We start from the raw sequence: 72,089 nt of genomic DNA on the forward strand, positions 1-72,089 counted from the left end.
GCAAAATTCCGTCATAATCTCACTGTTTGGTCCCTTCCCCCAAATCAACCAACCAATCAACCGAACCTGGGGGCTAAACAGTTTTCGAATCTTTCAATTATTTCTCTACAGCAGGGATGGTTATTACTGTCATCCATACGGGATGCTGTGCGATGTTCACGTATGTTTGTAAGATTCTCCTGCGTTAACGATTTCTTAAATGCGAAATTAAAACCTCGCCTTTCCTTTTGCTATATTATACTTTCACACCAGACTGGTCAACAAGTGACTGGATAGAAGCCTTAGACCTGCTTAGCGATTGTACATAGGACCAGAGCCTTCTCGAGTTCTCGGCCATATCTTTTGCTAATGTATGTGGGTGGTAGTAGTACGTTTCCTGCATAGCTTTTTCCACAGACGCACGAATCTTTACTAACCTTTTCCTGCCATCGTCTGCGCTTTCTCTTTTCCAGACGATTAGACCGTCAGTGGCAGAGCACCTCGTGTTCCTGTTGCTAAAAAGTCGAGTACACTGTTCGTTTGTTCTATATTTTTACGAGCTTTAAATGGAAGCGACTGCAGTGATGGATAGGAACTGTGATTGCTGTCTGCAGATGCGAGCTGAGTTAGTAACCCTTCGCTCACAGCTCCAGGCAGAGTTGGCTTCCGTCACACAGCTTGAGGCTGCTGCCAAGGGGCATCACTGTGGGGGTCGGACGTGACGATGCCAGGGATGTCGAGCATGTCCCACGTGTAATCCCGGTCGCTCCACTGCTGTGTCCACCCCAGGTACTGTCTGCACTGAGGCTGACCTCTCACCTGTGGTCGAGTGGGAGATCGTTCCAAAGTCTGGCAGGCAGCGAAGGACTTTCCGAGATGGCGATCATGGGGCCTCCCCAGTTCGTTTGACGAATAGGTTTCGGCCGTTATCTGTGGCTGACGAAATATTTAAGCCGAATGCAGTCATCCACCCTGTTCCAGAGGAAGCTTCTCAGCCCGCAAGGTCTGGGCATTCACAGACGGCGGGTTTGCTGGTAGTTGTGAGCTCCAACGTTAGGGGTGCAATGGGGCTCCTTAGGAACATGGCTGCCAAGGAGGGGAAGGAAGCCAATGTGCACTTCGTGTGCATACCGGGAGGAGTCATTCCAGATGTGGAAAGGGTGCTTCCGGACATCATGAAGAGTACAGGGTGCCTCATGCCGGTACCAGCGTGTCGCTTTCGTTCGGAAGGGATTCTCTCTGGTATCGGGCGACTAGCGCAAATGGTGAAGACTGGCAGTCTTGCTTGCGAGATCAAGGCAGTGCTCACCACCTGTAGCATCGTCGATAGAACCGACTGTGGTCCTTTGGTGCAGAGCTGAGTGGAGGGTCTGAATCAGAGGCTCAGGCAGTTCTGTGACCGTGTAGGCTGCAGATTCCTTGACTTGTGCCATCGAGTGGTGGATTTCCGGGTTCCGCTTAATAGGTCAGAAGTCCGCTCGCTACACACAGGAAGTGGCTACACGGGTAGCAAGGCCTGTGTGGATGGGACTGGGCGGTTTTTTAGGTTAGACGGTATCAGGAAACCACAGAAATGGCGTCCGTCTAAAAGGGGGCAGGTAAAACACAGTAAGGTAGCTGTAGCAACAATCGGTATTGTAGTTCTAAAGTGTCGTACCTATGTTGGGAAAGAACCACAGCTCCAAGCCCTAACAGATAGCACTGAAGCTCAGACAGTTATAGGTACAGAAAGCTGGCTAAAGCCGGAAATAAGTTCAGCCGAAATTTTTTCTAACGACCTAACGGTGTTCAGAAAGGATAGATAAAATACAGTTAGTGGTGGAGCATTTATTGCTGTACCTTGCAGTGAAACTGAAGTAGATAGTTACTGCGAAATGGTATGGGCAGAGGTTATACTTGACAATCGGACTAAACTATTAATTGGATCCTTTTACCGACCCCCCGACTCAGAAGATATAGTTGCTGAGCGGTTCAAAGAAATCTTGAGTCTCATTTCAAATAGATACGCCACTCATACAATTATAGTCGGTGGTGGCTTCAATCTGCCCTCAATATGCTGAAAAAATTATACGTTTAAAGCCGGCGGCAGGAATAAAACGTCACCCGAAATTTTAGTAAATGCATTCTCAGAAAATTATTTTGAACAATTAGTTCATGAGCCCACTTAAAGCGTAAATGGTTGCGAAAGCAACAAATAATCAAAGACAAATAGGGAGTATCATGGCAGATACAGGGATTAGCGACCACAAGGCAGTTACTGATAGGCTGAATACCGTAACCGTAACACCCACAACCATCAAAAAGAAGCGGAAAGTACTCCTATTTAAAACAGCTGATAAAAATTCTCTTAACGCCTTTTTAAGAGACAGCCTCTACTCCTTCCGATCTGATTATGTAAGCATAGAAAAGATGTGGAACGATTTCAAAGAGATAGTATGGACGACAATTGAGATATATATACCACATAAATTAAGAAGTGATGGTACCCATCCACCTTGGTACACAAAATGAGTCAGATCGCTGCTGCAGAAGCAACAAAAAAAAAAAAAGGCCAAAACTAAAAGAACGCAAAATCGCCAAGATTGGCAAAGTTCTGCAGAAGTCGAAATATAGCTAGTGTAAGAACGAGAAACATATTACGTAAATTGAAGGAGGGGGGGGGGGGGAGATAAAGGAAAGGAGAGTAATTAATTATAACAGCGGCATCGAGACTTCGTACGAAAAAATGTGTGCCGAGTCGGGACTTCAACCCGGGACTTGACTGCTAACTAGACAGTTGTGTTGTTCGATTCGGCTGGGGAGCGTGCATTAGCGATAAACCTGGTGTCCGGATGGCGCAGTGGTTAACGCAGCTGCCCAGGAAGCAGGAGATACCGGGTTCGAGTCCCGGTCTGGCACACATTTTTCACTCGTCGCCACTGATTTCGCACGAATGAGATACGTCTACAAACACTTGCCGGAATTCGACAGCGGCAGTATCGTGCTCTATCGCGACCGCGGTTTTCGTTCCCCGATACTGCTGCTCGCGCTGGTAGGTATCCCGCGACCACCATGTGTACGTGGGATCAATGAGGTCAGGATACTCCCTGCACGGTCTCAACGGGCCCACGGGACTAGCGCCCGAAAAGCCGTACATTTTTCCGCTCGGCCGTGCAGTATTGGACCTGCCGCGTCTCGTGCACGAATCAGGTAATGAACTAGTTTGCATCAAGACCAGTATCCAAATGGACAGTGTGACGACACCTGGAGCACAGCGAACTGTCATCAAGGCGACCATTTTGGCGGTGTTCCCAGACACTGTAGAAGAGAGATGCGCACCAATAGTGGTTCGACCAGCGACTATACTGTACACACGAGTGGCAACACGTCACCTTCAGTCTAGACAGCCGACGATGCTGCCGCTGTTGAATTCCGACGCTGCTCCTCCCACACACAACCGACATTCAAATGCGATTTCTGAATGAGAAACCCACTGCGTAATACTGTATACGAATGTAGGAGCCGTTACTTCCACCTGATCTGTGGGATTCACCTGTTAATGCTAAACAGTTGCATATTCTAGCATGAAGCACACTTAATACCCATATGACGTTTCACGCAAGCCGCCTACATGGTTTTGCAAAATTTAATGGCCAGGAATGTATTTCTAATGGCATCTCAGATCCCATACTACGCATTACTGTACGAGAACAGAATTAACAAGGGAAGGCCGCGACGTTCGGTTCAAATGGCCCTGAGCACTATGAGACTTCACATCTATGGTCATCAGTCCCCTAGAACTTAGAACTACTTAAACCTAACTAACCTAAGGACATCACACAACACCCAGCCATCACGAGGCAGAGAAAATCCCTGACCCCGCCGGGAATCGAACCCGGGAACCCGGGCGTGGGAAGCGAGAACGCTACCGCACGACCACGAGATGCGGGCCGCGACGTTCGGAACGCGGATTCGCTTCAAACTTCGTACACTTTTAAAAGTTCATTAGCACAACATAATCTACTACTTAGGCGACTTCGATAAAATCGCAGTAGAAGTTTCGCGTCAAGTATGTACCGGTGCGTTGCAAAAGCTGTCGGCGGTTATGTGGTTGGCGTTCAAGTTCCGTAGTCGATGGAGTGCTGTATCAAGTCCCGCTCATGTCTTTCTTCGATTTATATTTCCTTTAACTCTCATCAAGTTACTTCGTACATATAACATTTGAAAAGTAATATAATGAATAGATACGTTACTTTCACTAAATTTCATTGAATTTCCGATGTTATTTCACTGTTAACTAATTTTTATTATTACAGCAAATATTATGTGACTTTTACATCTGCATGCAAGTGAAAAACTTCATCAAGCACTTTCAGACTTGATCGTATTTGACTGACAACGAATGAGAAATTGATTCTCGTGAAGATGCTATTAAAGTACATTCAAACGTACATCGCCAATTTTCGGCACCGATATTTTCGAAAATGTTGCGTTCCTCAGAGGTTGCACCCAGATTGTCAGAAGAGAGAAAGATTTTTCAAAATGTCAACGAGCTTTGTTTTTCCTTAGAAATGCTGGAGATTCCTCGTGCATGCGGGAAAATTGCGTTCAGTCACTGTAGCCAATTTAATATACACTCCTGGAAAGGAAAAAAGAACACATTGACACCGGTGTGTCAGACCCACCATACTTGCTCCGGACACTGCGAGAGGGCTGTACAAGCAATGATCACACGCACGGCACAGCGGACACACCAGGAACCGCGTTGTTGGCCGTCGAATGGCGCTAGCTGCGCAGCATTTGTGCACCGCCGCCGTCAGTGTCAGCCAGTTTGCCGTGGCATACAGAGCTCCATCGCAGTCTTTAACACTGGTAGCATGCCGCGACAGCGTGGACGTGAACCGTATGTGCAGTTGACGGACTTTGAGCGAGGGCGTATAGTGGGCATGCGGGAGGTCGGGTGGACGTACCGCCGAATTGCTCAACACGTGGCGCGTGAGGTCTCCACAGTACATCGATGTTGTCGCCAGTGGTCGGCGGAAGGTGCACGTGCCCGTCGACCTGGGACCGGACCGCAGCGACGCACGGATGCACGCCAAGACCGTAGGATCCTACGCAGTGCCGTAGGGGACTGCACCGCCACTTCCCAGCAAATTAGGGACACTGTTGCTCCTGGGGTATCGGCGAGGACCATTCGCAACCATCTCCATGAAGCTGGGCTACGGTCCCGCACACCGTTAGGCCGTCTTCCGCTCACGCCCCAACATCGTGCAGCCCGCCTCCAGTGGTGTCGCGACAGGCGTGAATGGAGGGACGAATGGAGACGTGTCGTCTTCAGCGATGAGAGTCGCTTCTGCCTTGGTGCCAATGATGGTCGTATGCGTGTTTGGCGCCGTGCAGGTGAGCGCCACAATCAGGACTGCATACGACCGAGGCACACAGGGCCAACACCCGGCATCATGGTGTGGGGAGCGATCTCCTACACTGGCCGTACACCACTGGTGATCGTCGAGGGGACACTGAATAGTGCACGGTACATCCAAACCGTCATCGAACCCATCGTTCTACCATTCCTAGACCGGCAAGGGAACTTGCTGTTCCAACAGGACAATGCACGTCCGCATGTATCCCGTGCCACCCAACGTGCTCTAGAAGGTGTAAGTCAACTACCCTGGCCAGCAAGATCTCCGGATCTGTCCCCCATTGAGCATGGTTGGGACTGGATGAAGCGTCGTCTCACGCGGTCTGCACGTCCAGCACGAACGCTGGTCCAACTGAGGCGCCAGGTGGAAATGGCATGGCAAGCCGTTCCACAGGACTACATCCAGCATCTCTAGGATCGTCTCCATGGGAGAATAGCAGCCTGCATTGCTGCGAAAGGTGGATATACACTGTACTAGTGCCGACATTGTGCATGCTCTGTCGCCTGTGTCTATGTGCCTGTGGTTCTATCAGTGTGATCATGTGATGTATCTGACCCCAGGAATATGTCAATAAAGTTTCCCCTTCCTGGGACAATGAATTCACGGTGTTCTTATTTCAATTTCCAGGAGTGTATGTTTCCCGTCTCTGCATATGGAAGTTTCCATCCAGCACATCTGACAGTCAATCTTACATTACCCTCGTATTATGCCACATTTTAATTCACTGAATTACTGAACGAAGTTATTTACATCTTTTTTTATCAATACTTGACATGGGCTTTCCAACCTGATCCTGCACATCGAAGCGTCCAGGTGCAAAGCAGTTCTCTGTACCTTGCCCGATTGCAGGTATGAAGGATTTCAGAAATCACCACAGGCACAGATTTTCAGGAAAACTCTCCACTGCATACGGGGCTTGAACGCTAACTACACGACCACCGCCAGCTCGTTGTGAGCGTCGCAACGCGCCAATAACATCATTGACGTGTAAAATTTCTCTTGCGGTTTTCTCGAAATCGCGTAAGTGTTACGCCTTACTATTGCACATCATGTTGTCCCAAAGGAATACTGAAAGCATGCAAAGTTTGAAGCAAGTCCGTCATCCGAACGTCGTGGCTTCCCCTTGTATGTACTATGGAATTCTTACACGCAATGTAAGAACGAGTGCGAAGGAGAAGCACCCAAAACAGGAACGAATAATTACGATAACTTCAGAGGAAAATAAAATTTTCTACGATCAAAAATATTGCGTTGTTCATTTAAATACATACCGACGAAATACGTTCAGATTTACAACCTATTTAAAATCATAACAAGACCTATAGTAGTGGGCAGACGAGGAGTATTTTGCGATTTGATTTAAGAGCAACTTAGGTCGACTGAGCTGGTGCTCCTTGGAAATCAATGAATATTACGTTGTTCCCTATCTGGTCTTCCTTCCTTCCTTCTTTCTTTGTTTGTTTTCTGTATATTCTTACCATTTTCGCATAGAAAGCGAAAGGAATAAGGCCATCCTGTGTAGCGAATACATCTCGAGAGATATCACCGACCAATAGGGAGTAATCGACAGTTGCTTGTCATTTCTGCGTGCAGCCAGCAGTTCGTTAAGACCGGTGTAAGTACTTAGGTACTGATAACAGATAAAACATCATGGAAACAGGCAATAAATGCCATTCTTTTCGATTATTTACAAAATACCGTGAGTTGTTCTTAAGTGATATTGTGGCATTGTGTTCGGGTCACGTGACTGATTCCACGTGGTTAAAACTAAGCAATATCTAATATAACACCACGCCTCGGCAGTACATGTGATGTACAGAAGTTATCCTTGGAAACAGACACTCAGTTTTATAGGCAGTTTACAATCTCTTAAAAAGACCATCTTCGTTCTCAGTTTGTGTGTTCTGACACGAGAATAACGGTGATACCGCTGAAGTTCTTACAACTTGCTTAGTCGTTCACACAAAGTGACTTGGTGGTCGCGATATCACTCACACGAAAACAATAGCTGTTATTCGCATCAGAGTTAGGTTCTCTTGCGCCACTGCCAACATGTCAGGCAGGGCATTGATAAATCTTCAGTAACACGCAGTTCTTGATATGGAAATGTGTACTTGGTACTACAATGATATACCGACTGTCGTAATCAGTCGTGTTTACAGAAACCCACGACGGCATTTTGAAGCATTTAATAACGTAAACGCCTATCTAAGCACAATAAATATCGGAAACAGCCATCTACGTAGCGATCAGGAAGCATTACGTCCTAAAAAATGTTACAAGATAGCAAATCTACAAGCAAAGGAAAACAAATTTCTGCCAGCAGTTGATCTCAACCATCAGAGGCGTCCTCGCACCCTATTGCTTACTATTTTGCCCAAACGTACTTTCGCCTAAAAATATTACTTGCAGTCGAGGTCACAAGAACTTAGTTTCGTCTGGTACTGTAACCGGCATTTAAATGTGACGTACATATATGACGTTCATTTCTGTGAGGAGGAGGACTGAAGGATAAAGTTTCGTGAACGGCGCAGCGATACGAGACGAAACACAAAAATAAGGGAGGAAATAGATCGTGTCCTTTCGAACAAAACATCTCGCCATTCGAGAAACAATACTGAAGTAAGAAGAAACAGGGGATCACAAATAGTTTACTCCAGCGTATCCACCATTTCCGTAAGAACTGCTAATAAAGTCACATACTGATAAAAATGTCTCACTTATTGCCTGTGCGTTGACTCAGTTGCTCCTTAAAAGAACTAAGCCCACCATTGTCTTAGCTAATTTCCAGTTCCTTATCTCTTGTAGACGGCTTTAATATCAATTTAAAGTGTAGGACAACGAAAATGAGGCATGACGAGAACGCGTTTAGTTGTAGTATGAAATTATCACTCCATCTATCAGACAACTCATAATGAAACGGAACTTTGACTACAACACTGCTTAAATAGTACTGTTAATAATATGACCGGCATAAATTCCAACTACTGGAGCAATTTAATCAATTGTGTAATCTATATTGCTGCGTTAAGCGAAAACAGATAAGCCAAATTCCGTTGAATATTTATAGATAAAATAACGATGACTACAATAAAAGCTATCCAGCCAATGTATATCACGGGCAGTCGACCTTTTCTACCTACCGCCTACTTTTGTATCTCTGCTAGCTACAAAATTTTCTAACCGCCCACTAGTACCACAGTAATGGCGATTTATGAAGTAGGAAACTAACTTTACATTATAAAATGTACAATGTGAGGCAAAAGCAACTTAAAGCAAATAACAGTAAGTTCTTACCAGATATTTTACGTCAGATTTTTACGAAGACCTGACGAGAATATTTTTAAAATCACTACTGCCTGCGTCCGCAGCTCGTGGTCGAGCGGTAGCGTTCTCGCTTCCCGCGCCCGGGTTCGATTCCCGGCGGGGTCAGGGATTTTCTCTGCCTCGTGATGATGACTGGGTGTTGTGTGATGTCCTTAGGTTAGTTAGGTTTAAGTAGTTCTAAGTTCTAGGGGACTGATGACCATAGATGTTAAGTCCCATAGTGCTCAGGGCCATTTGAACCACTACTGCCTGCCTCCAGGAGCCAGGTTGCCTACTACTTTGTGGATACACTCTACGGCCTACGGCCTGGTACAACGGCGCCCAATCGATAGTTGGAAAGGGGGGGGGGGCGGATAGACCTGGAATACGGAGTACTTTATGTCCTGTGAGGCTCGTTAAGTTGCCATAAAAAAAAGTTATAGTTCTGACCCCGCTAAAAAATCTGTGTAATTTAAATCACTTTCTTAAAAGAAAACGTCGCTGACTGCATTGTAGTTTTTCCTTTCGCAGAGAGCTATGGGGAGGGAGGGAGGGAGGGAGGGAGGGGGGGGGGGTTCGCGGCTCCCCTTGCACCTCGGGTATGGGCACCCTTGCCGTGGTGGCTTAAATGTCTTTTTGCAGCGCAAGTCTACAATGAGAGGACACTAAACACAGTACGCGCTCTGCTGCGATCGTAGTCTTCTACGCAATTACTATAATGCATAACCACACACGCATATGCTGTTACCAACTTCGTGAATGGAACAGACTATTGAGCGTTACGAACTGTAGGTTGAGCGATCCGTAACGCTACAATAAAAATTGCGAATGAATGAATGAATAGGACAAGTGTCTCCTGCGTAAAGCGTTCAATATTTGTTGTGACTCGCAGTCACTTCCTCTTATACTGAAATAATTGAGTGTGCAAAGTCAGAAGGTATCGAATATATTGGTTTTAACTAATGCTTGTTGCCTTTCGATACGACACCTAAAGGAGAAAGCAAAGGACGTAGTGCGCGGAATCGGACTAATACGCGAATCAAAATTTTATGCACAATTGATTCTAAGAAAGAAGCGCGTAAAACAAGATTCGTGTTTCATTTAGCTTTTGCTTGCCCACGTAAGGACTCCACTATGTCATGTTGGCACAACGTTACTTGCGTTTGTTCCAAAGATCTGTATGTTGGAACAGGTCAGAGACACTAGCAAGCCAGGTGGGACGTAGTTCGAAATTCAGCCACTAGAGCGCTCTCTTGTTGTAATGGAGGCTTAGTGGTGGTCGCGCGACAGTCCACCTCGCAGCTCTTCGTAAAGTTATTAACTTATTACTTCAAAAGTGATTAAAAACCATCCACCATTCCGTCATCAATTAGGCGCCTGCCCAAAGGGTGGCTAGCTTCGGTTCAGGTAAGCACATATTGTCTATATTTTGAGTATCTTTTTCTTGTATTTGCGAGTGAGCAGAACTTCAGCTGTGGCCTTTCTGCTGTTCTCGAATATTATTACAAATACGTGAATCTAACGTGGTTGAATTTTAGTAGTAGTGTTTGCAGTTAAAAGCTGTAGTTCTAGATTTGATTAGTTACTTGTGATGTCACAGAACGATGTACTCTATTTCAATACGTGGTGAAATTCAAAACGTCATCAAAGCGATTGTGTTACTTAAGTCTCCCGTACATTGAAACACTTATCTGCATGCATTTATTTGTCATGTGATCTCTGACGAGTGTGAAGACCTACTGAGCTTCCTAGTGAAGTCTCTTTAAGTTAAATTTTTTACCGTGAAGAGTGACTAGAACTTGTTTTAGTACTTGTTGGCGGAATTTTTTATTCTGTTGCATATCATAGTGAACCCATATTTTCTAACGAAAGTGGAGAGTGCTAACTATATTACGCTGAAAATCTGTGAACTAGATCTAGTTCTCTCCGTAATTCAGACGACTTTGTGTCGATGATTTTGACTGCATCCCAATAACCATGCCAGGAATAACACATAGCAGTAACAAATGTTAAGCTGTCAACTATTAATGTTTTCGTAAAACCAGTCGTTTTGATGGTTTTTAAAGAAACAAAACTAATTTTAAAAAAATCCAAAGGGGAGTATAAGCAAAACAGCATAATTAGCCACAATATGCCCCATATCTAGTTTAAACAAACGCTTCCGCAATGTACTAACAGCTAAGACGGCCTCTTAACAGGTAGCCAGATGGAGGACTCTTGCGCAAGAAAGGCTGCTCCATTTTAAGAGCGCCGTAATAGTAGCCACCCACCCCTATTAGGCAAGCAGTAAAAGATTTTAGTATACTAACACACAAATCTGGAGAATTTTTGACCAATCGAATAACAATGTTGTAGCTTTGGTGGTTTTCCGTTGGAGAAAAAGGTGATACCATCCGTGGTGGTGTAATTACAATCCCTGTTCTCAGTTTGCTGTTAGGCATACTGTTTCACAGTGTTCTGCAAAGAAGTATTACTTGTTCCCATAGATGTACGCATAGCAGGCCTAAAGGCTTCTGTTTAATCTGAGGGAAGTAAGATGAGACAATAGTAAGATTCATTAACTGCATTAAAGCACCAAACTAACTGCAGTGACCAATATTTCTGTCACTGTAGATACTTCTTTGAGCACATTTTACTCCTGTTATCGATTGAAAACTTGTAGAACCGTACATATATCGGTAATGTTTTCCTTGGTGTGTTCTAATTGTCTCTACTGCAAACAGTAAATGCTCCAGGAGCAGGCCAGGGAAGTCGTAAACAGGAGCTGCAGGTCTCTATCGATTGACGTGGCTGGAGTGTTGTGCTTGCAAACTTGGTGCGCAGGCGCGTTTCTCCGCTTCAAACTGGATCTCACCGGCCTGTGACAGTAGCTGGCTCGTAGGATTTGCTCCGTTGCTTAAGCGTCGTCTGGACAGGCAGCAGCTAGATTTTCCTTTTTTTTCCGAACAATACAACACTCCGTTCGTAAGTAACCGCCTTCCCCTGTCGCACAAGATGACTCACGGGCAACTTGGAAGTGGGTGGCGGGCCACAGTTTTCTGTGGGCGTGTGCGTCATGGGCCTAGACTAACAGAACAGTCAGTTCTCTTCCGAAGGAGGGCCATACATCATCAAACACTAGCTCATCGTAATTCGAAAATGTAAAGCGGTACTTTGTGCAGAATGCCAATCGTGCACCACTGTTTGCTGTTTGTCGAATAGTACAAAATAATTGCACAGGGCTTTAAATTTGTACAAAACCTAAATAGAGATGATACAAATGTGCGTTTCATGTGAGTGCACTTGTAACTGAGACTCCTTTATACAACAGAGCAACGACTTTACTCTTCAGCATTTTTTTCTAAGGAAGAAATTTGACGTGAGAAATTAGTGGAAGACTAAGTACTACCAAATATTTCTCTTGACAATGAATTTTCAAGAGCTGTAATTCAATATGTCTTGCCCAGGGTAACTACATTGTTTTGGTACAGGAATGTAATAGTATTAAGACGACTGATTGTCCGCGTAGTAATCGTTTAACCGGTTCAAAAAAAACATTAAATAAATGATGAATAAGAAATTTCCAACTGCTTTGCCGCAAAGTGATTTTTGACTGGTCTGGGAAATCCTGCTCCAAAGAAGTGTATCACGTGAATAGTGGCAGACCCCTGAGTGGGCAAGTACGGACTTATTTTGGGTGCATTCCTGAGGTCCTGTCGCCAGGCCCTGCAAGGTCATGCAACAGTCTGCGAACTCGACCGCATACTGCTGCTTCTTTCCCCATTACATAAAGCGGGGGCGGCGATTTGTTATTTACCGCAATGCGAGATACTAGACTGAAGAAGACTTAACTCTCTATTAAGGTCTAAATATTTTCAATCTGATTTCCCTATATACAGCAGCATTTTTAAACTGAAGTAATCACTGTTGACAGATTTCGATGACTATGCGATCAGTGTGCACGACATTCGCCAGAGGAGGATTATAGTTCACGTCAGGATTACGTGACAGGTTTCCAAACATATGCGTTTGGCAAAAAAACTTGCGTCTGATACTAGACAAACGCAATTGTAAGTCCTGCATGCAAGGCTTTTTTAATATCATAAAAAATGCAACATGCTTTAAAGTCATAAACTTGGCGAGTGAATTTCAACCTAGACCTGTTTCGGTTTCGTCTTAAATTTTCCGGACATAGAGGAGGGAACTTACGCAATGACACACAATATCCATCACAGTTCACTCTTTCCTCGCAGATACTGGTCATTTCCGTTGCGGCGTCATGCCATTATGCAGCTCCAATGCATTTGTCAGGTAGTTTCTACGTGAAGCTGTTGTTTACTACAGTGTTATTTCGGTACGTCAGCGAGAATAAGTAGCTTGCAAACTGTAACAGGACTGGCCAGCGTTTAATCTGTTTTTCTGACGAGCGGTTGTCCAATCACTTTATGACCCCTTTACTTAGGATTTCACGATTATACTTCCAGCGGATTGAGAGCTATTCTTCAAGCAATGTACGGTGAAGGCCTTAGGTGGTTTTGAAGTAGTTTCAATAATTCTTATTCCCTAATGAGTTTTAAAAAATCTGCCGCACTGATGCAGCATTAGTAAGCAACCCTGCTGCTGAGCTTTGTATCCACTTAATATTTTATCTACTAATGTGTAATACGATACATCCTTGGCTGAATACTTAGAGATCATTTCACGTGCAGTCATTTGGTACTGACAACTTTTTCGTACATGACACTAAGTGATGTAAGTTCAGTCGAACACCAATTGCAATTTTTTAGTCGAAAGCCAGGTAAGATTTAGATATGTTGGACAGGAAAACTTAACTGCCCCCTAGACAATTTATGTCCCTTGATAAAGTCTGGCCAGATGCATGGAAGAGAGAGTGTTAAATTTCTTGACCTTCACCTCAGGTGTATGCTTGTAGCGAACAGGGTACGACACTTCCATTGTATAATGCAAGGCCGCGTACGCATTTCATAAGTTCGTAATATTATCGCTATCCTTGTGATAGCGCATTTCAAGACCGCCATTTCCAATAAGAGCCAGTAAGATTTCCATGGTCATACTTTTACATATTAACAGAAAAACACTGAAATTTTAGCCGTTAAGGTGGCAATGGGCTTCATGTACATTGTGAAGTTACACCAACTACGTCATTTAAGCTTTCCATTTGCTGTCGGCGCGTGGGAGTGTACGGTTTTTAATTGAAAAGGGCTACTTTGAGGATGTTTATGGTTTCCAGCATCGCTTATTACCACCTCAGTGAGAGTTAACTCACTTATTAGCTGTTTCTACTTCGAATTTCTCAAAGCATGAGATGAAATGAAAATGTGATAAACAAATTAGGAGTCGCCAACGTAAATAGCAATTATTAGTAGACAGATAGTCATAAGTCCTTCTCGCTCCAGGACGAACGTGGGTAATTGTTACAGTATCGTCTGAAACACGAGTTAGTACAGTAGCCTTGCAATGAATTTGTGGCGTTTCACCGCAGCGACTCAAGTTGCTCGGTAGCAGCCGATGCAGGTAAGGCCTATGACGTTCGCGCGTGTTGCTCCTGAAGGCCGAAGTAGCCTTGACTGCCCCGCTAGCTCTCATTTGCGGACATCTTAACGCAGGGCATTCTTGCTCTTGGCAAGGTAGTCTGGGCTACAGCGTTGGGTACACTGAGACGGACTTTTTTAAAAAAAAATAGAGGACGTGATTACACTAGCGTTGTGGTGATGTCAATTATTTAATAGTGGGTTGCTACCTTATTTCATAAGAGGGTCGGGAGAGGGTGCCAACTTGAGGAAATATTGCAAAAGGTGAAACAGCTTAATAATCACACTGTTGTATAGAAGTATGTTTTCTACAAAAGATGCTGGGAGGGGAAAAAATTTTCGACATGCTTTGAAAAGGTTAACTGGAAATATAATAGTTGCTGACTAGATCTGGGATGACTGGCTGGCTTGGAAGAGTAACCGGACGAGCTTGAGAATCACTGCATTGGCATGAGCGTTTTCTCGAGCCTGTCTTTTAATATAGGCGATAGGTTGCAATGCAGTTCTACTAGCTTTTAGTGAATTTAAACTCTTACCGTTTCGGTTAATTTCTCGGAACTGTGGTGCATATTCAGTACATATCTGTTGAATCATTTCTGCTTCTGCTGTAATAGACAAAAATCTATACTTCTTAGACAATCGATATCGGTCTCTGTGGCCATGTTAGTGATAAATGTGCGCATATACCTCAGAAATTAGCACGTAATGTCTAATTAAATCTGCAACTGCCCATACGTATTCCGGAATAGATTGAGCAGTAAACAGCGCAGTTCCATACTCACAGTTGTTGGCGAAGCAGCGTTCAAGTAACTGTGTGGTTAACTATTTGTTCAGATGCAGAAGTAATTTGGACGTTACTTACGTAGTTCTGAGTGAACTGCGTGTAAAGTGGACATCGAGACCGGCAATTGGAATGGCCGTTCGGTTGTATCCGCAGCAACGGAACGGCGCTTTGATTTTCGCTGTACCTTTTGATTTATACAGAATTTTCGGCGACGTTTTCAGAGGCATAATTCACAGTAGCGTCAGACCCTGTGCTTGCATTTGGGAGAAGGGGCTCTGTAAGGGAACGGAGCTAGATGGCTGGACTTCGAAGGGACCGGGTTCAGATCACTGTCCAACCATCCACGTTTTCCGTAGTTGCTCTAAATCGATTAAGCCAATGGACGGCATGGTTTCTCTAAAAAAGGACACGGTCGCTTACCTTCCACATTTTCCCCCAAACCGAGGTAAACTCAGTCTCTAGTGACCGCGTCGTCGACGGGACACTGACGCAGATTTTCCTTCTACGATTTGCGAAGCTTACAGTGAAATAATCAATAGTAATGGATCCCATCCAGTAACGTTCCCATCTAGGCGCAGTCGTTTATTTCCTGGCTTTGATGCGTAGGATTACATCGTAGTAGATTCACGCGAACACTTAATATCTCCTTTGGGCGCTAATGACCATAGAAGTTTTGCGCCCTGAAACCACAAACAAAAAAAAAAAAAAAAACTTAATATCTCGAATACCTGTGCCAAACGTACTCTCAACTGCCCCAACAGCGTGTAAAATTAAGCCAGGTCATGAAGCTACACTCTCTGCCCAATTGTACATGGCGAAGGAAACAAATGTTCAGTCAGTTCTAAAGTACTGTGGCCGTATTCTTGGATGTTTCTATGCTCGATCTTGATCAATTAGGGCTAATGTTGCCTCTTCTTTTCTTTTTCACTTCGACGGAATTCTTCTAAAAAGCGAATTGGGCTCCACTTACAGAACCGTAAACTCTTGGCCCTCTGCGCGAACGCCAGTATTAACATTTGATTCCTCAGTAGCACCGCCAAACTGCGTCAATGGTGGGGACGCACCTTACCGCCACAGATCGATATCCGGGCCAGCGTCGACACTCGATGCTGTTCACGGCCGCCCAGCCGGTGTCACATAGCCTCTTATCAGACGGTCTTTTTGCTGTCGTTGCCGTGCCCAGCTAAGCCATTTCCGGGATGTGTTATGTAAGAAGTCGCTTACGTGCAGTGTGGCGGAAGACTGTCTTAAAGCGCACGTGTGTTTTTTCCCATCCGTAGTTCAATGCGTCTTTCACGTTTCAGTATACGTCGGGGGTGTCGGAGAACGTTCCAGGATTCAGACCTCAACTCTAACAATGGTTTGTTAATCTGAAAAATATCATTTTGAACTGTGGTTCGAAACCCATGTTAAACGATAGAGCCTCCTGTAACTGACTTCACAGCTCAGAGGGTTTCCTGAATTTATTGGTGGGCAAGGATGGAACCAGAGGGAATAAGTAATGCGTCATTGCTGTTGTAATTTGTACGTCATAAAAATAAATTCGTAGTATGGATTCAGGACCAGCAGCTACTGCAGACTGGCCAAGCCAAAAATTAGCGTAAAAAGTTTTATCAGCATACAAAAATCATTTTGTATGTTTGTTAATTGTGAATATCGATATATCACCTCAAACCGCGAGACAAAAGTTGACTACGCCACATGTCAGCGGACTCGTAATCTGCTACCCTGAGCCATGTTTCGAGATTTTCCCCCCAAGCGATTACCTTTCATGTCCTTGTTCTGCCCGGTTGGCTTCAACTGTAATGTCGACGGGGCGTTGAAATTTTACACTGGAGATAAGACAAAAAGAGCGATTTTGGCACGGTAATGTTGCTGTATTAGCCCATTACTTGCCAAACCTTAGTTTTTCTACCGTTTTTTGTCACTGAGATTTCCTGAGTGACAAATGAGACAACGTTCTGTAAAAAATCGGTATATTAGCACGAAAACTATACTGTACTATTTTTGGAACAGTGGCAAAATTAGCTATCAAAATGCAGTTTTAATGTCAATACTGAAGACTATAAGAAACGTGATGGAAAAAATTAAACCATGTCATATTATCTGTGCAGTATGAAATGAAACAAGACACTTGTCATACACACCAACATTGCACCTACCACAAATTTTTGTCTTTTTTCTTGAAGTATGCACATCCCTTTCGTGATTTACGTGGCACAATAAAGTGGTTTCCTAGATCTAGTCATAAATCTTCATTCAGTTGACCTCTATTTCGGGCATCTGAAGCTGAGAGCTTCTGTTTTGGGTTTTCAGTTCTATATGTGCACAGTGTGTTCACTATGTAGATATAAACCATCTGAAAGACTGCCACCACTTCTTACATATGGTCCGTGTCCTATAAAATAATGCCTGCTTGTCCAGTAGGTAATTGCCGATTCCCGGTACATACCCTCGTGGGGAAGCTTACGTTATCTGCTCAGAACTACTACACCTATTAAAAAATTTTAGCTTTTCTTTTGCTAAAAGAAAAATTATTCTGTTGGCAAACATACATTCTACTTCATTCTGTAATAGCGTTCACTAGTTGCTCAAGAAAAAATTCCTCGAATGCTTGGCCACTATCTTATCTGCTAGACATTGTGCAACATGATTTTCATTTTCCATTACCTAGTTCATGAGTGTTTGTGTATGTTTGTTCGCATTTATACCATTCTTAGGGTTTTATGTTCATTTTTTCCAGACCATGTCCTAGCTTCTGGAGCAAAATCTGTAACATCTTCATACCTTTTGGTTGTATGTTCTAAAGTACATGGTAAATGTTATACAATACAGTAATTGTTCAGTGCATTTTCTTCAGCGTCTTCTTCATACATTATTTCACCTATATTGCATTGAATAATCACCAATTTTTAGTCATCAGCATCATCTTCACTGACTTCATACATCTAGTTCTCTTCAAACTTACAATTGTAAGTCCACATAGCATGATTTTAGCCATCTGGTGTTGTAAAATGTGAAAGAGAATATTTCATTCTACTACTTACCCTGGAGAAACTCTCATAAAATGTAAAGGCAGTAGGTTTCAACAACGTACATATTTTTGTATACACGATGCGTACAAATAGTCATATCTACAGAGGAGTGATAATGTAGCATGCCACTGGCCCATTGTTGGGACGCATAAAATAAACTGATATTGCCCTTACTCCAGGAAATCTGAAAAATATACTCAATGTTACATGGACATCCGTATGTTCATTCACTCGTTACATTCAGCCCCTTAGGGGCTGGTGAAACAGACTTTGGAAATAAGGACCAAACATTTATGCAATTTCAATCGAAGGCAGCGGGTCCCTCACCGTATCAGATAAAATGGCGAGTTACTGCTACTGCTTAAGCGGCTAGGGCGGCGACGGCGACGATATTAGAGAGGTATTTCATAAAACACAGAAAATATACATTACAACAAGTAAGAACGCGACGTGGATGATTTCCATTACTCGTCGTAGACTTTCGTTATTGCTCCACTGTGCTAATGTGATCGAATATTAACACAAGATAGGAAAATGTCAGGAAACTTCCCGAGCATCCCAGTGTTAAACAGCTTCGTGTCATCACTGTCTAGCTTAGTCATACTACTAGGACGTATTACTAGTAACAGAAGAATCATTGCTGCTATTACTTTTTAAGTATCCTATACAGAGTCTTGGGAGCTCAGACGCATGGAATCATTACAATTGATGAAAAACCGTTTACGAATGGTAACGAGAGCCACAATGATACCGATGTTCCGTTCTGTGCTTCTTGAACCAGTCGAAGAAACGTAACATAAAAGTTGTGATGTCCGTCTTTGCTACCTTAGTTTAATACCTACCTGCCTTGGAAGCAAAGGCAACCGTTATCGAATAGCAGAAGTCAAACGTAATCCTGAGGAAGATCAAGTATATAGAGAGATTCTCTTTATCGAATCAAGTCTTCATTTAATTTCTCGAAGTAACATTTCCGTTTACATAAACAGTTGGCAGGATTGCATGTCGCATCGATATTTGAAACGTCATGCTCATCTCAATAGAATTCTGTACGTCCTCACAGTTTCTATTACACGTTAAAACATGTAAACATAGGCAACAGCTACTAAAAAATATATAATTATAGGCTGTTTTGTAAACCATTAAATTCCGACATGTTTTGTTAGGCCGTTTCCCATTCTGCATTAAGTCACTCGAAAACCTTTAAAAGGCAATGTCCTGACATTTCACGTGCACATTTAACTAGGGTGTGATCCACACTCGCTCTTTTGAGGATGCAATGGATTTGCTAACATAAAAACGAACATGTCCGTCGTTAAATAGCGATCAGTACAGGGATAACCTTGAATTTAAAATCTTTGAACCGGAAGAAATTGTGAATGGCCTGTGGGCGTTTACTTAACTCGTCTCCGCTCTAAAAATAAGACTTCGCGTCAAGCGTGATTCCGTCGACAAAGGTCACGACTTCAAAGTAGCTGCCATCGACGGCTGGGTGGGTGACATTCAGAAACCTGGTGGCTGACTGGCTGGCTAAAAGTGACCCTTACTGACCCCCACACGACGTGAAATACAATTTTAACTGCTAATTTCCTTACAACGCGTGACTGTCTGTTGCGACGCTGCTCAACCTAAAATTTAGGCTCCTACTGCCGGAATTAAATCCCGTTCGTAGCTTTAGGTAAGATAAATTCCTACAAGACATTCGGTTAGCAGGTTTTAGTCGACCTGCAGCAGTGCGCAAGTCCTTGGTGCATTGTGCAGACGCACGTGTTTCACAGCAGCCGGCTTGACAAATTGGAGGAGCAATCATTTAGTTGTCCGTTAGTAGACTTGCGTGGCTAAACCCCCGCGCTTGCTGCCTGCCTGTGGCCGGATGTTGCGTGATGGGCTCAAAGTGATTAACGGTTCTCGTCAATTGTCGGGCAAGGCCAGTGTGTCCCCCTGGAAATCCACTCCGATGTTCTGCCTGTCGATTAGTGTGCTTGACGTTTTCAGTCTGTTGCCTAGTTTTCCGTTAGCAGTCACGTCATTTGTGACGCTTTCTATGTATGAGGCCAGCACACAGACTATTACAGTGATGTAACATAGGTTCCAATCGAATTACGCACTCTCTTTAATCTATACGTCCTATTGACTGTTAAAGTGCATCTTAGAAAAATACGACACAGCGTGGAAGTGGGTAAGATCTCTGATTGTAGATTGTCACATAACAGGCAAACTTCGCCTCCGTTGAAAGTTCGCCTTATTTTACTAAAGTTGTGACAAGAATTCAGGACGACATCTTTTCCGCAGTACTCTGCTCCCGCCCCCCCCCCCCCCCGCCCCCAATTACAGTGAGTGGCGCAAGGTACTTGAAGGCACAGCGCGCGAGAACAACAAATTTTTTTCATATTTACGTCATGATCGGCGAGATTTCGCAGGACGCTATGTATTGCATTGCTGTCCTTCGAAAATACGCTCTCGGAAATTTATCAGTAGAATCCTCCTTGATGCACAAACCTTATCTTGTAGCACCTGAAACTGGTGTTAGACGAGCATCGCAGTGAATCTCTCTCTCTCTCTCTCTCTCTCTCTCTCTCTCTCTCTCTCTCTCTCTCTCTCTCTCTCTCACTCACCAGGTCAGTGTCGCATGTCGACAAGCAGGAATCAGAAGTCTTCTGAGAAAGAGTTTTATAAGCAACCTCAATCATGATTGAATAACGTTTCTTTAGAATTGCTCCAATGAAGCTGTTTATCTGCTTTTTCTGTCCATAGTTTCGTGTAACCATTTTATCTTGGGTAACTGTACAAGTTTCATGGCCATTATCATTTCCAGAGATTGGTCACTTTTTCTGTTGCTGAACAATAATAGATCATTCGTCTGTTTAAGGGCAAAATGCTACATTTATTTACTTAGTGTCTGTCAGTACCTGCACCAGCTGTTGATCATTTGCAGGACTTACTGCTTTTTATTACAATATTTTGGAATTCTGACCTTTGTATACAAGGGTTGTTTCTTGCGAGTAATATAACACACGCTAGGGGTATGCCAAGACTTATTTTCAGGGCATCATCTTTGATTTCTCATACAAAATATTTAGTCAAATACTGAAAATGGGAAATGACCTTGTCCAACTCTTCATGGTGTTCTAACAAGTATAGGGCCTTTGACTGTGTGATTATGTGAAGAGTGAACTGAGAGCTGATAGTGGCAACTGATAAGTGATAATACTGGAGTCAGATGTTAAGGTTCAATCTACTTGTCTGGGGAGGGGAAGAGCATTGAAGAGGACTCTGTTCCTTGGCCCTGCAACACCACTGGCTAGATAAGGTCCTGTACCCCACCCCTCGCACTGCTTCCTATCTATATAAAGGCAGCTCGGTCAGCCACATCACACAGTGTCGCCAGAACCACGAATGGGTGTCAAAAGCGAAGCGCTCTCTTGAGCCACAAATTACTTTCGCCCGGCCGGCAGAATCCGACGCACAGTGTTTGCAGAGGACGCTGACGAGGAGGCAGGGTACTTGCGTGGTCCGGAGTTCGCTCAGTATTAGCCACAAAACGGCATCAACACAGGCTCAACGGCACAGCATAGTTACCCGCCAGCCGGCTGGTGCACAGAAAGTAATTTTGAAAGGCCTTAGTGAATGCGTTCACAAGCTTTGATTGTGCAACTTGGTCTGCACATTAATTGGGTGAGTATATCTACATTAACTGAAACTAAAGTTCGGTCAAGTTGTAGTCATACAAGAATAGTAACTTCCTTTTTTTCGTTCCATTTTGATTTTGTTATATTTGTGTGAGGGTATTTTGTTTGCACTTGATACTAGTAATAAATTAGCTTAAAGCTAATAACCATCAAAATTTGACTTGCAGGTTATGCTGTAAAATCTTATTTAGTTTTAAATAACTATGACTGTATACTATAATGTTTAGTGTCAGCTCCATTGGTCCCATAAAACCGGTTTCTTTTGGGTTATACGTAAGATTTACGAGTGTTACTCTGTCATTTAAATTTTACTGGTATGTTAGCAGTTTGGTACACACCATAACCAAACATTCAAATTGCTATGAATAATGTTTCTGATTTATATCTAACTCCTTTACCTACAGGGTAGTGATACCTCTGGTCGGCTGGTTCAGAGCCCGACGGCAGGTTTCTGCCTGTACAAGTCTAACTGGAGACTGTCTTTGAACGGTGAACCACCTTGGGCAGCACATTGCTGACAGCTTGACAAAAATATCTAACCTTATTTAAATTGCCTTCCGTACAAGCTGCCCAAAACTGAACGAAGGCTGCCTCGTAAGTATTTTGCAATATTTCATTCAATAACTTGTGTTACTTGCTTCATATATTTCATTTAGGTCACAATTACACATGTGTAAATTCATTTTAGTATTGCATGAGATCAACATTCAGTTTAAAAATTGGGTATTTGTGTGTTACCTTGGCTAAAATTCTTCTTCCTTTTCAGTTTGCTTATTCCAACCAGTTTTTCTGAAAATCAAGGTCCAGTCGACCACAGTTTCTCCCAAATATCGTCCACCAATTGTAACTAACAGCAATCATGAAGCTGAGCAACCTTGATGAACGAATCCATGTTATGGATGCAGGTGCAAATGTCTGGAACATCATCAAAGACATCGCTGAATCAGGAGTATGTTACTATTATTGCTTTAACTGCATTTTAATACATTTTATTAAAATTAAATCTGTTGCCTCTAATTTTGCAAACTACTTCTTGTTCTAGGTCCAGGAGGAAGCATTTTATGTCTGTGACATAGGAGATATAATGAAGAAACACAAAGAATGGAAACTTAAAATGCCAAGAGTTCAGCCATACTATGGTATAATGCATATTGTAACAATTTTGCCTATTTAGTACCAATGTCATAATTTGTGAAGTATCTTTTCAGTCTGGTTTTCTTTGCCAAATGTAATCTGATTCCATTTTTTGTCTTTCAGCGGTGAAGTGCAACGACAGTCTGACTATACTGGAAGTTCTGGCTGCACTTGGTACTTCCTTTGATTGTGCTTCAAAGGTGAGTGGAATCATTGTCACATGATTTGATGTTAAAAACCATTTCCATTTGAGAGAGATGTCAGGTGTAGCAAAATGTTCATTGGTGTTTTTACAGGCTGAAATCAACAAGGTTCTGTCCATTGGTGTGGATCCGAGCCGCATAATCTTTGCAAATCCAGCGAAACCAGCCTCTCACATTAGACATGCAGCAGCTGTAGGTGTTGATCTTATGACCTTTGACAATGAATGTGAACTCCACAAGATAAAAAGCCTGTTTCCCACAGCAAAGTGAGTATTCTGTTTGCAATTAAATAAAGTTTCTTCTTCTTGTTGAGATGTATTGTAAGACTGCAAATTAACAATGAGGCACACATTTGACAGTATTCATTTTTCCTACTTAAGAATTGCACTGTTTCGATAACGTAAGGAATGTACTTCACAATAATAATACTGACCAGTGTATATGTACGTTTCTTGACATTCATCTAAATGAGGGTAGTGCATTCTTTTGTTACACACTGGTAATTTCCAACTCATGGTGTAATAAAATTGTCGAAATGGTGTCATTTGTTAGATCAAGATTCAGTTCCCAAATTCCAAAAAATACTGTCCTCATTAAATAATGGCTCTTTGCTGGAAACTTCTGCACTTAATGGTGTACTTTTCATTTAAAAACAGTTTAATGACTTTAACTTGTAATTTACTGAATAATAGGCTAAATAAGTAGTTCTAGAAGAGAATATATTTGGTCTTACATTAAAATGAATCTGTTGGATAGAGCTTTAGTGGCTGTAAATGATATTTTGTTAAAAATTAATATGGAATAGCCAGTAGCAACGTACAGAAAGTGAAACTCCAAGTAGGGCTGATGTGATCCCATATAATTAGATAATGGCACCCCTAACTTCCAGAACCAGATATTTTCTTAAATGATAAAATAGGATTTATCAATTTTTTGAGGGGACAGAGGTGGGGTCATGGGGAGGGGGAGGAGGGGCTACTGGTACTGGTATCTCAAACCTTAGTGTAACATGTCTACTGTAATATAACAAGAAAGGAAGGTGGTTGCCTTGTGGTAAGATAAAGATTAACATGGTTGGTTTAAACACTTCCATGCTTCATTAGGCATTGTCTTCTAGAGTGTGGTACACGATATATGACCTTTCAACTGACTTACCCAGCCACTTAGCCAGAGGCAATAGCTTCATGTGGATTGTGAACCATGATGCAACTTCACATTTTTCACATTAACAGGTCATTCCCAGAAGGGGTTTAGTCACAGAACTTAATGATCAAACCAACAGATTGCACCATGCACATTTGATTTGTGACTTTGTAAATCAAAACATTTTCCAAATTGAATTTTCTGTTTAATTTTTAAACACTGCAAGCTTTTGCAACACTTACATTTTGTCATATATGCATAGCCAAATAGAGATGCAGTATCCGTAAATAGAATTTATCTGCAATGCATGTCACAATACAAGGAAGTACCCAACTGTTGTATGATAAAGCTATGCTGTGCAAGAATGCTATGCTGTAGCATATTTGCAGCTACATAAAGAATTCTTATCGGTGTCATTTGCAGATAAAAATGTACAAATCATGATAAGCATCTGTTCCACCCTTTCACTATAAATGTACTATATTTTTGTCAGTAATGTGCAATGAAACAAACATGGCAGTGATGTGTTTGTACAGTAGCATAACTGGTGTAGTACTTCATATGGAATCAAAAACTGAGTGGCAATGTCAGTGCCCAAAGTAGTTAATCACTGGCTTGAAATAATCACTGGCTTGAAAGAAAGTGCAAGAGGGTAACTTGTTTCCAAATTTGGAGTGAATTTTTTCTAGTTTCAGCTCATCCGTGCCTCAGTTCACGCAGGTTTCTTGCCTTTTCTTGGTCATTATGGAAAAATAAATGACAGCTATAAATAAGCCTGTTCATAAAGTGTGTCTTCCATTATTTCAGATTGGTGATACGCATCAGATGTGATGCAACTGTTGCTCAGTGTCAACTGGGTATGAAGTTTGGTTGTGATCCCGAAGCTGATGCACCTCGTCTGATGCAGATTGCACACTTGCTGGGATTAGAAATTGTGGGAGTAAGTTTCCATGTTGGTTCTGGATGTCAAGATCCACCTGTTTTTCGCAGAGCTATTGCTGCTGCCCGCAACCTTTTTGAGCTCGGTGCAACTTTAGGTTTCTCCATGAATTTGCTGGATCTCGGTGGTGGTTATCCTGGCATCAAGGGTTCCTACATAGACAAGGTGAGATCATACAAAATCACTTCTTTGTCAGTTACATGTGAAGCTATTCTTGAACTGGTTTTTAATTTTACTGAGCTTCTGCTTTGGAAATAAAGGGGCATTATGTCTCGCTGTTATTTATATTCAGACTGATTGGTAAAGGTGATTTGAAAGAGTATTACTGCTACTAATTTTCATTTCATTATTACTGTTGTTCTGTCCAATCAGCTCAATAAATGTGTGCTTGCACTAAGCCACAGAGAATTTTCATACAATTTCAAAGAAAGTTGATGGAGAGCATTAATTTTAATAGTCTATAAGTAACTAGTGCTACAGTAATGATCATCTTTTTTTAAAAAGTAACAGTACTATGCTTAATACACTTTCTAATGGTATAACAGAGTATTGAAAAAAATTTGTTTTCGCTACATTTTAGATTGCAGAAGTGATAAATAATGCTCTCGAAGAATTCTTTCCTGATCCTGAAGTTCACATTATAGCAGAACCAGGACGTTACTATGTTGCATCAGCGTACACACTTGCCACAAATGTCCATTCCAAGAGAGAACTTATTAATCATGAGGACGGATCCATCACATCAGTCATGTACTATATTAATGATGGTGTTTATGGCAGTTTTAATTGCCTGCTGTATGACCATATGGAAGTAACACCAATACCTCTTAATGTAAGTTGATAACAGTACATAACTTGATAATAATACATCTATTGACAGATGATTCTACCAGGACAGTGTATGAATGAATGTTTCAGTATTTTTTTGCCCTAACCTGTTACGAAAAACTCAGTTGAAAATGTAGTAATTAGTTCCTTTCCAGTTCGCTTCTTGACATAATCAAAAGTGGTATTTAACCATTTAAAAAGTGTACAAAAATATTGTCTTTTACTATAGTTTTTCTTATTCACAGTAGTACTTGATTATGCATTCATCAATAAGCAAGCCATAGGAATTAGTTGTAAAAATGTTTATTTACATGTTGAAAGATAGTGTATGAACCACAGCTTCATTTTTATGTAGGCTGCTGGGCGGAAAATACGTCAATGTTCTGTGTGGGGACCAACATGTGATGGTCTGGATCAAATAGTTGAACGCACCTTATTGCCAGAGCTGGAAGTGGGAGACTGGATTGTATTTGAAAACATGGGTGCCTATACACTACCTGTGGCATCTCCATTCAATGGATTCCCAGTGCCCAAGGTGCACACTGTGATTGACGATCACAATTGGTGAGCACGAACATTTGTACACCTTATTGAAAACTTAAAATACACAAATTTTAAGTATATAACAGCATTTTTATGTTATGTTTCAAACATTTTGCTGCACCTCTGTCCAGGTTGCTGCTGAAAGACCTGCACCCAATGACAGAAGAGCATTTCGTGATAGGCAGCACACCAGCAAATCTCCACCTGGGGCTAGACATAGATGGGCGTGGCAACATAGATGAATGGGAGGAAGTTGCTATGCCTCTTGCAGCTCCTGATGTGGTTGCAAATAATCCTGTTCCACCTGCATCTGCAGGACCAGCATTTTTATATGAGTTAGTTGAGGTTGGACCTGTCAGTTAGGTCTTTGAAGGTGGCATCTGTGAGATTAAGCAATGACATTTGAAATGTGCTGGTACTTTATTCTGTTCAATAGCAAATCTTTTTGACGTTTATATATACAGCCATTCATTCCATCTTTTCCTGTGGCTGTTTTATTTCAAGAAAGACTGAATGTGTGCATACCAAAAATAATGACTAGTTGCTATATGTGGCAGTGATGACAGTCTCAAAACTATTCAGAGCACATTGTTAATAGATATCTGTATAGTATTATTATCGTGACATTCTATTGTTCCATGACAGCATTCCACAGGTGACAGAGACCAAATCTGGGAAGTATCCCATGGTGTTAAATATTGTAGGGGGGACAATTTCAGTGTTATGAACATCTACCTCAAAACGGAGATCCAACAACCTGGAGAGGTGACACTTCATATGACAGGGTCATAGTGCTATATCCTGATGCCTAAGATTTTGAGGAAAATATGATTTGAATCTCAAAATATTAACTTATGGAAGGGTCTGCTTGGGTGTTCAGGTATATGGTTACATTCCACAACTCTACAAGAATACAACACAGCCATTTACAGTAATCTATTCATTCACAATGTTACTTCTGTCAAGTCTATAGGTGTTTTTTGAAACCAGCACAAGTCGGAAGTCATTTGCTGATGCTCATGATGTGGTGTCTCAAATGTTGATTTGCTACAATAGGAAAATTTAAGATAGTTTTAATTTTTTCGAAGTCTGTATCTAATCATAAGCTCGGGAGTGTGGAAAAATTGTAATAGCCCTACATTTCAAACTGTTTGAATTGTCAGTCCATTTCAAAATTGTTAATACGAAAAAGGTATAGGTTTCAGATACATTTCAATGGCACATTGTGAAAACAATTTCTTAAAAACAAATTCATTGCTACCCTTTACCAATACATATCTTTATTAGCATATTGTATTGATGCATTTATTTTTAACTATTTGAATGTATTTCACCTTTTTTATGTTAAATTGACTGGTTCTGTATAATTTTTATATTATTTTATTAAGAAACTTCTTTAGAAACTCTTTATAGGATCGAAGCTTGGATATAATTGGGTGACAGACGTAGCGAATTAAAACTCATTTCTTATGTACTGTTAAGTTACTAATTTTAAACAACCTGTAACTTTTTATAACTATCTGAAATGTTAGGTCATTTCAAGTTATGTAAGCAAATGCATTTGTCTCCAGCGATGTTTGGGAGGATGCAAGCCAAAACTGTGGTGGAAAGTCATTTGATTATCAGAAAGATGTAATAGGTTTGAATAAGCGAAGAGGCAGCTTTTTCGCATGGAAACATGATAATACTAATGTATTGCCTTGAGCAATAAATTTGCTTTATTTAATCTGACATGTTTGTTTTTGTTTGCATTCCCTTTTCCTAATAATAAGTGCATTTTTCAACAAGCTGATACATAATTGCAAATGGTCACATGACGTGCATTAATTTGAAACTGAGTATTTTTCTCTTTTCTTAATGCTCAGTGCATTCTCTCAAGCAGATATACATAAAATTTTAGTACTACACCATGTCACTAGTCACAAACAGATGTTTCACATTGAATTTGATCTTTCACTACATTCAACTTACATTATAATTGACATATCAGATGAAAGAGCAACTCAAACAGTTTTGTTTGTACACTTACGTACATGCACTGTCTTTTGGTTTATGTACTACCTTTCCAAACAAAACTTTTTGCATAATGACGATTTTTCTGGATCATATCGTCTTCAGTGATTAATCAACATTATATCTAAAGTGGAAATGTCAACATACACAATGTGTGTAAACTGGGAGTCAGCAAATCCCCATAAGATGGTACAGTTCAAATGACAGTGCTCTAAATTGCACGTCTTTTTGTGCCATATCCTGGCAGAAAGTTTAAGGGACTTTCTTTTTTGGTGAAGCAACTAGAACTGATATTCATCATCTTCCTGTGCTAGACCTATGATTCTCTTTCACTATTGGAAGAAACTTATAACTGCCCACGTCGTGTTATGCCGACTCCACTGTAGCTTGAATGGATTTTTAAGTTTGTTTTATATGCCCGACTTATAATTTCACCACACAAGTCTACAGGGTTGAGCAGTTATTGCCCGATGACGACACGCAATACAGTTTGTTAAAGCGGAGTTTGCCGTTATTAATTATGTTCTTAGATTTAATTTTATTACTCGTACAGAGACTCAACGTTCCTTCGTTTGACAGCGCGTCGTCAAAATAAATATGAAATGCTAATGTCCTTGCAATACATAATGTCGACTATTGAGTTAAAAGTTCATACCTATTTTGCCATTTTAAAGAAGAGAAACCTTGAGCACTTCTGCTTCTATAGTCTCAGTATCAAATGTTCACTAATTTCAATTTACTTCCTATCTCAGTTCAGTATTCAACACACATTATATATCAACGTCATTTCAGAGATACTATGTCGGTTCCACACTAACGGAATAACACGTAACTAACATCACTTTTATTAATAATCCTGTTTCTTATGATGTAAATGTTAATGAATGATCACTATCTAGGAGGAAAGAGGGATTGATCCTAATCATGAGATAATAGCTTTTAATGAGCCCGCAGTCATTAATTAAATAAATCACGTTCAAGGATGATATGCGAACAACTTTTGTTAAGTCCGTTTTCACGTATCTGTCAAAACTAATCCTGTCACCCACAATCCAAATTAACACTGACATTAACCCCTTTTGTCGGAACATCGAACCTTAACTATTATGTGAAAGTTTATTCTAGTCCCCGAAGTAATTCCTTTCACATACGTGCACGACCGAACAGCAGAACGGAACACAAACAACTTGTTTTAACAACAGAGCAATGCAATGACGTTACATTATGACAATGTCCACCCAATGAACACCTCTTTGACTTGATCTCCACTCTGCTTAATTAAATTATTCCTAATTACAATTTATTCAGCTACTTAACGAAAACATCTAACAAAAAATAAAATAAATTTATCCCAACGTAAAAGATCCGTTATAAACTGAATCTCATAACTTTATTTGGCAGCAAGATCGTTTGTAGCATCATTGGCATAGCTCAGTACCCAACTATTTAACAATGTCGTACCCAGTTGCTGGACTGGCCCCAAGGGGCTAAATTACAGAGCTTGTTTTCATGGCCTCCACATTCACCTGATCTGATGACATGCAACTTTTACCTTTGAGGTATTCGTAATGGGTACTGTGTACGTACTTCCACTACCAGCTCATTTACACGACTCTAGAATCAGGAATGAAGCAGTTGTTGCAACACACTGATCAAGGTTTGGAAAGAACTAACTTATTGTCTCGATTTGTGTCAAGTGACGAATGGTGTTCGCACTGAACTCTTAAAAGAAAAACAGCTATTTCATCTTAAGTACTGTTCATAATTTTTAAGTTCAATGTAATAAATGCTTAAGACCCAAATATTCATATCTAAACACCTGGTATACCTGTCAATCTCGATAACTACTTACACTTTCATCTTTTTAAAAGGTATGTCTGAATACATTTGATGCACAGCCATCTTCAGAATCTGTCAGATAAATGGAACAAATGAGAAGTAATATTTATACAGAAATCACAATACATCTTTAGAATAAAACAGACATCCCGCATTTAAAATCTCGATACACAGAATCTCATCAGTACACTTATGTCATAGACTAGTGATATTTAATGGAGCACCCTACTTCAGCGCACGGTCTGCTGAATAGATAGTGACTGACATTTCATCACCAGTCAAAGCATTGGCATCAGTGTCGAGCACAAGGCTCTGTGTTGCTACTGCCAGCCTTAGGGGTAGTCAATGCATTGAACGATAATTTGTGGCCTTTTGGTCGATTAAATTCAATTGGACTTGCAGTACAAATTCAAATTATTGTCAACATATTAAGTATACAGTGATTTCAGAAAAATAATCAATAAAATGGACAATTATGTTGATATGAAGTATGGCTTAAAATTATGCATGGCAGGAAAATGTAACTTTTCCTGTACCGGACAGTATGTAAAGCTAGTGAAACCTGTCGTCTTGTAAAATTAGGATATGCAACTTAATCCTTTGTTAAACTACATATCAAAGACATTAACATAAGAACTGTAGACTTTGGTAACTTCACTCTTAACAGCTGTAGTGTTTGCATATGGTGTTGACACTGCGAACATGGCCATATCTGCCATAACCAACACGCAGAGGATGAAAGGTAGGAAAGAATCGTCCTCAGCCCAGTCCATCCCACTTGCACTGCTGTCTTGGAAGATATCAAAATACCAATTTGATTGTTATTTAAGGTAGGCTACCTCACCAAACAGCACTAGCCTGTAATACAAGTATACATGTGAACTTGCCACATACAGTGTATTGGGATTTGAAAAATGGTATGCCTTCACTGAAGTCTGTGAGTGTGTTAATGTAATTTCTGTAGAAATATATTACTTCTCATTTGTTCTGTTCATTGGACAGATTCTGATGACCCACAGTGTCTGAAATGCATGAAGTAAGGTTGTAATTGGAACTTGGACTCCGAGGGACTACAAAAGCCCATTCAGATTTAAGTTTCATTGATGTAGAAAAAAATTATAGTGATAGTGCCAGCATTTCCTTTGAGAAAGATATACTTGAAATCCTGGTTCAATCTGAGCTTGAGGTATCTCTCTCATATATGGTATGCTAAACCCCAATCTTCCTCCTTAAATGCAGCAATTTGGGTCTGCAACAAGGTTTAAGTAGTCTATGTATCATGATCTGAATGACAATGATGCTGTCAATTTCAAATTATTTCTCTAGGAAAAATGCACACTGAAAGTCTGTTGGTTCAATAATCATACGTGAGGTAGCTTCATTCTGTGATGGCCAAAAGGCAAGACAACAGGAGAGTTCTGTATGAGTTGCCCAAGGTAGTAAAATGTGAAAGTATCTAATAGAAAAATGAATAATGTAAGACAATTAAGATTGAATAGCTATTATGCATAAATTACACATTTGTGTGTACTAGTTCAGAATGTCTGAGGTATTTTATGTGAACAAAGTAATCAAATCGGCAGAAAAATTCCCCTCACTGCTAGAGAAATTTTTATTCAAATAATATTTATTAAGAAGCTAGCTTGCTAATCATTTCCTTCTCCTGCCTGCTAATTTGATGGCAGACTATTTGAAGTGTGTGGAATGTGTTCCTTCCTATTGAAAGCATTCCGTTCCCGTGGCTCTTTCACATCACATTCTTAATGTCTATAGCTAGTTTTTGAAACATCTGTGTGTGCAGTTATACCCTATCAATAGATCTGATGTAATTATCAAAAGCTTGATAAGATCATTAGCTCCATAGAAACAACACAGTGCAGAGGATAGGCATGTGCAAGGATTGTGGCCATAGCTTAGCTTTCAAATTGTGAGAGGGCCAGTTGCTTTGTGTTGCAGTTTTAGGTGTCATTTGGAGGGGGTAGGGTAGATAGGTAAGTTTGATTTAATGAAGCATTAATTTCGAAACTATTCTGTTGCCTGAATTTCCCCCAGTTACTTTTTGCCTGTGGTTTTTCATGTAATTTTAAAGATTCAAGGCACACGAAACATAATCTGAAGTTTCTTTCTTCACTCCCCCTATCTTAAATCAGATTGCATTCATTCTCTCCAGTATTGGGTCATGTCGTTCCATTGAACAAATGTCTTAAAGCAAATCACGTTCCTCCAAGTGTATATCTATACTTGGTGTATGATAACTGTTTCTGTTGAGCTACTGCTGTATAGCATGTGTGTGTGTGGCATTGAATTATTGCAAAAACAAAATAAAAATGAAAGGGTGAGGCTGTCACACTTTCTTCAGTGTACTGTTCAGCACTTCGTTTTAGATATGCTTGATGCTCTCGCCTACTGTGATCATTACAATAAATGAACGTTCTCTCTCTGTACACCTCGCCCCACAACCCTGCCCATCACATCATGTTAGTCACCCAGTATCATGTTCATTGGTGCCAACATAGCAGCAAATTAGTCATGTCGTGATGATTTAATACACATGTACTACTTCAGATCTTTGGTGCTGACATGTTCCAGTGAGCATCTGGGAGGTGCCGAAACCGTTTCTGGTGCATCACAACCCAAATTAAGCCCTACCTTAAGTGTAATTGTGGATATTATTTTATGTTGATCTCCTGTATTGATGAGAATGTTTCGTATAAGTTGCAAAAGATTGTTGTTGTTGTTGTTGTTGTTGTTGTTGTGGTCTTCAGTCCTGAGACTGGTTTGATGCAGCTCTCCATGCTACTCTACCCTGTGCAAGCTTTTTCATCTCCCAGTACCTACTGCAACCTACATCCTTCTGAATCTGCTTAGTGTATTCATCTCTTGGTCTCCCTCTACGATTTTTACCCTCCACGCTGCCCTCCAATACTAAATTGGTGATCCCTTGATGCCTCAGAACATGTCCTACCAACCGATCCCTTCTTCTGGTCAAGTTGTGCCACAAACAGGTATTATGGATATAACTAGGATGGATGGCTGACCGAGTCTCACTAATATTGAACTCGCCACACAGGCCTATTATATGCAATATTTAATTAAAAAAGATAATTCCTTGAAAACTGGAACATATGTAAAATAGTCAGAAGTTTTCTTTCTTGTAGCTTCTGTAGTCAGTCATTTCTGTGTGAATATGGTAAATCAATCCAAAACAAATTTTTGGAAATATAAGTAATCAGAGTTTGTCAGCAGTTAGCTTTCCTTCTCCGTTCTTAGAGTTAATACTGGAAATTGAAATGAATTAGAAACAAAACATGTTTAATCCCAACAAATACAGAATCATGACGGCACCATAAATGTACACAAATTACTCAACTTTCTCTTTTGATAAATGATAATATTCTTATTATTGCAGATATACTGTATCGAGCCAGGGACACTGCGGCGGAATCTTTTTCACTCAGTTATACATTCAGGATATGTCCAGATATGAAGATACTATATTGTCATCACCATACAAAACTACTTGTATCAAACTTAAAATATAAGAACCAATAACAAAGTTAACTTTATAGGGCAACTGTCCATGATTCTGAGAAAACAATTAGTTCAGCATAAATGTTCATAATTCAGAAGTTATTAATTAATTTACAATCTCAAAACACCAACCATTCCCATACCTTGCAATAATTTCTAAACTCTAATCTGATAATATCAAAGCCTGAAAATTTCCAAATTCTATGTTGTTTTAGACTTAAGATATTTTTATTTTTAGAAGAAATACAATAGAAACTTTTATTGAATACATTAGATGGCGGGTCTTCTAGAAGTTGGGGAATTTTATTGAATATGAAAGATACAGTATCAGTAAAGTACGAACAAGTAGTGCCTTGATTTTTTTCCTGTAAAACACAAGGATACAAAACTTTGGATACATGAGTTAAATGGTTCTAAAATACGGGAAGGTTAACTCTATAATTTTTTTTTCTTTTGTCACCTTAATTATTGTCACATTTTCTCTTCAACCAATAAAAACTATGAAATGAGAGATCTCATCCAAAGGGCGAGATTAGAGGACATTAGTCCGGAGCAGTGACCCAAACTGTGAATACGTGAGAGCAAGGAGTATGTTAATGCTGAAAGCCTATGCGTAATGTGCAGTACAGGGGTATTGTCAGACTTGTGTTCATGTGATGACAATGGTGGGTGATTAATCTACTAAATCTTAACACACTGACTGCTTTATAGCTGCTGGTGGCCACATCTCGACCAAAGGCCAAGGGGCCATCTGCTGAAATAGCGGAGTCTAATGCTGTGTGTCTGGCTTGGCAGTGAATCAGCCATCACAAAGTGTGTGGCTGTCAACATGTTAACTGTGCACATGTATGTAACAAGACAGTATATTATTACAGTGTATGTATTTCAAGTCACTGTTTGTGATGAGCATCTGGTATCCTCAAAGAATGTGTTTTGTGGAAATAAACTGCCCATAGATAACAATGTTGTTTGTCCCTGTTTCTTTCCTTTTCACACACCTAAAACTTGAAATCCAAATGCACATCCACTGTTGAGATTTTAGATACGCAGTTTGCAGAGATCAACAGACAGAGAAGCTTTACATGGTAAGAAATGCACAATATAAACAAAAAAGTTTCAAATTTTTAACACAACATCATCTCCCCACTCACTATGTTACAGTAATTCTGAAGGTTCGTATTAGCTGTTCTGGAAGTGATGCCTCCTCCTGGCCTCCCTCTCCACTAGCCCTGCTAACTTCAGTCATCCAATACTCACACCTACCTCTCCATTTTCTCTCTCCATCCCAATTCACTTCTCCAGGTTATTGTATGTTGCACACAATTCTTCCTGCTTACAGCCAGAATCTTGAATTTATGCTGTAACACAAGAGATTGCAGAAGAATGTAACAGTTCAGTTGGATCACATAAGAATGTAACAGTTCAGTTGGATCACATCATGAAATCCTGACACAGCATCTTGGAATGCATCGTGTTGCCACCAAGTTGGTCCCACAGCTCATGAGTCAAGACCAGAAAGACCTTCGTCTCACAATGTGTGAAGAGCTTTTGGATTGCGCAAATGAGAACGAGATGTTCCTTAAGAGAATTATAACTGGTGATGAGATGTGAGTCTTTCAATTATTATGCTGAGATCTATGTTCAATCTTCACAATGGATTGGGAAAGGTTCTAGAAGAACAAAAAAGGCCCATCACGTCAGGTCAGGTCGAATGTCAAAGCCATGCTGGTATTTTTCTTTGACTTTGAAGGATTAGCACATCATGAATTCATGCCACAGGGACAAACTGTTATGCAGTGGTATTACTGGGCTGTATTGCAATGCCTGCGAGACAATTTGAGGAGGAAACGGACTGAAATGTGGTGAGACAATTCATGCCTCTTGCATCATGATAATGCACCCACACATTCATCCCTGTTGGTGCATGACTATTGCACAAAAAATGAAATCACTGTGCTGCCTCATTCTACGTACTCTCCAGACCTGGCCCATGTGGACGTTTTTTTATTTCTAAAGGATGAAGATTTGCAATGATAGATGAGATAAAAGAACATTCACAGATGGGGCCTCATGTGATCCAGCAAGAGGCGCACCACGACTGCTTCCAGAAGTGGGAGTGGTGTATCAATTGTGGAGGAGAATATTTTGAAGGAGACCATGAAACTAAGTAAAAGGTAAGTGTAGAGAAATTTTGTGAACAAAGTTCCAGGATCATAGTATGAAGGCTTTCACGACCGGATGACATATCTTCTGGTAAACCTTGCGGGATGTAAGGTCGTGGTCCATGAAACTCTTCAGCTCCTAACGTTTCATCCAGTGCTTCGCTGGACATCTTCAGAGGGGTGTTTCTCCTCCGGTGAGTCTTGCCGACTGACGGGTCGGACGTCTGAGAGCGACTTATGTATCGTAGAAACTTTCTACGATACATAAGTCGCTCTCAGACGTCCGACCCGTCAGTCGGCAAGACTCACCGGAGGAGAAACACCCCTCTGAAGATGTCCAGTGAAGCACTGGACGAAATGTTAGGAGCTGAAGAGTTTCATGGACCACGACCTTACATCCCGCAAGGTTTACCAAAAGTTCCAGGAATTTTTGAACAGACCTCGTATGCGAAATGTTTATCTGTTACATTAGTGCAGCACTTAATCAGAAGGGAAAATGGAACAGAACACTGTGCATTGGTTTCAACAATTTAGAAACAGAACAGTACTGGTCGATACAGTGTGCCTGATGCAACAATGGAGAAAGTGAGGGAAAGTTTTATATGCAGTTAAGAAAAAATCAATGGTGCACACAAGCCATGAACTAGCAATACCATGACAAACGGTGTGGAAGATATTGCAACAGTTACATTTCAAACCATACTGTCTGCAGCTCATGCAACAATTAAAACCAGAAGATTATGGCTGGCACATCCAGTTTCGCACCACTGTGCAGGAAGCACTTGAGGATGAACATTTCGCCTCTAGGTTGACATTCAGTAAGGGAGTAACCTTCCACTTAGGCTAACTGGAAAGGTTAATCACAGCAATGTGAGTGCGTACTGCACTAAAATTATTCATAAAACTGTGGCGTATGAATAAGATTTGGTGAAAGTTAATGTCAGAGACAAAGCTGTATGGACTGTTTTTCTTCAATGAGAAGACTATGATTGGTACCTCTTACCTTGATTTGTTGCTTACCTTGAGTTGTTTCCACAACTGACTGCTGATTTCGAGAATTTCATCTTCCAACAAGATGGGGCTCCCCCTCATTGGAGCATTGATTTTTATGGCCACCTAAATGACAAGCTTCAGCATCACTGGATTTGTGAAGATGATGTGGCTCTATTCACTCAGCCCCCTATGACCTAATGCCTTGTGACATTTTCCTTTGTGAGTACATTAACGACTCTATTTACATACTCACATTGCAAAGATTACTGGAACAGCTTGGAGAATGCATCAATACTGCTGTGATGACCATTGAGAGATTGTTGCTACATAAGGTATGGAATGAACTTTAGTACCGCTTGGATGAGTGAACAGAGGGCACTTGTAGAACATAAATAGAGTGCAAAATGAAAACTTGATGAGATTACTGTTCTGTTCATGGATCAGTCATATCTGTACACCTAATTCTTTGGAAAATACAGTGCTTTGAAAATGAACGCATCATTTACAGACCCCCTGTATATCTGTTACCCAGTCAGTACTGGTGAACTGCAGTTTACAAAAAAATGTTAATCTGTCCTGCTAGTAGTTATAAGTACACAATGTGCATCAATTAGCAGATCAGGCCTGAAACTGTACGGTTTGTTTTTGGTGTCTGTTGTATTTATCATTTAGGGTAACTCTTGCCCACCTGTCTGCTGGTGGAGAAGAATAGGACAGCATTGTTACTTTCATTACACTTGTGCACCCAACTCCAGAGATATTTGTTATCTCTTATTACAAAAAATTACACAGAAATGATACTGATAAAAAATAATAATTTAATTTTAGACTAGGAAACTTAGACTCAACTGAAACTCCAGTACCAATTTACGAGCTACTTCAGGTAACCACAATAATGAGGGGAAACTGACGAACCAGTACAGCACGTAAAAGAAAGGGAAAAGATACACTGGCATAGAGAATCTTGATGATGCAACAACTGAAAGGAAAGAATATAGGTTTATCTGGGAATAAGGGCCATGGGAAAGCTTTTGAATATCTAGTTAACATTTTAACTGATTGAAGAAAATATCACTCTAAAAACTAATGAGATATATTCATCAGATGCATCATATAACAATTAAGTAAAGATTTAGCTGTGGAAATCACGCTTCATTTGAAAAGCTGAAACAATGTTCATTGCCATTACTTAGATGAGTGTAAAGCATGCAGATCTGTTTCATGGTGTTGCTCCAGTACCAATAAGGTAACCTTTTTATTGGTGATCCTTGATTATTTCTTACAAGGCAGGAATAATTAGTCACAGCTCCTATGTCATTAATTTTGGCCATGTCTACCTGACTATCATGGCCAGAAAACACTTGGTTGGACTAATGGACCAGAAATTACTTGCCTCTAGCATTTACCACTTAACATGCCATGTAAATCCCTGCAAAATGCTCAAATTTTGGAAAAGGAAGTCTTAGGAGTCAAGAGTCACAGGAAATATATTGCTTCCACGGAGACAAGACATCTTATTTCCATTTTAAAAAATATAATGCAGTCAGCACCCTTGCTCACTCTTAAAACCATTTGCTGCTTTCTATTTAGCTGACAACCCAACACAATGCTGTTATCTGAATGTTAAATCACAACATTCACCATCAAAACTCAGTTAAGACCATTAAGTACCAAACTTTATTCCATGGTTCTCTGTACCAAAATCTTCAGTTTTCTTCAAAGTTCACAAGAAACTCACAAAACTTTTTTTTAACATTTGAACTTTGAGCCAGTCAACACTATGTATACAGATACAACTGGCTTTTGCCACAATAAAGCTTCTTGTTTTACAGGTTATATTTCTCTGCTTACTGCTGACATTATGCAGGCCCTCCTGGTGCTGTTACAGATGTTCATAATGTAACAACATTTTTATAAAAAAATAAACCGAGTCCTGATATTTGCCCAGTCTAGAAACTCTATCCTGAATATTCTGGGAATTTACTACACTACTGGCCATTAAAACTGGTACACCAAGAAGAAATGCAGATGATAAATGGGTATTCATTGAATAAATATATTATACTAGAACTAACGTGTGATTACATTTTCACGCAGTGTGGGTGCATAGATCCTGAGAAATCAGTACCCAGAACAACCACCTCTGGCCGTACTAACGGCCTCGATACGCCTGGCCATTGAGTCAAACAGAGCTTGGATGGCGTGTACAGGTACAGCTGGCCATGCAGCTTCAACACGATACCACAGTTCATCAAGAATAGTGACTGGCGTATTGTGATGAACCAGTTGCTCGGCCACCATTGACCAGACGTTTCCAGTCGGTGAGAGATCTTGAGAATGTGCTGGCCAGGGCAGCAGTTGAACATTTTCTGTATCCATAAAGGCCCTTACAGGACCTGCAACATGCGGTCATGCATTATCCTGCTGAAATGTAGGGTTTTGCAGGAATCAAATGAAGGGTAGAGCCACGGGTCGTAACACATCTGAAATGTGACATCTACTGTTCAAAGTGCCATCAATGCAAACAAGAGGTGACCGAGACATGTAACCAATGGCACCCCATACCATCATGCCAGGTGATACGCCAGTATGGCGATGATGAATACACCCTTCCAATGTGCATCTATCGCGATGTCACCAAACACAGATGCGACTATCATGATGCTGTAAACAGAACCTGGATTCATCTGAAAAAATGACGTTTTGCCATTCGTGCACGCAGGTTTGTCATTGAGTACACCATCGCAGGCGCTCCTGTCTGTGATGCAGCGTCAAGGGTAACTGCAGCCACAGTCTCCGAGCTGATAGTCCATGCTGCTGCAAACGTCGTCGAACTGTTCGTGCAGATGGTTGTTATCTTGCAAATGTACCCATCTGTTGACTCAGGGATCGAGACGTGGCTGCACGATCCGTTACAGCCATGGGGTTAAGATGCCTGTCACATCGACTGCTAGTGATACAAGGCCGTTGGGATCCAGCACAGTGTTCCGTATTACCCTCCTGAACCCACCGATTCCATATTCTGCTAACAGTCATTGGATCTCAACCAACGCGAGCAGTAATGTCACGATACAATAAACCGCAATCGCGATAGGCTACAATCCGATCTCTATCAAAGTCAGAAACGTGATGGTACGCATTTCTCCTCCTTACACGAGGCACCACAACAATGTTTCACCAGGCAACTGCTGTTTGTGTATGAGAAATCGGTTGGAAACTTTCCTCATGTCAGCACATTGTATGTGTCGCCACCGGCGCCAACCTTGTGTGAATGCTTTGAAAAGCTAATCATTTGCATATCACAGCATCTTCTTCATGTCAGTTAAATTTCATGTCTGTAGCATGTCATCTTTGTGGTGTAGCAATTTTTATGGCCAGTAGTGTATTAATGGCTTACAGAAAATCGCTAAAATACACAGCCACACTTATCAAACTACTGAGTTGTAGTATATTCTTCACTCAATACTGGTACTTCAAAATTTGTAATGGAGATTTTTCACTATAGTTGACATTTTATTTTAAAGCATGTGCCTCTGTATTTTCAAAGAATGCTACCAATGAACTCAAATCTGCCATCCCCTTTATGTATACGGGGCACTCAAATGAAAATGAGACAGACGGAAAAAAGTAAGTAAACTGTTTATTTTTTCAAAAGTAATCACCATAACCATTAATACATTTAACACAATGTGACTCAAGACAGTCTGTGGCTTCATGAAAAAATGTTTGCAGTTGATTATGGAACCATGACTGTACCCAGGCAGGCACCTCTTTGTCTGAAGCAAATTGATGTGCATGAATATCTTTCTTCAGGGCTCCAAAAATATGGAAGATGCATGGGGAGAGATTCAGGACATGTCAGGGCTTCCCAGCAAAATTTCTGCAGTTTAGTCAAATCAACCTTGGCAATATGACGGCACATGTTTTATCCTGCAGCAGAATGACACCATCTATCAACATTCCTAGGCACTTGGACTCGATGGAGTGCTTCAGTTTTTGCACAGTGTCCACATACCACTTTGCGTTAATTATGGTGCCATGTTCCAGAATGTCTATGAGCAACAGGGCCTTGCAGTCAAAAATGTCTTCCCCAGAGTAGATGTGCATGGCTTTAGATTTTTTCAGGGGAGTGAATTTAAGTGCTTCCATTGCTGGCTCTGACACTTGCTCTCAGGCTCAAAGTGGTAATACTGTTTCATCTCCTATCACAATATGGGACAGGACATGATATTCTTCTTCATGATAATGTTCCTTGTGCTGCAGTGACGTCAACATTCTGCTCAATTTTTGATTCTCAGTCGAGATGTGGAGAACCCACTACACATATTTTCCAGAACTTCAGACACTTTGTTTGATAGTGTGAGTGGTACTGTGACTGATGCCCAACATAAGCCAAATGCCCTCCACTGTTTGCCATCAGTCATTTCTGGCAACAGCATCCACTACAGCAATGACAGAAGGATAGTGACACAACAAGCCTGTCCTGAGCAACCACTGACATCAATGACGAGACCTTCTCATAATCATTTATTAAATGCAAACACATGTGCACATGGCATACTGCATATGTTGTACACAGCAAAAGTTTGAACATGAATTTCACTTCCTGACACTCCTTCCACACTCATAAACTGCACTGCACTTCATTCTTTCCTCTTTGCTGGCCTCCATAACGAAGTCCAAGGCACACACAACATGTTGACCTCATGACAAATACGTCTAACAGACAAATGGTATAGCAGTGAAAGTTCATGATGTTCCTTCCTAATTCACAATAGAGGATACTCCTATAAAACACACACACACACACACTATTTGACTGGCCCTTATGACTGAGCCTATGGAATCATTCCATTTCATATCCCCACAAATTTTTACAAATAATTACCTGTATGACTTGACTGACTCCAATTGTGACTCCTTAATATTGTAGTCATTGGATACTTCATTTTTGTTTTGTGAAATTTCATACTTCTGAAAATTTGCGTCTCTGCACCGCATAGAAATCTTATAAAATTCTGATTAACCGTCTGTGCAGCTTTTTTCAGACAGTACTTCAGGAAAGGTAACTTTACCACCTGAAAACAATCTGAGGTTACTATTACTATCATCTGCCAGGTTATCAGTACACAGCATGAACAGTAAGAGTCCTTACGCATCTGTAGTTGCTTTTGCATTTGCTGATGACTCTCCTACCAATATTACATGCTGTATCCCACTACAAAAAACCCTCTACCCATTAAAGGATATTTTTAGATACCACATAAGATCAAAGTTTTCTTAATAATTATATCTGTTGCACTTTTCTGATATCAAGAAAAATATCATCTACCCAACAGCCTTATTCGCTACTTTCAGTATGTCACATGAGCTGGAATTTCATAAAACCAATGTTTTGGGAATATATGCTGATTTGGATGATGGAGGTCTTTTTTTATACATATGGGAGAATAGATCTGAGGCAGTACTCCTAATCTTCCTTTCTGCTTTTACACTGCTAATCTCACTTCTGGTTTTTGTGCCATCCATGATGATCTGGACACTAACTTTGGTGATCCAAACAGCCTTAAAGGCTTCCCACCTTGCCCTTTCGAGGGGCCCCTCCTATCATTAACTGTTTTACTCAGTACATATTTAACCAGTTCTTGGTCAGCTATCATTCTAAACTTGTACCACAGTTTCTCTACAGTCTCTCACCCAAAGATAAATGTTTCTAGTCCCTCCTTGAGCTATGACACAACTGCCTCTTTATCTAGTTTACGGAACATGTAAAACCTTCTGCTTGTTGTAGTTGTCCTTTGCACTTCGGTAATCATAATTACAGAAACTTCCCCATGGTCACTGATTTCAGCTTGAGTGCAGATTTCCTATTCTTCGCCCATTTTTTTTTCTATTAGGTCTAATATTTTCCTCATAAGTGCACTTCTGAACTATCTGTTCTGTGTAAAATTCAGAGAACACAGTTAGCATTATTATGCAATATGGCTTGTCATACCCATTACTTACAAAACTGTAAGTATGCCAGTCAAGTGTTGGATAGTGCAGTTCTCCTCCAGAAACTATAGTATAATTGGCAAACATATATATATTAAAGTGCTATGGTTTTCTTTAACATTTTCCGTAACATTTGCAAGTGCCAAATAAAAGGACCTAATTCCTTTTTATGGCCACCCTTGATAAACTAAATCAAGTGTTCTTGCTCCCATAATAACCACAAAGACATAATTAGATGAATTACAATGTGTGCAGATGTATTTAAACAGTCAATTTTTCCTGCACATGAGATGATAATGGAATGAGAAGAAATATTAATATGGTATAATGAAAAGTACCTTCTGCCATGAATTTCACTTTGGTTTGCAGAGTGTGACTGAATGTAGACACAGATGAGCTCCATTACTTCTTAGGAGCACTTCAAATTATGAGGCACTGTTGGCTGTTGATTATTTGGATTTTAATAGTCTCATCTTTTTTAATTTCGTCCATCAATACTATGGGGGGCTGTACATGTATGAGGAGTGGGTGGAGAGCTACCTAATTTAAAAACATTTGTGTACTACTGAAACACCATAAGCTATCTGGGTAGCAGCCTCTCATGTGTAGAGCACAACTGCATCATTTAGGGGCACCTTACAGTCCTCTACCCTGTGATGCATATGTAGGAATGTAGGATGCTGCTGCCTAGCTTGTCACATCACCTTCAAAGTCTCTGGTTCAAGCTGTCCAATTGACTGAGAAACTTGGGGGCAGAATCATTTCTGCAGACAATGCTGCAGTTTGAAAACATTGCTGAAATTCTCTGAGTAGGGGTCGTCCTTGTCAGTCACTGTCAAGTTATGGTTCAGAGCCCAGGTGACAAATGTAATTCAGTTTCATGTACACCATCATCCACAATGTGTTGCATCTTGTTCCCTCAGTGGCTGCTGGAATAGCTTCTTCAACATGTAGAAAGAGTCCTTAAGACACATGTGTGGAATGCACAAGGCAATTACAAATTCTGTTTAAGAAAAGGTGCTATTAACAACCAAGAAAAATTTTCACACAGAATCTACCAAAAGGAAAACTTCCTGTGGAAAAACAGATTTACTGTTTATATTGGTAATTGTACTAAAACTGTAAGAAAAATTCACACCATTCAAGGTAAATACATGCTGTTCTGAAACAATGTATTATATAGGGCAGGAAGCAGAGTCATTAAGGATCAAAACTACACTAAAATAATTTGCAACAGCTAGCAGGGTGACACAGTGAGTTAAACTAACTCGCATTTGTGAGGAAAGAGATTTGAGCCCTTGTCCAACCATCAGATCTAGGTCTCCTGTGATTTCCCAAGCAAATAATGGCACACTTCCTTTGAAAAAGACATAAACAACAATTAATAAACTGAATTAAAAATATGAAGAGCAGTCTCAGAACATTTAAGGTAGTTTGTTTTGCTGTTGCCATAGTCCACTGAGATAAATACTATTTGCCTGGAATCTGCCTTGTCCACACATATCCATCTAAGTGATCCTTCTTCTAACAGTTAAGAAATTGGATTCACATTCTTTAGAAGAGCAGTTTAAATAACCAGGCAGCCATCTAGATTTTTTCCATGGTTTTTTTCCCTAAATTGCTTAACGCAAATGCTAGGAAATGTCTGAAAAGTACATGGTCAAATTCTACTCCTGCCCTTCCCTAACCTGACCCTCTGTCCTGTCTGTAATGATGTCTTTGCGACATGACATTGGACCTTAATGTTTCTCTCCTTGATGTAGTGACACTAACAATTCTATATGACTTCCTTTCATTGCTTCACAGGCTACTAATGTTACTGTTTGCACAAATTTAATTAGCTACGTGTTTGTTCTTGTTTTCAGTGGCTTATTGAAAGTAGCACAGTCATGAACACAGGTTCGTATCACCTCTCACAGTGTTCTGTAACTGAGCTCCAGCGTAAATCCACTGCAACTGATGATAAGGATGCCTCATGACCAATTTACTGAATCACACAACAGTCTTAGTTTGAAGAATGCTATCAGTTAATTTCTGAAGAGCAGCAGAATGACAGAGTGAATGTTTCCCATGAACTTACCCTTCACAGTAAGATTCCTAACAGTTTACCTGTTCTCAGCAACACTTGAAAAGCTCTCTAGTGGAATATCCAGGTTCATATCATCCCAAATTTGAACTCGGTGAATTTTTTCTTTTTGACAAGTTCTGGCCTGAAACACATTTAAGATATCAGTATACTCTACACTACTTGACAACTGCTATGGAAAAACTACCAATTGCTACTAAACAACAGACAGTTACTATGGAACACCTGACAAAAGACAGTAAAAGGAAATGTGGAGATTCAGGTGTGTTAACCACAGCAAACATGTGTACGAATGCTCTGTATCATTGTGACAGTCCATGCAGTATGGTGTTTGATGAATGTTGTTGTGGGACTGATTAGTGCAACATTCAGTGTGTAAGGCAACATGTCTGCAAGGCATCATTTGAGTGCATACAATCATGGACTGGCAGTTGGACAGCTCAAAACCAAAGTGTCACTACTGTGGCCACAGTAATGGGTGTGTCCAATAGTGTCATCTCATGATTAAAAACGTTCTCTGAAGGTGGAAATGCTATGCAAAACATGCTGGTGGTTCTATATGGGCCACCACACTGTAAAAGGATTGATTGGTTGGTTTGGGGGATTAAAGGGACCAGACTGCTACGGTCATCGGTCCCTAAAAGGATTGATACATAGCCGTAGTGGTGAAAAGAAACAGACATCTCACTCCTAAGCAGATTGCTGGAGACCTTGCAACCACTACCAGTATACATGTCTCTGACGGAACCATTTCACAGTGATTAAAAAATCAGGCTGGTTTATATGTTCGGAATCTGGTTAAATGCATCCTACTTCAACTACGCCTTTGTCGAGAAAGAGTTCATTGGTTTAGGCAGCATGTCTGGTGAAGTCACCAGCAGTGGTCCACAGCAATATTCTCTGACAGATTCCACCTCATGACAAATGATTCTGACCACCATTTAGTGTAGAGTGAGACAGGAACATGTTGCACACCATGGACGTCATCGGTATGGCCTAGGCATTATTATTTGGGCAGGCGTTATGCCCAAAAAACTGAGGCTTCTTTCTTGTAGCTTCACCATAATCTATATTCTGTTGTACTTTGTTATAAAAAGATGTTTCATTTTATTTGTTTGTAACGATTCTATATGACAGTCATACCTGATGTGCAATAATTCTCTTGTATAGACGCTAGAACCTATAAATGGGAATGTTAACCCATTAAATTGCCTGTTTCAGCTGTATAAGCGTCTCTGCAATAACGTAAGTCTACTGCCAGTGACATGAGTTTGTACAACGCATAAACGTGACGTAATAAGTAACACCAACTGGTGGACATTCAAGTTGTGTTCAGTTAATATGTTTTGCTGTGACACACAATGACTGTTTCTGAATACGCCTATACATTTCCAGTGTTTCACCAGCAACTTGCTGGTGAGTAACAGTACACTGCATTCAGCGAGAGTCATTGTTGTAACTTGTTTACAGGTACTTGTTTTGTTCTTTAGGTTAGAACGGGGGAGTTCACAGGTCAAGTTACCCTTCTTTCATAGGTGGTGCAATACAGGAAGGAATCATGTTCATTTACTCAGCAAAGCTCTTAGTGATTATTGTAGGTATGTAAGTTGAGTGCCAGCGTTAGGAATACGTTGAAATAAGGCTTACTCACCTCTTATAGTTGAAAGCAAATTCTTTCTTTCCCCTCACACACCAAAGAACTCACAATCGCTAGAGAAGTGTTTGGTGTATATGTTTTCTCCGCATGCCTCTCTACATTTTTACAAAGTATTATATAAGTACTTGAATATACAATATAATTTGAGAGTTATGGTAGTAAAAAATTTTCAAATTTTTCATAATATTCGCAGGCAGGCCCAAAAATGTCGCCAATCCTAAACATGAATTTTAATCACTATCGAATTTGTCAAATACCCCATATTTAGCGACTTTCCCCTACATTGGCAACACTGCTGGTGATACTTTCAAGTTTCAACTGCTGTCATATCGTTCATAGCTGCCAGTGCACCTGTTCATTTTGCAGCAAAAGCATTGTTGTGGAGTGGGTAACTTTTCACTTTGTTGTGGAGTGGGTAACATTTCACTTCGTGCTGTTAAATTGTGTTCGTTGCGATCACTGAATTTCGTAGCTTCGAGCTTTCTCGTTTCATTCTAAAGCACTCACCATACCTCTGTTCCGCATTTTCTATATGATATTGAGCTCATTTATAGTTAATTAACATGTATCTAATTCAGTCTGTTCACTACGAATACACGAAAATGAGGGTTGTGGAACTGACAATATCGCAATCGATGTAGAAGAAGTTTGTGCAATGTTTTAACCAAGAAGGTGAAGAGTTTTGCGAAAAAATCTAAAGGTCGTGATTCGCCAATCAAAAAAATTAAGCAATTTTTCAATAATTAAACGTAGGGATATGCAGATTAATTATTATTGTTAATTATTAGTTATTATTAATTAACTATTAATTATTTATTATTAATTACAGTTGAGGAATTTTTCAATAATTAAACGTAGGCATATGCAGATACAAAATGCACAGTCCTTTGGTTATGTGTCCTTTAATTATGCAACTCAGGCGTAGGGCTACTACAAGGTTCCTGCATAGGGTTTACTGTACCAGTATCTACGTACTTTCAGTAAAGTATACTGGAAAGTGTTGTGCCGTTGCCTACGAAATACAGTCTCGTAACCAACGGCTGTACCAGGAGTATTGTGTACCTCCAATACATGTTGCTTACTGATCAGGTTTTGAAGTTAATAACCGATTTTTTTTTTTAAATTACATGGAGGAATATACACTAGAGATCGCGAATAACCCGCATTTTCTACTGTTTTTGATATCGTGGGGCATGAGGTTGTGTTTTGTGCAGCATTTGTAAACATTACGAAGTCTACATATTTAAGTGCTGTGTAATATATTATAGCTATTTTGAGAATATTGTCAACTCTTTAATTACTCTGTGTGTTTTTAAACTTGTTACACAACCTGTATACTTTATTTCATACTTAGTAAGTCGTGTACAGTGTCCGACCGAATATTCGGCTTCAGCCGAAATATGTCGAAGTTTTGGCTGAAGCCGAAGGTTTATAGAAAGCGCCGAAATTGAACTGTCAGAACTGCACATGCGTGGTGGGCACTGGACACTTAAACTGCAACAGTTGTGAAACTTTCACATACTTGGCATGTATTTTAATACACTACGTTGCGTCGGTTGGCTGACGTCGGCAGTAAATACGCTTACAAGGTCGTACGCAAATTAGATGATCTGCTTTGGTGTTTTGTCATATTATTGTGAAAATTTTAATGTGATCGAAAAGAAGAAAAGATTGAGTTTGTGAAAAGCACATAAAAACCAAAAAAACATAAGTATTGTTTTTACAATATTTATTAAGTTATTTACTTCTCAAAAGTACTTCAAGCACTGTTTATTTTATAATATCTATTCTTAATGTTATGATTTTAGAGACAGACGTCACTATGCTTGATACAGTTTTTCTGGTTCCCTTAGCTCCTTCAGTTCTTTTCTGAGCTTGTCAGTAGAATCCAGAATGTTCCGTAGCTATAGGCACTGCTGTAACGAAAGCAATTTACAGTGTGCACCACTATGATGAACAGACATTCAGTGTATAGAGGACAGGTAGTGACTGCGATTGATTTGTTAATGGTTATATCCATTCCGAGTATTAAAGTCATTGTTTATATAGTTTTCAGTGTCTCAGCAGGATCTACTTTTTTCTGTATTGCATATTCATTGACATAAATATGTACCACATCTTATGGTTAATGATTTCACGATTCCTGTTTTTTTTTTTCAATCCTTTCATGCTGTTTACACTACAGCATGCATGAGGACTTCGAAGTGCAAACGGCGTGTATTTTGGTAATACTGCGAGGAAGCCATTCTCTTGTTTGGCAGCGGCCATTGTTTTCGCTGCCTCTGGCCGCGTATCCACTTCAACTCGGGGAACTAGAGAACTTTACAAGGAATTTTCGTTAGGCCCACTTCGATTGCTTCAAGTTGCATCATATTCACTTGTCTCTGACAACAATGGCAAAGAAGGAACAATATTTAAGGAGTGCGTGCGTCTTCTTTTGGAATCTTTTAAGAGCAAATCTCAAAAAGTTTCCTGTTTAACCTGTACCAGAAGAAAAATACATACTAATATTTATACTGTTCCGATTTACCACGTGGTTGGCAGTGGTTCATCCCACTAGGATGAGGTTACATTATGCAAATATTTTGCGTGACATTTTTTGATGTCATATCTCCTGCACTATTTGCTGTACACTGATATTATGTTGTAGGCTTATTCAGTGATATACATAGATGGTATTTGCAAAATGTATTGTGAGCTGCATTAATAGTAAAGAAGTAACAAATTAAAACGTCACACTTGATGTTGAAGTTTTGGCTGTATGCCAATGTATGCAGAGGCTAGTTTTTGACACTTCTATGTGTGTTTCACGTCATATCCCCATGAACAATGTGCCATAAAGTGATATAATTTTGCAGGTGCATTCGGCAATGTATTTAGGTAACGTCTGCAAAGTGTGTTGCGAATAGCGTTAGTAGTAATGTTGTAAAAAATTAAAACATCACAGCAGATGCTGAAGTTTGACCACATGAACAGCGAAACTGTAGTAAGCGATAAACTTTTTTCCTTATATCATTTTGTGGGAGCTTTCAATGAGGAAAATGCTAAATAAAAGGACAAATAATGTACTTAGTTTCCAGTTGTAATGCTAACCAAACTTACTCTTAATGAGTAGATTATAATGGCACATTAAATTTTTAAATTCAGTCAATAATTACATGAAATATTGAAAATGAACTTTCTATTGTCCATGGTAGCCACTAGATAGGCCACCTGCAACAAAAAGTCCAGGATAGACACCCAAAAATGGATATCAAAATTTACATTATAGATATCAGGGTAAGGAGAGCTTCTGTTTCAAGGTGAAAGATGTTGCACGATTAGTCATTGGTTTCTGGCTGAAGTCAAAGCCGATTAATAGGCTATCGCCCTAACCTTTAGCCGAAGCTGAAGGTGTAATAGCCCCAAAAAATTCTGTTCGAGATTGGGAAAATGTAAATAAAATAATGATTTATTAAATATAATGCAAACAATTTAATGAGATAATTAAAAGTACCTTGCAACCTGTCATAAATAACAACACTTTGAAATAAAGTCGATTATAATGTTTATTTATTTAAAATAGTTATTGAACAATTACAGTTGGCATAACACATAATAATACCCAAATGAATCTTAAATTTCCGTTAGCGTTTTGATATGTATCAGTGAAAAAGAATTAATATTCGAAGTTAAATAGTCTTATGTTGTAAGCTAAAACTAATAATTTGTCCACATTTTCACCAATCATGTTAGATCGCCTGTCTGCATATACAGTGTCCCACTGCGCTGAGCAATTGCTCACTAGGAACACTAGTAGGAGGAGCAGATAAATATTTAAGTGCAATTGGATGTAGATAAGTATATGGGCTTGAAGCCCAATTTTCATTAATATCAGCATTTGCCAGAAGCAAAAGTTCTTTTAAAAAACATGTTAGATGTTCTCCAAAACAAGGACAGTGATGTTCCAACTCCAGTTCGTTACCACTTGTGTCAGGTAATGCAAGCGTATGAAGTGATCCCCATAAATCATCATCATTTTTTGAGGATGCATTTTTGATATTCGCATCTGACATTGAACAGGAAGATCTAGGCCAATCAACATCTACATCCATATGAGCTATTTGACTTGAATAAGTCTTTCTGCCGTAGAAGTAATAATATTTTCGTATTTGTGTTTTCTGTTTCTTTGCTAGTCAAATACTTCATTTTAAACAAGAGATCTATTAGAGTTGCAATCAATAAATGTGAAATATTTCTTGCGTAAGAAAAATCTCCTGTTGACAGACTCGCACAAGTGGATGTTCAACAGTTTCACTTTTTCAGGATCTTCATCTTTTATGGTCAATTTTGAATTAACCATGACAATCAATGGAATTATTAAAAATACTGATGAAGAATCGTTTGAAATATCAAGTGCTGCTAGATGAAGGCACTTAAGTACTGTTATACTATAGCTTATTTACACCTATTCTACTGCAGTTGGTACTATTATCCCACCGCCTTTGCCATGTAAAAATTGATAGCAGCTTTTAATTCAATGACTCTTTCCAACATTAAATAAGTGCTGCACCATGTTTCTTGAAATGTGTATAAATATCAGGAAGCTTGTTCACATCTTTTTAAGTGGCCTACAATTTTACGACGTTTTTTTATTCTATCCATTACATCAGCGTCTTTGAATATAACACCATGAATAACTAGGTGCAGTATATGAACTACGCATCCTCTATGACAAAGTTTCCAAAGTGAATGGCTGCTTGCACATTAAAAGCATTGTCGCAGATACCCATGTGGATTTCACTTCTTAAATTAAATTCGGCTTTAATTTGGTCAAATTTCTCTGAAATATTCTGCCCTGTGTGATCTTGTTCGAAGTCACTGGCTGCCAGTATATTTGTTCCCTTTTGGGCCTTTAATGAAGTGGTCTGTGCGGCTCAGTGATTTGCATGTCTTTGCTGGATTGTTCCATATGTCTGTGGTAAAGCTGACCCATTCAGCCTTTTCTAAAAGAATTGTGACTTTTCCTTTTACATTTTCGTATGTCGCTGGCATTAAAGTCATTCTAAAGTATTTCTCAGACTTTTTCCTGTACCTAGATGGAGTGTCAGGGTCATTCGAACTGAGCCTACGAAATGCATCTCCTTTAAGAACGTTGTATGGCAGCATGTCGACGATAATGAGATCCATAATACTTTTAGCGATTTGCAACAATATCAGATGATTATCAGGCAACGGTGGAACTACTTTTTTCAGTTCTATCCCATAAAATAAATTGATTGACTATTTATTTTTCGCTTGTGAAGAGTTAAATGTCTCTGGTTCTTTTTTGATCAAACTCTAGTGTTTTCATTTGTCTTACAATAAGCTGCCCACTCACTTTTATGAAGTTTTCCCAAATGATTTTTAATATTTGTAATGGTCTATTTTTTTGAATAGCCACTACCAAGAGACGGTGATTTACTACATAAGTTGCTTTATCACTGTTTTTCCAAAAATATTTCCAGATGGATTTTAGTCTCACAGAAGCCATTATGTACCTGAAAGAAAGGATAATAAACAAATACATCTTTCAGCAATCACACCAACCATCTCTAGCCCCAAACTAAGCCAAAGCTTGCACTATGGCGACTAGGCATCGTAATAAACATACTTAAGTACACAGAAAAATCCATGCTATAATATAAATGCTTATGCTCATCACACCCACATTTACTCACGGGATTTGAACCTATAACTTAGTAGTTCGGAATCCAAACCGCTAGACCAGAGAGGCATGAAGATGTAGTTTAGATTAGTTACAAAAAAATCCACACACATATAAGGATATGGTTAAGGTGTAAATGACATCTGTCACCAGATTATTTTTGACAGATGTCAACCCATATCGTCGGCTGCTTGGTTGGTCACAGTGCTTCTGACCATACTGGTCGATTAGAGAGGTTTCCCTGTGTTCCCTTCGCATCAATAAATGTGTTATACGAAACGGATATTGCACAACTTTTTTAGCAAGTTTTACACTAAAATACCGATTAATAAAGGCAAGGAAACTCGCCACGGCGAAGTTATTCTTAGTAGAACAAAAAGAAGGAAATCTTTGTGCTGTTTCAACTTCTTTAAAATTACAGATTTCATGGAGATATGAAAAGTTAATTTATTATTATTAGTAATATCATTTTTTATTATTATTACTTTTCCGGACTGTCTATTGTGGCGGGAGGTGTCTACATGTCTTGCGAATTTATTGTTCGTCCTAAAATCCTTCAAAACAGCAGCCAACGATGTTGAAACAAAATACACAATTTTTTTTTCAAAAATAAAATATATGAGGTGAACAAATACGCCATTTCACATACTGTTCAAAAGATCTGACTTAATAAGAAGGTGTAACATTAGAGCATCGACTGACTTTAACATAGAAATACGTAAAAGATGAAGAAAAGCGGAACTTCGTATTTTGGTTCTTCAAGTATACAGAGGAGTAGAATACACAACACGACATGTATTTTTCAAATACAAGGCCTCTTCTAACCAAAATCTTTCAGCTTTGGCCAAACTATGTCGAAGTTTTGTTTGAAGCCGAAGGTTTATAGAAAGCGCCGAGATTGAACCGTCAGAACTGCACATGCGTGGTGGGCGCTGGACACTTAAACTGTAACAGTTGCGAAGCTTTCACATACTTGGCATGTACTTTAATACACTACGTTGCGTCGGTCGTCTGGCATCAGCAGTAAATACGCTTACAAGGTCGTACGCAAATTAGATTATCTACTTTGGTGTTTTATCATACGATTGTGAAAATTTTAATGTGATCGAAAAGAAGAAAAGATTGAGTTTGTGAAAATCACATAAAAACAAAAAAAAACATAAGTATTGTTTTTACAGTATTTATTAAGTTATTTACTTGTCAAAAGTACTTCAAGCACTGTTTATATTACAATATGTATTCTTAATGTTATGATTTTAGAGACAGACGTCACTATGCTTTGTACAGTTTTTCTGGTTCCCTTAGGTCATTCAGTTCTTTTCTGAGCTTGTCAGTAGAATCCAGAATGTTCCGTAGCTATAGGCTCTGCTGTAACGAAAGCGATTTACAGTGTGCAGCACTATAATGAACAGACATTCAGTGTATAGTGGACAGGTAGTGACTGCGATTGACTTGTTAATGGTTACATCCATTCTGAGTATTAAAGTCATTGTTTATAAAGTTTTCAGTGTCTCACACATTGAATAATTGTGTCTCAGCAGGATCTACTATTTTTCTGTATTACATATTCATTGACATAAATATGTACCACATCTTATGGTTAATGATTTCATGATACCTGTTTTTTTTTTTCAATCCTTTCATGCTGTTTACACTACAGCAATTGAGGACTTTGAAGTGCAAACGGCGTGTATTTTGGTAATACTGCGAGGAAGCCATTCTCTTGTTAGGCAGCGGCCATTGTTTTCGCTACCTCTGGCCGCGTATCCACTTCAACTCGGGTAACTAGAGAACTTTACAAGGTATTCTAGAATGAAATTTTCACTCTACAGCGGAGTGTGCGCTGATATGAAACTTCCTGGCAGATTAAAACTGTGTGCCGGACCGAGACTCGAACTCGGGACCTTTGTCTTTCGCGGGCCCGCGAAAGGCAATGGTCCCGAGTTCGAGTCTCGGTCCGGCACACAGTTTTAATCTGCCAGGAAGTTTTACAAGGTATTTTCGTTAGGCCCATTTCGATTGTTTCAAGTTGCATCATATTCACTTTTCATGTATTTCATAACGGCTATAGTCGCCACAATGTCGTGCACGCATGTCCGAAAGACCGTCATCGTACACAACTGCTCATTAATTTCAATACACCCAATAAATGACATTTAGTTCTCTGTAGATAAGCTCTAACACTTGAGGGAGCAAAGGAATAGTGCTAGAGTTGTACACATCTTATATTTTTTGTTTGTGGTCATCGAGATACAATAGTATCCAACAAACAATGTTGTGTACATGAACGTTATGTACTTCTCTATATGTTTGTATATGACGGTCGCCGCATTTGATGGACCTGTGTTGTTCCCTTTATTTATGTGATGTCCGCAGCGAACGACAAACATTGCTATGATACATAACATGTGGTTCCTGCACGTCAGTTCCTTCGTGACTTTGAAGTGTGCACATCGCTAGTATGACTCTACGAGTGGAGATCTCCATAGAACAACGTGCTGCAATTGTAGCACTTAGTCAAGCAGGTTTATCTATTGGCTAAATTGTGAAACAGTGTAGTGTGTCTATAGGGGAAATGCAATACACCCTCCACTGCCAGAAGACAACAGGTAGCAATAAGGACATATCACGACCAGGACGACCTCGTAAAACAACTAAAAGTGATGATAAATATATCAGAATTACCAGTAAGAGAAACAGATTCAAAACAGCGCCCCAAACTCGTGCAGAATTGGTAGAAATGAAGACGACAACAATGTCTGTTGCAACAGTAAAAAGGAGACTGACTGAAGCCGGGTTGAAAGGATGCGTGACAGCAAGAAAACCCCTTCTAAGGTCCATAAATAAACAGAAGAGACCTGAATTGGCTAGAAAACATCGTAATTGGACATCGGAAGAATGGACAAAGGTGTTATTCACCGATGAATCGAAGTTCGAAATTTTTGGAACCAGAAGGAGAATATTTGTTCGTCAATTTGTGGGGGAAAGGGTAACTCAGCAGTGTGTTCTGCCTACAGTTAAACACGCTGGAGGCTCTATTATGGTTCTGAGATGTTTTGCCGGAGATGTAGTTGGCGACATTGTGAAAATAGAAGGATGTGTGGATCAGAAGCAGTACCACTGGATACTTCAGTATAATGCAATACGAAGTAGATTGCGCTTGATAGGGAAAGAGTTCACCTTACAACAGGATAATCACCCAAAGCATAAGTCGGCATACTGTACGAACTACATTGCATCAAAGAAAAAACAGAGAGTACTGAATTATATGGTATGGCCGTCCCAAAGTCCCGATTGTAATCCCATTGGTGTGGTATGGGATGAAGTGGACAGATGTATCAGGAAAGTTAATATATCCAGCAAGGAACATCTCTAGAATATTGTTAAGGATGTGTGGAATCATATAGATTCACCATACCTACAAAAACTGATTGACCGCAAGCCTCGAGCTTGTGAGGCAGTCGTTAAATCCAAGGGAGGACCTGGCACTGCATCATTTTGTGCCGCGACAATGGCGGTGTCTATACTAACGTTCTGGATCACTAAACAAGTTGGTACGTAAAATATCAACGTTTGTCACACATCTGCTGTCACATGTTCGAAATAAATAAATGAGTATATAAAGATCATGATCAAAAAAGAGGTAGGCAGCAGGACTTTCGGACCATACTGTACAACTGTAGAAGGTAACGTAATGGAACAGTTTATATTATTGACTTATTCTGTATGCCACCCATTTTAAATAAAAACATTCATCACAACCTCAACGCGGGTAATACAACTGTCTTTCAATGACGATCGCAATAAAAGTACAGAACGTTTCTGAACGTAAAGATTCTTGGTACCTTACGGTTTCATGTTGTCTAGGTTTTATGAGACAGGTCATCTCTCGCTTGTATTATCCCATTTCCTTCCTTGTAGGTTTACAATTTAAGAAGCATTATTTCTTTATGTCGTCTAGATTTCTGCCCCTTGCATACACAAGTAGATGTATATGATGTAACTGTACTGTTTGTACGATGTCTTATTTTCAGGAATGTGCTATAGTTCTAATGGTAGCCATCTCGTCGTGCAAATATTACAATATCAGTTGTCTTTACATTCATCTCTACGACGAGGAAACCAGTCATGCTATCTCGTTTGTTTAGCCTTGAGGTCTTTTTCCTACATTAGTTTAGATTATTTTAAGGGACAATGTACTCAGTGGCAGTATTCACTTTAGTATAATGGGATATTTAACCAACCACATTTGGATTCAGCAGACTTTGTGTACTAAGACACCTTATACTTCTCTGACTGGACGGAAAAGTCAGTTCTAAGATCAAAGGAACATAAAGTTATGCCACCTCCATGTCCAGTGAAACACTACAGGTTTCAAACTAACTTTCGGTTTGAGTATACCACTACCTCAGCTGCTGCTGAGTTATTTTCATTAGCCAAAAGCAATTCTGAAAAAAAAGTGGTTCCGACGTATTTACTTCTGTGGAATTTTCCAGTCAAACTTATGAGCTTGATCTGCACAGTGTTCTACCATTTTTCGAAGAAACATTTACGCATTAGGGCGAAGAGTGATGTGGGTGGGAGATATGCGTGACTCTCAGATGAAGTTAACATGCTTCTGCGGTTCACATCTTAAACACGAAAGAAGGCTTAGTATAGCGGACATATATTCTTAGTACCCTCTATGACACGTACACTATCAGATCAAAAATTTCTGGACACCCCAACGTTATGCGGAACTGACCACTAGACGTTATGAGAGGCGAACCCGCGAATGTAAAAGGAGTCGGTGGATTTGGCCTTGTCAGTCGAGAAGCAGTTCAAATGGTTCAAATGGCTCTCAGCACTATGGGACTTAACACCTGAGGTCATCAGTCCCCTAGACTTACTTAAACCCAACTAACCTAAGGACATCACACACATCCATGCCCGAGGCAGGATTCGAACCTGCGACCGTAGCGGTCGCGCGGTTCCAGACTGAAGCGCCTAGAACCGCTCGGCCACAGCGGCCGGCCGAGAAACAGTAACAGCAAAATGGATCTATTAGGAGAACTTAGTGACTTCGAACGTGAGTTAGTCATTGGATGTCACTTGAATACCAAATCCATCAGAACCATTTCAACACTTCTGAAGTTATCCACGTTGACTACTGGTAATGCAATTGTGAAGTGGAAACATGAACAAACAACCGCAGCTGAACCAAAACCAGCCAGACCTCATGTACTGACACACAGCGATTGTACTGCTATGTGGAGGATGGTGGTACAAGATCTCACAAAATCAGCAGAAGGGATCATTCGTGAGTGCCAATGCGCTACCAGCGCCCCTGTAGCACAATGACTGTGGGCCAGTGGTAATCTGATGGAAGGGTTCACGCGTGGTGCCTACAGTGCAGCACTGAGGAGCTGGTGTTACAGTTTGAGGATGTTTATCGTGGTGAGTTTGTGGTGCCCTTACTGCGCTTAAGAAAACGGTAAATGCAGAAGAATATTAACACATTTTATTGCACTGTGTACTGCGTACAGTAAAGGAACAATTCGGAGACGATAATTGTTTATGTCAGCAAGACAATGCACCCTGTAATAAAGCAACATCTATGAGGCCAATGTGGCCCTACACATTACTGCGATAGACCACGGATATTTCAGGCGGATTCTTGAATACCTGCAGTTCTCGCCCGTGTTTTAGTGGAGACACGACCTTCAGCAGAATGTTACCCGCACTTCTGGGAACCGCCAATCCGGCCTCTCAGCAGGTTTATACACGAGCGGATTTCTGCGACGGACCTCATTCGGCTAAGTCCGTCAGTTTTCGGCGAGCCGGTGGCTGATGCGCAACTCCGGCAGATGGGCACGCTCACGTCGGCTACCCTGCAATCTTTCTCAAATGGTTTTTACGTCAGTTATAGCTTCTGTCAGCTTCATGATGAAGTGCCTATCATTTCTCTAGCGGTCTTAGTTATTGTCATATTTCACATATAAACAACACACTAAATAAAATCCGAAAAATTTGTTATGAGAAATAGGCTAGGGGTCGCTACGATTTTGCGTTTGGTGCATATTAGATCATATATTATTGCCCGTGAAATTTAGCTGACATACTGAATTTTTCTTTAGACTTGAGAAGAGGCCTCTATCTATCACCGATCTCGGGAAAATTGTGTTATGTGTCAGACTCATTTGCGATTGTACGCGCCTGCAGTAAAGCTAGAATGAAATACTCATAACTCCTCATAGCTCATAAACGGTCTGAAATATCGAAACGAGATTTTGGCAAATGGCAGCACAGAAAGAAAAGCGTATTTTTGCATACGGTAGACAAGCGGAATTTTCTTATCTGACACGATATAGGAGTAGCTGCAGAATTTTGCAATTGACTGTTATAATTTTTTAAGAGTCATCGGTAGCTGGTGAAATGAGGACTAGTATGGCTTTGGAACAAGCTATGTGAAGAAATTACACTTTTATATTTATACCGAGAATGTGCTTTTTCGCAAGCTTCTGACCTGATTTTTCCTTATTTCCTCTTTTAATAAACAACTGTTTCGGGTTTCTGTCAGATTTGTAACTTCATTAGGACGTTAACGAGGTGACAGGGTGTAGACTCCGCTTTGCTCTGACAAAAGAAGGAAATTTTAACATGGCGACAAGAAAAATCTTGGTGATACTCGAAATTCTCCACTGATGAGTGTGTGGTTTTCAGGTTACAGTAAGTTAAAAAAAAAAAAAAGTTGCTACAAGTGAAGTAAAAATGATCACATTGAAAACCTTATACAATTGTACCGTGAAATACCTTGTTTGTGAAAACAGATAATTTTGGAAATTTGTGGTAATGTCTTATGGGACCCTAAGCTTACGCACTACTTGATCTAACTTAAACTAACGTAATCTAAGGACAACACACACACCCCTGCCCGAGGGAGGACTCGAAGCAGACCGTGGCAAGAGGCCTAAGACTGCACGGCTACCCCTGCGGCTTCTGGAAACTGACACATGAGCGTTACGCAAACAGGATTATAAAATATGTGGTGTACAAAGAAATGTCTGAAACATTTCTAGACAGTATTCGAAATATGAAGCAAAGTGTTGTAAAAAACTAATATTGCCGAACGAGAGCATACCAAAAACATGCAAGCATTCACCATTTCCTGATGTTTATGAAAATCGCACATAATATATCGTTAGTAACATAAATATATTTTGTAACGAACTGTTTTTAGATGCAGAAAGCAAGCCAGGTTATAAAAATGTTTAATTACAGACTACTGATGATCCTGTATTTCAATAAAACTAAACGCGTTTGGTGACAAAAATGCGCATTTTCTTGTAGGTGTAAAGCCAGATTTAAAATACTTTCATTAATTTCTGAAATAATCTCAGAAAGGTGTAAGTCTTTGAAAGATACGTAAAGGAGGTGGGGATGAGCTGTAGAAAGCAACACTATAGTGAGCGCCAATAAAATGTTTCTTGTACTTTGTCCATTATTGTAGGCTGTTACCCATAACTGTGTTATATCTGTTATTCTACAGGTTTTAAAGGCACATTTTTAGCCATAGCATGTAAATCTATTTTTTTAATCAGAGAACCCTGTTTAATAAAGCATGAAAGCCAATGCAAGTTATATTGTGCGCGGTCGCATGTGATCGCTTGTGAGACACAGAAAGGATGTCTAGTCTTTTGTTAATTACTTCGTCTGTAATCTGTTCTGGAATGGAGTCGAGGGAGAGCCTCGCGCGTTAGACTGGCCGCTCTAATTTAAACTTTTTAATTTTATTAAAAGTCACTGCGTACTGCAGGGCGCATACTCGCGCATACTAGTAATTATATAAAGAAATTTCCACTGCGCACGGACGTGATACCGACGTGCAGATAATCAACATATCACTAGTGATTAATATTGTAATCCCAATGTAAGTAGCATAGTACACTTCAGTAATTATAGTTATGATTAACGCTATTTGATATTAAATTTCATTATTTGTTTAATCCACGATCCTAAAATTTCAACATTATATGTAAACCGTATTTTCAGTATTTATCTCATTTTAGCTCAGAAATAACGTGGCCTACGGACCTCCTTCTTACGGCGACGAAATTCTCAAAGTATATGTCCGATGCCACCTTATCATGATAGTAAATTATTCACTGATTTTTTAAAAATATTTCCATCCATCTCAATTCAGTTCAACAAAAATTAAAATAATATATATATATATATATATATATATATATATATATACAAGGTATTACGAATTAATATACTTGACAAAGGCCGAAACAGTCGGTGACGGCCACAGTTCTGCTCTTAACGCCTTTCATACTTTCTCTCGAAGATACAACTGAAAAAGTGCGAAAATTACTACAATAAACAAAATGCCTGTAAAACGTCACACTGTGCAACGTACTTGCTGTGAGACACAGTGACATCTGAAATCCGCCACCCGTGGCCTCTGGCCTATCATGCATCCATGGCGGTCTTGGGTCTGCGGATAAATCACGAAAATCCGCCGATTTGCGCCCCCCCCCCCCCCCCCCCCCGCACACGACCCGGCCTGCAGACAAACAGAGACAAACAGGAGAGCTAGATCCGATGGGCGGGGACTACACATTAGTGGGAAACGACGGACCTCAGATCGGCGGGCCAGATCCGTCAGAGAATATCCCTCGGAACTGGCCCGCGGTTCTGGTCCGTCGCGAGAATCCGCACAGTATGGTCAGCTAATGGTTTTTGTACAGTTTATTCATGCTCAGAGTTCCTATTGGCTCGTGAGGAATAATGGCCTGCTGTTCCTCCACAGACATTCAGACACATGACTGAAAGTGTCCCCAACAGTGTTCAAGCCGTCAAAAAGGTGAAAGGTGAACACACCCCATATTAATGTCCACTAATAGGTGTAAGGATACTTTTGATCAGATAGTATAATGGTGATTATCTGGCATGGGCACGATCATCCATTGGTATAAACGCACCTGAAGATAGTGTAAGTCAACACTGAAATCGATTGCAAGTAAAGTAGGCGCTATACACAGCTGAAGATATGATACTTCCTGGCAGTTGAAAACTGTGTGCCGGACCGAGACTCGAACTCGGGACCTTTGCCTTCCGCGGGCAAGTGCTCCACCAACTGAGCTACCCAAGCATGACTCAGCCCCCCCCCCCCCCCCCCCACCTACAGCTTTACTTCTGCCAGTACCTCGTCTCCTACCTTCCAAACTTTACAGAATCTCTCCTGCGAACCTTGCAGAACTAGCACTCCTGAAAGAAAGGATATTGCGGAGACATGGCTTAGCCACAGCCTGGGGGATGTTTCCAGAATGAGATTTTCACTCTGCAGCGGAGTGTGCGCTGATATGAAACTTCCTTCATAGCTGAAGATATCATCCCTACTACAGAGTGATACATAACAGCTGTCGTCCCATGATCTTCCGGAAGATTGATGTACAGCATTCAATGAAGCCTGACTTATGTTCCGAAAGGAAGCGCTTATTGTTAGTGTTTACTGTTTTAATACTCTGTCACCACTCTCGATTCTTCGCACGCTTTTGGTGACAAAGTAGAAAATATGTACCTGCATTTTTAACTAGGATGTGATTGTACTATTATAGAGAACTACACCTTCAAATTAACATTGGACAGACTACTGTAGGTATCACACTTACCACTGGGAAATCTTAGCTCAGCGGTTATCTCTCTGCATCCCTCGAAAGACAAAAAAGTCTGAGACAGAGCGAGTTTTTTCTTTAGATATGGACAAAAATAACATGCCACTCTAGAGCTGGGAATCCACGCAGATAACATTTTTGCGTACTCACCGGGAGTGCTTCAGTCATGTTGTAGAACTGTCTCTGTATCAACTAATGAATGGAAAGGCCCACGCAACACCTGGCGCTCTATTGAGACCCGGACGGTCACGTAACACTACCGAGAAGAGAGACTATCGTGTTTGGTGTATGCCTGTGGCGCGTCGTAGTGCGTCTGCAACAGCAATTTGAGTAGCAGTTGGCACCACAATTAGACAACGAAATGATACAGATCGGTTACATCAAGGACAGTTTCAAACCAGACGCCTTGTAGCGTGCATTCCACCAACCCTGAACCACCGCCATTCGTGGGTCAAGCGAAAGCTCATTGGAGAGAAGAGTTGAGGTCTGTTGGGTTTTCTAATGAATGTGGTTCTGGCTCGGTGCAGTGATGGACTTGTGTTGGTTAGCAGGTCAGTTGAGGGCCGGCAACCAACCCGTCAGCATGCTAGACACGCTTCACCCTACACCTGGACTTACTGTCTAGGGTGCGATTTCGTATGACAGCAGGAGCACAGTTATCCCACGTATCCTGTTTGCAAATATATAGTCAGTCTAGTGATTCGACCTGTTGTGCCATTCATGAACAGTAGTCTAGGGTGAGTTTTCGAACAGGGTATCACTCGGCCACATACCTCTGTTGTAATCCAACATGCCCCGTATATTATCAACACGTTGCTTTGGCCTGCTCGATCACCATATCCGTCTCCAATGGAGCACATATGAGACATCATCAGACGGCAACTCCAGCCATCATCCACTAACTGCGTTAACCATCCCCATACTAACCGACGAAGTGCAACAGGCATGGGTCTCAATCCCACAAACTGACGTCCAGCACATGTACAATACAATGCATGCACGTTTGCATTTTTGCATTGAACATTCGGGCGATTACTCCGGTTGTGAAAGTGCCAGTATTTCATATCTGCAATGGCTTTTCTCGCGGTTATTTAAACCTGGGGGTTTGCAATGTCTATCACTTAAATATGTTACCTAGACAAATATATTCGCGAAATTTTATTACTCTACAGTAATTATTTTTTGGTGTTGCGGTTTTTTTCTGTCATTATAGTTACTGAACCAATTTAAAATGACATATTCTACTCATTAACAGTTATTATCATTTGTTAAAAGATTTAACACAATAACTCAAGTACCAGGGGACCTAAGTAGTCGTTGGGATAAAGGTCGTTGTGGAAATGAAGTGAAAACATCTTTAAAAATGAACCGAACAATGGGCAACAATAATCATAAGTTTGTGATACATCCACGTATATACATTTCCTTGCACTTAATTTTGAACAAAATTCTTCACAGAGCATTACAACTTCTTGATGTAAACTTCATTTGACGTAAGAACGTAATCTTTGTGTACTTTTAGTTTTTAATTTTCTTTAACGGATACAAAAATGTTAGCTGACTTATTTAACCTTGAAAAGACTACATACATTTGTCTGTAAGTGAAGACGGGATTTGCTAAATACAATCCTGCTCTTTGAGGGGTTTGTCCCTGCGACTTGTTTATAGTGATCGCAAATGCAATTTTAATATGCTATTGGAAGGCATGCTTGGATCAGAAGGTGTTAAAACTTATCTGTGGTATTACAATAGCTTTCCCAGTCTGTGAGCGAAGACGGGAACTGGTAAACACAATCCTGCTCTTTGTGAGGTTTGTCCTTGCGACTTGTTTATAGTGATCGCAAATGAAATTTTGATATGCTATTGGAAGGTATGCTTGGATCAGAAGGTGTTAAAATTTATCTGTGTTACTACAACAGTTTTCCCAGCCTGAATCAGCTGAGCATTCGTTGCAAACAGGGAACACACGAGAAACTTGCGTAAATTAATAGTTGTAAAGAATGACAATATTTGGTATAAGCATAGTCGTTGGCATAAGGGCGATGGCGACAATGACAAATATGTGTGTCGTTTTGGAAGGCATATTCGTTTAGAAAAGTCAACTTGTACAACAGGTAGAGACAATGGAATACTGCTGTGATCACGGGTATTACCTATGACAATGCTGTATACAAATTATCCACTTAATTAGTAATTTAAAACAAAATTGTATTTGTAATAAGATAATTCGAAAAGGGAGTCTCTTATCCATGAGCAACAAGTTAGCTTCGTAAAATGTAGAAATGACGTCATTTTGCCTATGATAGGTAAAAGACTCTTTTATGTTAAAATTTTCTATGAACTTAATGTTTTAGCGCAAAATTGGTATGCAATGCCAGGAGCCGTTTAAAAAACCTTTCTAACCGTACCTCATTCATCCCTGTACAATCCCTATGTGTCGAGAAAAATAGACACTGACTTAAGAAATATATATATGAAATCTTACGTTAAAAGTTTTATACAATATATCAACTATTACAGTTGTGTGTCATTTACCCACTTGAGACGCTAAATGTTCCAATTTTCAAGTAAGAGAATCGATTATTTATATTCTACTGGTTCAGTATATTTATATCTATTAATTTTCCAGTGGAAGAATTCTCCAATTGGAGCACAAAAAAGTGGATATGCTCCTGCTTATCAATAATCTGTGACTGAAAAGTGGGGTACCAGTTACCTTTAGCATCTTTAAAAATTTTCCCAAATTTTTTGGTATACAAACGTGTACGCACTCTATTTAACATGCAGCTCACTTCTCATTCCCAGGAAACGTGTGCACAAAGACAGAAGAAACCTGGACCCTAATTGATAATGTTTTCTTTGCTGAAACTCAAAGCAAAAAAATAACTGTATACCCAGTAACACATGCTCTCTCTGGTCATGATGCACAATTAGTTAGGATAAATAACGTTGTACCTTACATTGTAGATAATGTAGTTAGAGTAATTAATGACTCTGTGACAAATGTTTTTGAGAATAGTTTACAAGAGATGACCTGTAATGAAATTTACAGTGAATCAGATGATAACATAAAATTTTCTCTATTTCATGATAAATTCATGTCATTATTTCATATCATTATTTGAAAGTACCGACAAAACGTTCAAGAGAAAAATCACAGCGTGTGTTGAAAAAATAGCTCTCATAAAATTCAGTCATAAGAATATATCACCAGCTTCTTCTTCTAAGATTAAGAAAAGTATTAATTCTCTCAAAAATAAAAGTTCTTATGGTTTCAGTGGTTTTTCCAATAGGGTACTGAATATTTGTTTCCATATCATAAACACAGTCATGTCTCAAATACATACCGGATCATTAAGTCAAGGTATTTTTCCAGAGAGACTGAAATTTGCCTTTTTCAGCCGCTGTTTAAGAAAGGTGGTGGGAGAGATATCAATAACTACCCATCTTGTTCACTGCAGACATTATTTTCCAAATTTTTGAGGAAGTGATGTGTTCTAGAATAGTATCTCACCTGAGCATCAGTAATGCCATCAGCAAATCACAGTTTGGATTTCAGAAGGGTTGTTCTGTTGAGAATTCCATGTTAAGTCAACAATTTTACAAACATGAAATAATAAAATAGGGCCAGTTGGTATTTTCTGTGACCTATCAAAGGCATTTGACTGCTTGAATCACACTATTCTTCTAAATAAATTTATGTTACGTGAGATTGATAGTACACCCAAACAATGGATAACATATCTAACTAAAATAATCCAGAAAATTATGCTTAGTAATTCAACCAATATAGTCTGGGTACATCATTCTGACTGGGGAGAAATCAAATATGAGGATCCCTAAGGCTTGATCTCAGCTCCACTACTGTTCCTCATATATATAAACCAACCCTGTCTAATATACAACTCTAGATGAATCTAGTATTGTAATCTGGCCAAACATACATACAAAAACAGAAGAAATGGTAAGCATTGTTCTTAAAAGTACTATTGACTGGTTTTCTGTGAATGATCTCACCCTCAGCATTAAAAAGACACAGCATATTCAGCTCTGCACATCTAGGGGTAGTACACCAATGATAACTGTAACTGTAAGGTATCCTTACTGATGAGAATTTAAACCAGAAAAAGCACTTCTGGAACTCCTAAAACAATGTAGTTCAGTCACAATTGTGCATAGAACCATTGCAAATCTTGGGGAGAGACAACTCAATAAGCTGATGTCGGCACACATTTTCAGTCAATAATGTCATATGGAATAATGTTCTGGGCTAATCCATCTTTAAGAAAGAAAATCTCCATTGCTCAAAAATGTGTTGGAATATGTAGTGCCAACCCACAATCATCTTGCAGACGTATGTTTAAGTAGAGGTACTGGCAGAATTGAAGCTGTGGGGACGGGTCGTGAGTTGTGCTTGGGTTGCTCAGTCGGTAGAGCACTTGCCTGCAAAAGGCAAAGGTCCCTATTTCGAGTCTCGGTCCGGCACACAGTATTAATCTGCCATGAAGTTTAATCTGTTTAAGTAGTTGGGCATTCTGACTAAGCTTCACAGCATATTTATTCCCTCATGAGGTTTGTTGTAAATAATCCACTGCTGTTGAAAACGAACAGTGGTGTACAGAATTACAATACCAGAAAGAAAAATGGCATTCATTATTCTGCATCAAGATTGTCTTCAGCACAAAGAGTAGTGCACAATGCTGCAACTAAAATTTTTGATCACTTACCCAGTGACATAAAATATCTGACAGACAGCAAAAGTTAAATTTTGAAAACAAACTGAAAATTGATAAATCCTTCTGTTCCATAGAAGAACTTCTATAATTATAATATCTAAAAGACGGTGGTTAGGTATTACTAACTCAGATCTGTATTAAAAAAATGCTTATAAATGTTTGGCCTGTAGCGTCATATTTACAAATTAATTTACGATGTGAATATAAAATGATTCGTTCCACATCATTACGATTTGGTGTAAAATCATCCACGGGCCAGAAACTATCTAACTAGCTCCACTAACTTGCTCACATCCGCTAGGTCTGTCACTGTTAAGTAGCTCGTACCCATCCATTTCCACTTGCCAATTCTCACTCCTCATTCAGCCCAACTCATTGTCATTACCTCTTTGTCTCTCTAATTGACACTGTCCCCTGTCTCACAGCCAGTGTCCCCTTCGTTCTCTCCTACTACTACTACTGTCTCCTCTCACTGTCAATGTCTCCTCTTGCTCTCTCTTACTGCTACTAACTGATTCATTCCTCCCCAGTGTTACAGTCTCTCTTCTCTGTCAATGTCTCTCTATCTCCCTTGACATCATTATCATAGACTCTGTCTCTCATTATAACCGGCTTTCACCCACTTCCATTTTCTCCTTCTTTTTTATTTCTCTCCCACTGGCACTGTCTCCTTCATTCTTTTCCTAGCTTTGTTCTGTCACTGTATCCGTCTCTTTCTCTCACACTGCAATTGTCTCCTTCGGTCTTTCGATACTGTATCCACTGTCTACGACCTTCCAGTATTTATTACTTATCCATCTCTTTTTCAGTGCAACTTGTAAGAGGTCCGAGCAGATGCAATTTCGATGTATTGCTCATGCGCTGCCTGCGATATGCAAGGTCTCTGACCAGAGAGCAGTGTTGACTGCAGTAGGAACTGTGTAGCCGTAGCAGTAAGTTGTTGTTAGTCTGCAGTCTGCTCTGGTCTGGTATGGTGTATCGTGTTGGCTGGCCCGGTTGCGGTGCAGCGATGCCGGAGCCTGAGTATTATTGTATAAGGTAAAAAGCAGCCTCACACATATGTAGTAATGGTATCTCAAGTCCCATGTAAATGTTTTAAAAATCTCCTAATAATAATCTTGCTCATAAAAAGTAACTTTTAACAACCATTCATTTCAATTTAAAGAATTTACTAATTTCTCGCATCCATGATCATCCCGATTATGGCAATAGAAAAATCAGTTGCTTCCTTTCATAAATGACAGATAGGTCGGCCAGCATTGCACAGAGCTGTGCCGGAAAAATTTATTGTAAGAGCAGATATATCCGGCGACTTCGTTGAGGTAAGAATTTTTCTTTTTTTTAATTCAGAATGATCTTTCAGGGCCATGACGCAGCACTGCTGTCGTCCAAAATTTACCAGGTTAAATTCACAGTGAATTATTGAAAGGTCATAAGTGAGCGACAATTTAATTGAGAGGTTAGTTACATTGTTTCATTACCAGGTTACTGAATTTATTTTTTTGGGACGTGATACTGAATGTGACCGACATAATTATAATTTTTACTGTTGAGAGGTTTAGGAATTTTTCTGTTTTGAGGTTAAGCAAAATGTGAATGAATTTTGAGCTTAGATTAAATCAGAAAGAATTTTGTGTGGAGGTTAGTGTGAAAAGAATTTTGTAGGGAGGTTACAAATGAGAAAGAATTTTGTGGGGACGCTACACTAAATTAGAATCATTATCATATTATTTATTTTAAATTATTGTGTGGAGGTTCACTGAATGAGCAGCTATTTTGTTTCAATATTATTTATTTTATTTTTTGTGGGGAGGTTACACTTGGCGACAACCGGCCAGGATCGTATTTCTTGGTGAATCTCTGAGAAGTAGTCATATATCTGCTCTTATTTACTTAAATGTAGTTTGCATCTGGCGCAACGCATTTACTAATTTGTCACTCTTTCTTTCACAGATCATCAGCAATTTATTGCTCTTTGTTGTAATTGTGTGTGTTTCATTTTTGCTTCGTCTTTGTTTCATTTTGTGCTTAATTTTGATTTGTGAAAAACGCCGCGAAAAACTGTTAACAGTACATCACGATGTGCAATGAGTGAAATAGCCGACTTGAATAATTTGACCGATAATACTTGCGACACTCAGTGTAATAATGATAATCCCCTAATTACAGATAATCAGTGCATGCCGATCACTAGTATTGAGTTAAATGCTAATGATGAGCAAACAAATTCAATTGTGTCCTCTGTTAATTTAACGACAATTGATGACGTGGCACGTTCTGATACAATGAACGCTGCCCAGTTTGGCACACCCGGTTTGCAAAATTTGAATTGTGAACAGATAAATTTTTCCCACGAAGATGAACAATGTAGTCAGAATACGTCAGATTTATTTGATTCCGATGTAATGACCAACAGTGCACATCTGATTAGCAAACCTTTTCGCGAGTCAGACAATGACCAAATGGTTACACAGAACGTGACACATGCAGATACACCATCACACAGTACAGAGAATAGATCCGCTTATTTTGACTGGGGTCAAGTTATGGCAGTATTGCTACAACTTAATGAAAATTTCAAACAGTATAAGGAAGAACAAGACGATCATTTCAAACAACTTAATGAATCGTACAAACAACTTAATGAATCGTACACACAACGTAATGAGAATCTCGAACAGTGGAATGAAAAACTAATCGACAATTCAAACAACTTAATGAAAAACAAGACAACAGTTATAAACAATTTAATGAATCGAACGAACAGCTTAATGAAAATTTCAAACAGTCGAATGAAAAACACGAGAACTTTAATGAACAGAACAAACAACTTAGTGAACAGATTACAGCCGTTGCCGTGCAACCTCATGATACTAAAGAACAATTACATGAGGAAAGTAAGGCTTGTGCTAGGAACAGTAGTGAAGAAATTAGATCTGTTGCACAAGAATTAAGTAATACACATGTAACCTCAACGAAATTACTTAGAGATGAAAGTAGTGCAGTCGCTAAACAATGTTCTGGAAACGTAACACAGTTACGCGACGAGTTTAAATTAATGTCAGCAGAACTTTCACACACGCTGGATGCGAAAGTAGATACGAAATTTGAACAACAGATCAGCCAAATAGACGAACGTTTTAAAGTGACAGAAATGAAAAAGTCTCAGCCTCTAACACGATACAGCATACGCCACTTCCCGAACATTTCTCACACTCACACAGCCAGTGTAGCTTAAATAATTTACAGAGAGTACGTGTCTTAGTTTCCGAACAGTCGCAGACAAACAGATTATCATACAATCCTGAACCAGTTCAGACATTCAGAGAAGACAATTTTGATTATAAGCACTTTCTAACTGTAAAAAAATTTAAGGTACTTAATAATGACAGAACACAGAGTCACGCTTTGGACTGGATACGACAATTTGCTTTTGTATTTTCATCAGCATTGCCTGTAATGCAGAAACTAAAATTTATTTGCAGCGCGTAATTGACCTCAGGGGATTCATTACGCTTCGATGAATATGTGCCGTGGCGTGCACAGGGCCCCAAGCCGTAGTAGTGCTGTTTCATCTTTAGTTTTCTGCACTGCTGCCGTCTCTTCTACTATCCTTTATATCTATCAAAACAACTCTTCAACTATCGATCTATCTAGGATTAGGAATGAATAAAGAAAACCAGATACGACAAGTTTTACCTGAAAGTGACAGTTACCATTATACGCTCAAGAAATGACAACCACGAAAACGTTAATACCAGACAAAAGTTTAATCATCAGTATCATCAAAATTTTCAGCTATCGCAGACGCATTTTGGCAACAATAGAGGGTTTTCTCCGCAACAGCAACAAAACCAGCCGGTTAGCATACCTAACCAACAATGTAGTCTGCAAGGTCAACCAAGCTTTAATGTTTCGCCGCCTGCACGTATAGCGTCGGCTCCGCCAAATAGTAACGCACAGCAACAAGGAGATCACTACGTACAGAAGACAAATCATTTCAACTCGTATCGCAACGCGCCGTATAGCAATGAATATCATGACAGACGTAAAAGTAATGAGCACAATTTGCAGCGTACGTTTAATAACAGTCGGTCTTACCAGCAGCAAAATCATCCGCAACAACTTATTATCATGAATGAACCAGACAGTCGGTATCATCCCGAAAGTAATACGATCAGGAAGAAATAACAGAACAGCACAAATAGTTGAAATGCCACAGCATTCTCCCGCAAATAACAGCACGTCAGATAGAATTTAACTAGATACAGTACAGGTTGCATCTTCCAGCAACGCAAGCAATACTTTTGACACAGAGAATCTTGTTCACGAAAATGTTATTGCTTTTGACGACATCCGAGACACACTTTTGCATGAAAGACAGAATCACAACGTATGTAGACAACATTCTTATTGCAGAAGCTAACTGGTCTGAACGCAATTTGCTTCTTGAACAACTGTTACGAACTTTTCGTGCACAAGGACTCATAGTTAATCTCAGTAAATCGCACTTTGGCAAAACTTCTATAAAATTTCTTGGACACGTAATTTCAGCAGAAGGCATTGCGCCTGACCCGGAAAAACTTCGAGCTTTACGTGACATTACTGTACCTACGACGAAGAAACAACTACGAAGCTTTTTGGGTTTAATTAACTTTTTTCGTAAATTTATTCATTACTCTGCTTTAGACGCCCCTAGATTATGTCAATTGACGGGTAAAAACACTATTTGGTCCTGGGATAGCCAAGCACATTCTGAATTTGTCAATCTGAAACAAGCCTTGGTGAATGCACCACTTTTATCACATCCAGATCTTACTAGAAATTTTTCCATTGCCACCGACAGTTCTAACACTGCTTTAGGCGCACACATTTTTCATGAAATTGAAGAAGATGGTTCTACAGTAATTAAAAACATCGCCTTTGCGAGTCGCATTCTGTCACCCGCTGAACGCAATTATTCTGTTACAGAACTTGAAACATTATGTGTTGTATGGGCATTTACGAGATTTCGGCATTTTCTTTATGGAAGACATACGACCGTTTACACAGATCATAGAGCTATACAGTTTTTACTTTCGGCTAAATTTACACACGACAGATTAAGCAGATGGAAACTTTATTTGCAAGAATCTAATTTTACAATTGTTCACATTCCCGGTACACAAAATGTTGTAGCAGACGCACTATCCCGTTCTCTCAGCAACAATCAGCAA

General features: G+C 39.9%; 1 protein-coding gene, 1 long non-coding RNA gene and 1 other non-coding gene across 3 annotated transcripts; 2 read left to right on the forward strand and 1 right to left on the reverse strand.

Annotated features, from left to right (window-relative positions):
* Nucleotides 1–2,804: 2,804 nt before the first annotated feature.
* Trnap-agg (transfer RNA proline (anticodon AGG)) lies at nucleotides 2,805–2,878 on the forward strand. Its single transcript has one exon. It is a non-coding gene; the product is annotated as a tRNA-Pro (tRNA).
* Nucleotides 2,879–22,533: 19,655 nt separating this feature from the next.
* On the forward strand, nucleotides 22,534–28,245 carry LOC126416762 (ornithine decarboxylase 1-like). Its single transcript, XM_050084606.1, has 8 exons — nucleotides 22,534–22,672; nucleotides 22,766–22,862; nucleotides 22,981–23,057; nucleotides 23,154–23,326; nucleotides 25,011–25,308; nucleotides 25,724–25,975; nucleotides 26,327–26,535; nucleotides 26,646–28,245. The coding sequence occupies exons 1-8, from the start codon at nucleotides 22,583–22,585 to the stop codon at nucleotides 26,875–26,877; spliced, it is 1,428 nt and encodes a 475-aa protein (XP_049940563.1). The 5' UTR covers nucleotides 22,534–22,582; the 3' UTR covers nucleotides 26,878–28,245.
* A 6,016-nt stretch (nucleotides 28,246–34,261) lies between these two features.
* On the reverse strand, nucleotides 34,262–46,881 carry LOC126416763 (uncharacterized). Its single transcript, XR_007575524.1, has 3 exons — nucleotides 46,784–46,881; nucleotides 45,156–45,256; nucleotides 34,262–35,255 (listed from the first exon to the last, which is right to left on the reverse strand). It is a non-coding gene; the product is annotated as an uncharacterized LOC126416763 (long non-coding RNA).
* Nucleotides 46,882–72,089: the final 25,208 nt, after the last annotated feature.

The sequence above is a fragment of the Schistocerca serialis genome, chromosome 8, assembly GCF_023864345.2.
Source record: "Schistocerca serialis cubense isolate TAMUIC-IGC-003099 chromosome 8, iqSchSeri2.2, whole genome shotgun sequence".
Lineage (NCBI taxonomy): Eukaryota > Metazoa > Arthropoda > Insecta > Orthoptera > Acrididae > Schistocerca > Schistocerca serialis.

Coding starts and splice junctions, on each gene's coding strand:
- LOC126416762 (XM_050084606.1), top strand. CDS start 22,583: ATGAAGCTGAGCAACCTTGATGAACGAATCCATGTTATGGATGCAGGT. Junction 22,673..22,765: donor AAGACATCGCTGAATCAGGA/GTATGTTACTAT, acceptor TTCTTGTTCTAG/GTCCAGGAGGAAGCATTTTA. Junction 25,309..25,723: donor AGGGTTCCTACATAGACAAG/GTGAGATCATAC, acceptor GCTACATTTTAG/ATTGCAGAAGTGATAAATAA.